This window comes from Rhipicephalus microplus, chromosome X, assembly GCF_043290135.1.
Source record: "Rhipicephalus microplus isolate Deutch F79 chromosome X, USDA_Rmic, whole genome shotgun sequence".
Lineage (NCBI taxonomy): Eukaryota > Metazoa > Arthropoda > Arachnida > Ixodida > Ixodidae > Rhipicephalus > Rhipicephalus microplus.
In genome coordinates, this window is record NC_134710.1 from 388,003,695 (window position 1) to 388,075,783 (window position 72,089).

The 72,089-nt window shown below is 45.6% G+C and overlaps 1 protein-coding gene across 1 annotated transcript; it reads left to right on the forward strand.

The window, feature by feature from the left end:
* Positions 1–28,058: 28,058 nt before the first annotated feature.
* mats (MOB kinase activator-like 1) lies at positions 28,059–56,980 on the forward strand. The gene is made up of 3 exons (XM_037413344.2): positions 28,059–28,237; positions 45,643–46,037; positions 55,949–56,980. Exons 1-3 carry the CDS (start codon positions 28,224–28,226, stop codon positions 56,206–56,208), a joined length of 669 nt encoding a protein of 222 aa, XP_037269241.1. The 5' UTR covers positions 28,059–28,223; the 3' UTR covers positions 56,209–56,980.
* The last annotated feature ends 15,109 nt before the right edge of the window (positions 56,981–72,089 follow it).

Sequence of the window (72,089 nt, forward strand, 5' to 3'; positions counted from 1 at the left end):
TCGTCGGTAACTCGGAGCGCTCTTTTCCGGAATTGTGCACTGTCAAAAAGGATCCTCGAACGACACAAGTAATTCATGGAGGTCGATGACGGCACCGTATTCCGGGCTATTTCCTAGTTTGTCCGCAAAGCCGGAAAAACTATGGCATACAGTCAATTGATAACCAAATTGTTTTACTGTGCAACGAGATTCCTGAAGTAATAGAATACGCTAGGGAGGCGAAAACATTACAAAATTTAAGAAGCAAATTACGAATGTAATAATCCAAACCCACTTATAGGGTGCGTGTGCTGAATATTGGTAATGTATGAAATATATCTGTTGTAATATTTGTTTGTTATCATTGTTTTCTACATGCACACAAATTGTATGTATTTCAATATACATTAATCGTGCTTATAACGTCTTTGTATTTATCACTTAGGAACAGCTTTGTTTAAATTTTTAAGCAATATTTTCTGCGCTTGTTGTAATGATCATCTTTTTTTATAATTTGTATGTATAATCTTGAATTTTTTATGTGCTGTTTTACTGTAGTTGCCCGCCGGTGCCTCACGGAGTGTGGGCAAGTCCGGAGACGCTCTCTCCTTTCGCCCCCTTCGTGGGTATTTTTGTAAAGAATGCCCAAATAAAATTAATAAAAAATGTCGACGTACGTATTCGATTGCGTGCCGTGCACATACCAGTAGGCATCACCAGATGGCAACCTGCCGTGCGCAACTGGGGTCCTTGCCACGGTGTGGTAACCTTCCTCAGTTCAGATGCCAGTGTGGCGCTCATTACGGAATAGTCGGCACTGGTGTCGACGAGGGCGTTGACAGCATGATTGTCGACGAAGACGGCGATTTCGGCAGAAACGATCTTTCTGCTGTCGGAGAACACTGCAAAACCGGAATGGTCCTCGTCCGGACGTTGCGTCGAAGGAGGGTCTTTTACAGTTCGCCGGGCCGCGACTTCACCCCCACAAGTCGCCGTTCCTAGTTTCCTTTGCGGGGGTTTGGTGACCGGCTCCTGAAAGGAGTGGACGACGATGAGGGCAAACTGGGTGACGTAGACCGGCAAGGCGATGGTGATCTCGACTGGTGGTGCTGAAGAGTCGAAAGAGTTCGCTGGCCCGTGAGATAGGCTTTAATTTCGCGGGGGCGCTCACCATAACGTGGGCATCGAGCATCGGGGTGGAAGCCACGGAGACCTAGTTACCGGTATTGACAGTTCCGGTATACGTGACCCGCTTCGCCGCAGTGATAGCACAGCAGACGGTTATCCGAGGTGCGCCACGTGCTTGCCTTGTTACCTCTTTGTATTGAGACAGACAGCAGATAGGAGGGTGTGTTCGGAAACCTTGAGCTGAGAGGCGGGCTCGAAACAGTGTCCTGGAATGGTTGCATAGCCTGGTACCTTGGCCGCATAGCAGGATCTGTAGCCGGTGGCGCAGGGAATCACAATGCCGCTGCGAAGGTCAGGACTGGGGCCTCGGGAATCGGAGGTGTGATTGGGGTCAGGAGTGTGATGGCATGCCGGACTTCTTGTCTGATTACATCCGCGAGGGCTGACACAGGTGGATGGGATCCCACTGCCTTAAGCTGTCGCAATTCGTAACGAACGATACTTCGAATGAAACATGCGAGGCCCTGGCCCTCGCTGTCAGAGCCGATAGAGCATGTGGTGGCCGGGATTTGGCGTTCGAATTGTGACGACCGCTGCTGCAGAGTATGTTGCTGCCTCACTGGAGAACTCGGCGACTGTCGTCGGTGAATTGCGCACGAGCCCAGTGAAAAGCTGTTCTTTTACTCCGCGCATCAAATGCCGCACCTTCTTTTTCTCGGGCATGGCAGGGTCCGCACGCTTGAAGAGCCGAAGCATGTCCTCGACAAGCATGGATACACGTTTGTTCGGCCGTTGGTTTCTGCAAGATATGGCTTGTTCAGCCCTCTCCTTCTTCTCGGTGTTGCGATAGGCGTGACAGACCTGTCGGCTAAACTCTTGCCAGGCTGCGAAGAAGCTCTCGTGGTTCTCGTACCACGTCTTCGCAGAATCTTCCAAGTAGAAGTAAATTCGGCACAGCTTCCGAACATCGTCCGATTCGTTGATACTGGCAACTCGATCAAAGTAGTCGTGCTAGTCATCAACATCGTCGAAGATGTTTTATGGAACGACTTTGGTGTCTGTGGCGCATGAGAAACATGCGCAAGAAGAGAACCATGGGCATCGTTGTGTGGACCACCAGGCTAGTCATCTTTCTGGGTGTCCATGACAAGGGACCAAATTCAGAAGGTAACCCACGCAGGCGGTGGCTCCTTCTTGCTCTGGGAGATGTAGCTGTCTCCAAGATGGCCGGCACAGCCGAAGTACACGTACCCAGCACCTCCACCAGTAATATCACGAGCAAAACAACAACCACAACCAGGAGCTCACTTGAACCAAAAGAACGAAAATGCTCTCTTCTTCTTCTCAGCCCAAAACGAGTATGAGCCACAGCGGCTCGTTCATTAATGGTGGCATGCGTCAATATGGTTGTTTTGGGACGATAAACCCCACATATTAATCACTCAAGATTTTGTGTGGTTCGAGGCTGCTCCTGTTCGCGCTGGCATAAGTGCTGCAAACATAAATGCACGTACTAGTCGAAACAGCGTCTACATGGCATATCTATGCTGTGCGGTGAAATATTTTGTACAGTTCTGAATCTGTTGACGTAAAGGTAAATGTCAGCAGCACACTTGGAAACAACGGAATACACATTGCCGCCATGCAATCATTTCAGAAAGCCGAGTGACAAAAGCTACGAGAAAAAAAACGAGAATATTCCGCATTTGTGGCGCATATTTAAGTTATTTAGCGCATATACGCAGCGAACAAGCTATTTATATAAGTAGGCATACTCTTGTTCCAGGTGCACTTTTGATTGAGGCTAAGTAATTATTTCTCATCAATGATAACCTTGCTATCGTAGATTGCAGTATAAGACCTCTACGATTGGAGTACTTCATTGCTATCAAAAGTCAAAGTGCCCCTGAAAGTCTTTGCGCAAAATAGCATATGCAAAATTGTGTTGCCAATGTGCAGCATAAATTACACAAATAATTACATATTGCGTATCGCAAGCTTGCTTGGATGCGCGCAGTAAAGTAAAAAAATGTTGACTAAAAGCTTCCACCACGTCAGGGCTGCTTAACATATAAAGCTTAACAAAAAGTCATTCCCATAGCAATGCAGTCACAAACACCGACCGAAAGAAATTCACTCAGCAAAGCAAACAACACCGAAATGTAATTATGTATGTACAAAAACATGCTGCGTGTACCTCTCATTCGTCGTATATAGTAAGCGGAGCCGTCCTTGACTTGTGAAACGCCCTCTACCCCGACGAAAACTACGCCATGTACGCTTAACAGAGATTAACAATTAAGGATGTTTTCTCCGATCGGGCGGGTCATTGCATGCAATCATGCGTTTTCGAAGACTAGTCCATTCAATTGTGCGACGAGAAACAGCTGCTCCAAACAGTCACTGTACCTGTCGTTTACTGTATTTTACTGCGATAACCTCCCCAGCACTTTTAGTTACTCTCTGAAGGCGAAACTTTGGGGTCCTAAAGGGACTCCTAAAACCGAAGCTTTAGGGTCCCCTAATTTTTCATTCACAAAAGAGGAGAACGAAGTGTGGGCACGAGAAGAGAGCTCGTACCTGGTGTGTGCTGAACAATTGTTCACCAGTCATGCACGCGTTTGTTATCTCTACGAGTCGTTAAACCTTTGTTTTTATCCACTCTACTGGCGAAGAGTACAGTAGAGTGGATAAGCACCACTGTCAGCACCACTGTCGTAAAGTACAGTGTACTTTACGACAGTGGTGCTGAGCCATGGATGTTTTGGGGACACTTTGTGGACTGGTGGGTGGGACGAGGAACCCCTTGTAATGAGAGAAGAAAACGAGGGGTGAGTGATACCTTTACAAAACTTGCAGCGTGAAACAGGTGCTATTTTATTTCTCCTTGACAAAGAATGATCAAATGAAAGCGCCACCCCAGTCCGATCTCAACAGTCTGTCAATAATAATTGGTGCAATCTGCTGCCACATACAGCTATGTTTGCTTTTCATGTGTGAAAACATTAACAAGTAATTTTTTCATATATGAAAGAAAGCATACTTGTTAGTGCTTTCACACTTGAAATATATGTCGCAGACAACTACAACACATAACACTCATCTCATGGAGAAGGGGGCTACATAATACAGCTCCGCTGCAATGAAAATGTTTTCTGTGGTGAAGCATATAAAAAGTAAAATGCGATTTTTGTCGTAGGACACTGTGTGCCTCCTAAAGCTCTTCTTTTTTTCTATGGCGAGTTTCGCCGATCACTAAAAATGGCTTCGCGGACCCCTGAGGTCCATGGGCCTCCATTAGAAAAGAACTGCTTTATGATCGAGGTCTGTGTATTCCATGGCTTCTGGATCCGCCACCGTGGCTCGACTGCTGACCCGAAGGTCGTGGGGTTTAATACCAACCGCGGCCACCGCATTTTCAATGAAGGCGCAAATATTTTGGTTCGCTCTAAAGAACCCCAGGTGGTGGGAATATCTGGAGCCCTCCACCAAGGCGTTCCTCATAATCATACCGTGGTTTTGGGCCTTTAGACCCCAACAATTATTATTGATGCTGTCTGGCCCGCCCCAGTGCCGTGAGAGGGCCGTATATCAAGATGTCGTCTCGCGCTCCGGAAGACTCCACTCCACCCTAACTCCACACATACGTCTCTCGCTCACTGCACGACAAGTCGTTTGTTAAATGCGCAATTGGCGTCGCCTACGAGATACTGTTGACGTGTTTATCGGCAAAACTGGCCTATGTATCAACGACCACTCGCAGTACACACCCTTTCGATAAAGGGCTGAACAGAGTCATGTCGTGCCTTAAAATCAGAGCTTTTCGGATAAATCCTAATTGTTAAAAATTTTACCGGTGAGTGTTTATCGAAAATATATATATATATATATATATATATGATGAGCGTTTCTCGCTGTGCACACAGAGACCTCTTGCGTTTTGCAGGACGCGGACCGCCTCGGGAGGGTACGCCGATGAGAGTCTCTTGTAGGCCGGATCCTTGCATTGCCAGTCATAACAAGCCAAACTGCTCGTCCAACATGTTGAAGGGTACAATATATTACTCATTGTGCAGCTGAAGCAACTCAGGAAGCTTATGGATAGTACTCGGAGCTCGTTCAAGCTAGAAAGCGGTGCGATTACAGCGGATGATACGGAGAACTAGCCACCAACACAAAAATAACACGACTCACGCATTTGACGGCTCGCTTTCCATGCCCTCATTATGGCGCTAGCAGTCCCACGCTCATTTGCGAAGCGAAACTGACGAAAAGCTCACCGTCAGGTGGCGTATTTATAAAAAGGGTCTATTGCAGTGACGTAGACCACGTGAATGGGGTAAGCGGCTGTTTTAAAGTTCGGGGTGCCCGGTTAGTTGTTAAACAGCCAGAGCCGAACACGAAGGGGACCTAGTGAGAGTCTACTAGAGAAATTGAACACGTGTGTGTGCGGTGTAGGCGGCAGCTTCTAACAGTTGTTGAGGTAGGAGAGTTAGCGGAGGCGGCTGCATAGTGGGATTGGGGTTGAACTTAGGGCTGTCGGGCGCTTGGTACGATGGTCAGGCGGGCGATGGCTAAGGAAACTAAGAAAACCACGGGCGAGAGTGAGCTGGTGCAGTGCGAAGAATGCAAGCGCATGGTGCTACTTGTGCGAGACAGAATTCTCGGATTTGGCCAACGCGCAGAAGGCGAGCTTCGTATGCAGGCTGTGCGAGGCACTGAAGGTGTCCGTGCAGCGCATGGAGGCTAGCATCGAGGGGCTTCAGGGGGAGCTTAGGGCGGAACGGGAGCAGAGGATAGAACTCCGAAAACAGCTCGGAGCGTCGCGTGAGCTGGAGGAGGCTACCGCCAGCCTATTAGAGCAAATGAAGGGCGACCTTCGAAAAAAACAGGAAGAGCGGACCGAGCTTGAGCAGCGGTAAAGGAGCTAATGGCGCTTTGCTCCGGCCCCGAGCGGTGTGAGACGGAAGGCGAGGGTAGCGGAGAAGGTGACAGGTGGGAAGTAACAGGTGAGAAGGGAGGTTAGGGGGCCGCAGTGTCTGGCCACAGCACGGAGGCTCCGAGAACATACAGCTCGGTGACGCAGCAGTCTTCCAGCAGGGCAGAAACACAGGCCAGACGGCAGAGAGAGAAACAGGTGAAGCAAACAGGGGCGCCATCACAAACAGGAAGCCAGCGATTTTAACGTAGAATGGTCCTAGTGGTGGGGGACTCTAACGTGGCCAGGGTTAGGGATGGCATCTTCACGACAGTGAACGAATATGGGAGAGTGAGGGTGAAGGCCCAGTCAGGGAAGAGCATGGTGGATGCACTGGCCAAAACTCAGGAGGTTGTAGAGGACAGCATGGAGGGCGAAAATCTCGTTATTATTCATGCTGGGCTCAATGATGTGGAGGGGTCTTCACTCGACCGTGGAACGGAACGGACGTGTTTTTCCATCGCTCCTCCCAGTCTTTTGACGCTTCCATGGGTTTTTGTCCACGGCGCTCTCGTTGAACAGACCTATTTTGGACTTTCCGGTGAGGACTTTTACAGCCAAGACTATTTAAAGTGTTTCGAAACGTGAAAGTGCTTTCTCAACAACTTTCTGGTCACCATAGGGCATGATCGATGCATCGGCGTCTCCGTGACACTTCACTGACGCCGCTGCAACTTTCGGCGCTTGGCCGCGTTCGTGCGAACGCCGAGCGCGTTGCAGTGACATTCGGTTGCAGTGACATTCGGTGTGCATCTTCACTGCTTAGGCATGGCTTCTCTGGTTTTTACCATCGAATAAGCAGCAATGGATACTGCAGGCACCAACGAATATCCAGTGGATCCGGACGATGGTTCTTGGTTCACTGCTACCCGCCGACGCAAGCCAAAGACCGCAACAAATTCCGCACCCGAGCCCTTGCCTGCCAAAAATCAAGTGACCCCGCGGCCACCACCCCTACCTGTGAATAATTTCAAGGTGATCTTCCGACCACGAGGAAGCCTTCGCCTCAGTGAATGGGCACATCACGTGTTGGCACGCGCCATCTGCATGACTGCTGGGCTGGCAGAAGAAACAGTCAACAAGCTCTTTTTTCGCATCCAAGCGGAACGCAATATAGCCATCGCAAGCACACCAGACGAAACTATTGCTACAAAGTTGCAAGCCGTCACCGCACTAAATCTAGGATCGCAGAGATATAAAATGCAAGCTTATGTAGCCGCTCTTGACAATTCTTGTAAGGGAGTCATCATCGGCCCCGAGAAGAATACTTCACCCACCGAACTCCTCGACAACATCTACGCACCGACGCCGAAGTCTTGCACGCCCGTATGATGGGATCCACAAACACGGCGTTGATAAATTTTGCAGGCCTTCAATTTCCACGTTATGTTTACTACTACCACGCGGAATAGCGATGCTACAATCACCAACCTCGCAAACAAGTTTGCACAATCTGCCTTGCACTTGGACATCGGGCAGACGTATGTCCAACCCCGACAAAACGCCGATGCCAAGCATGTGGAGTTGAGACACCTGCGCTGGAGCACAGCTGTACAACTCAATGCTTCCACTGCAAGGGTGACCACCCATCTACACGCCCCAAATGTCTTGCGAGAAAACAGAAACCTCCAAACAAGCATTACGTCAGAAAAGCACTGGAGGCGAACGCGTTAGCACCACCACCTACATCACAACCCAAGGGACACTGGCCCAGGTCCAGAACGAGGCGCAGCCAATCCAAGAGCAGAGGGAAGTCTCAGGACAGGGCTTTGGAATCCTTAAACAACACGCCAGAAAGCGCATCTAAAACTAGCACCACCACCCTGGGATTGATCCCCCAAAATAACAGAGCCGCGAGTGCGGAGAGACCAGAATCGCCACCAGCCAAGAAGCCAGCGCCCGCTGGACAGACGCCTCCGGCTAAACTGAGTTGGGCAGCGGGGCCTCCCAGTCTGAAATCTTCTTTACCTGATTCCTCCCATCCACCCTCATCATACAACCACCCCAACGTACCTCTCACATTTAACGCACATAACTGCACTAAGCCATAGCTGCAAGATGCCCTCAGAAAACTGAGAGACTCGCTTAAGGCTGAAGTAACCAGCATGATCACTCAGGCAATTAATGATTTCCGTGCAGAACTTAGGGATATGTTAAAGGCCCATACCGAAGCACTTGTAACAGAGCTAAAACAGCACATGCAAGAAAGCTTCGCGTCATTTAGTACAGAGCCCCAAGACTCATTGCCACTAGCTATGAACCCCAAAAGTATCACCAAACGACCCCACCTTTACATCCGCCCATCACTCTTAACTCAGGGCACAGTCCAAACAGAGCAAGATGGGCTCCCCTAGTCCTGCCTTCACCGTGTGGCAGGGAAACTGCAGGGGGTTTCGACGAAAGAGGAGCTCCATGCAACAGTACACTTCCCTTTCGCGTACCCTCCGGATATCGCTGCTCTGCAGGAGACGCACTGCACACCTACCCTCTCGGGCTTTCATACATACACAGATCAACAAACGCCATCACTTGTCGCAATACTCGTATCCAAACACTTGACAACTATAGAACACACACTAACGTCATCCATTCCGCATGTGCTTGTTGAAATTATTCCTCAGAAACGCAGTCAGCAGAGCTTGTTTATACTAAACATCTACAGCTCCCCTAAATCTAGGAGGGACGACTTCGGGTACCTTATAGCGGAAACGTGCAAGCTAGGGGAACAAGTTGTAGTGGTTGGTGATTTTAACGCCGCACACACGTCATGGGGATACCTATCGGCCACGCATAAAGGTACCAAATTAGAAAGCCTCATCTGCAATCACAGCTTTACACTGCTCACAGATCCGCAAGAGCCAACCAGAATTAAAACCAGCGCAACCAGAGATACGTGCCCTGACCTAACCTTTGTAAGGAGACTAAGCAATTATAACTGGTCAAATCTACATGAAATGTTAGGTAGTGATCATTGCATCATTTCAACTACACTGCACATCTCCAACCCCCGTGCTCCAGAGCGGAAGGTCCGTCTCACTAATTGGGATACATTTAGAAAACAACGCGCTCAGACTGACAGCAATGGGGGACTTTTAAATGAATGGCTACAGTGCCTGGAAGCTGACCTTGATAAAGCAAGCAAGAGAATAAGCACTACAACCGTAACTTCAGATGTCGACAGGCACCTTCTACACCTGTGGGAAGCACGCAGAAGCCTCATAAAACGCTGGCATAGGCAGAGACACAATCGCAAGCTTAAACTTCGCATTGCTCAACCACATTTCAAGCCGAACAATACGCCACAGAGCTCACGAGGAACAATTGGTACAACTTTTGTAAGTCACCTAATGGAACACTCACCACTACGTGCACGTGGGCCATACTAACAGCCATTGTTGACCCGAGAAGTACCAAGTCATACACCAGCAGTACCATCCAAACACTTCTTCACAAGCAGGATGGGGACGACAACAGCATCTTACAGACGCTTCAACAAAAGTACATCTACATCGCTGCAGGCCCTCAGCCAAAATATAAAAACTACCCATATACAGAGTCAACACCGCTGGATGCTGATATCACTGTGCACGAAGTTCGAGCTGCTCTTCTAGATATCAAGCGCAACACAGCGCCACGAAAAGACAACATCTAATACTCTCTCATACGAAACCTCAACGAAGATCTAGAACAGCTCACAGGTTTTTACAACGCTCATTGGAAATCCGGAACGTTGCCCTAAGAATGGAGACATGCCAAAATAACACTAATTTCTAAGTTCGGCAAACCCCTAGAGCTTGTAAACCTGTGACCAATCTCGTTGACGTCTTTCCTCGGTAAACTAATGGAGCATGTCATCCTCCAAAAACTGCAACCATATCTTGAGGCCCAGGGATTTTTACCGCACACACTGTTTGGGTACCGGGCCCATCTTTCCACGCAAGACGTACTTCTCCAACTAAAGGAGGAAGTAATGAACAGGCTCAGTTCTACGCAAACTAGAGCTCTGCTTGCCTTGGACATCCACGGTGCGTTTGACAACGTCTCGCATGACCTAATACTGGAGAAGCCCACGTCAACACGCTGCGAACGACGAGTTTACTACTATGCGAAATCATTCCTAACAAACAGGATGGCAACCATAGGATTAGGCTCTCTTCGTAGTGACATCATTGAGCTCACAAGTAAAGGCACGCCACAAGGATCGGTGTTATCCCCGCCACTCTTCAACATCGCCATGGCTAAGTTACCGCCTCTACTCGCCACCAATCTAAGTCTGTGACATGCTTTATACGCGGACGACGTCACTATATGGGTGACCAAAGGCTCAGACGGGCAAATACAAGATTCCTCTAAGAAGCAGTAAATACAGTTCAAGCATACGCACGAGCAGGTGGTCTAACGGGCTCTGCAAATAAGTCGGAACCTCTACTCATTCGTCGTCCCCAGCAAAAGCCTGACAACAGCCCGCAAATCACAGTAACTTTAGAGGATTATGTATTTCCCTGCTTACAGAAACTCCGTGTCCTTGACCTTCATATAGAAGCTGATCTCAAGGCAACGCACACTATGAAAATATTAGAACAGCAAGTTTCTCAAATCACGCATATGATCCGCCGAATCACCAACCGAAGGCATGGACTTCAGGAACAAGACATTCTACGTATAGTTGATGCCTGCATAGTAAGTTGCATCACCTACCACGTGCCTTATAAACCCTAACGCTTGCACAAGAGAGAAGACTGGACAATCTCTTCCGTAGAGCCGTCAAGGTGGCGCTTGGACTACCTACGTGCGCATCCGCCAACTGTCTCCTAGCCATGGGTGTATAAAACAACCTGAGAGAACTAACCGAGGCACAGCGTAATAGTCAGCTACGAAAACTCCGCAGCACCCAAGTGGGAGTGTGACTACTAGTAAGGCTAGGATACCCTCCGAATCGATGTGGATACAGCACACCAGGGAAACAGCTACCCACTTGACTTCCGAGCAAGAATTATAGTCGCGCCACTTCCACGCAGTATGCACCCTGAGCGCAACGCTCAGCGCCGGCGGGCAAGGGTGAAAAACCTCACTCGCCTCATCAATCAGTCTCCTCCAAACGCTCTTTTTTACTGCGACGCCGTTAGACACCACTCCCGCAGTTTTACAGTTGGAGCAGTGGTGAACAATGATCACGACGTAGTAGCCTCAATCAGCATACCTACAAAGAACATATCTGAAGGCTAAGAGTGTGCCGTCGCTCTGGGGATTTCCCACGCTGCCATAAGCCTTCCTCACGCAGATGTTATTCTAATCTTTACAGACTCAATAGATACCTGCCGTGCCTTCACACGGGGTACTGTCTCACAGCACACACACCGAATTTTGAACATCACATTCCACACGCCACAGAAGTTCCGACATGTCTGGACCCCTGGGCCCGCCTCTCTACCCGGTCATGACTGCACTCATGCAGCTACCCGAGAACTCACTAACCAGGATCCGGAGGAAGAACGGTCCAACCCAGATGAGGAGGACACAAACACTGAGCTTCTATGATATCGAGACACTCTCGATCACTATAGGCGAGAACGCATTCGGTGCCCTCCACCACACCACACGCTCACACGAGAAGATGCAACTGCGGTGCGTCAACTGCAGGCGAACACGTTTCCGAACCTCTATTTCCTCCATATCCTCTATCCCACTTCTTACCCTGACAAATTCCCTGGCTTTGGAGCGGTACTGACGTTATTTTACGTAACGCTGGAATGTCAGCGTCCACCAGCCAGGCGCTCTGCCAACTCATCTCCTATTCCTACCCTACAAGACTGGGAGGCCATGCTGCGTGATGAAAGCCTGAGTGGCCAGCGGGGGCTGGTTCAGCGGGCGCGGGATGCAGCAGCGGCTGTTGGAGCTCTGGACTGACAGCCCCACCAGACATTTTTCTATGCTTGAAATAAAAAGTTTCTCGCTCTCTCAATGATGTGTTGAAGGGCAAAGATCAGAACCTTCAGAGACAATTAGAGGAGGGGATGCGTAAGCTTCGAGAAGCCTCTTGGAGTGTGCATGTGGCCATATGCACAGTCCCAGAGGTCTGGGGGCAGTCTCATGGGATTGAAAGGAGGGTAGTGGAGGCCAACTGTGTGATCAAGGGTATGAGCCGGCAACTGGGATACAGCGTAATGGAGGTGAACCCAGACGTGTACGAGCCCGGCCCTCACCCTTTTGAACAAGACGGCATTCACTACAGTGGTGCGACGGGCAGGAGGGTCGGTAATAGAATGGGTCGTCAAGCCACAGCTTTTTTAGGGGCACCCAGAGCCCTGAGGTCAACAGTGTAGCCAAAGACGGTTCAAAAGGGGCACAAATGTTCAAGCCACACGGAGTCCATGGGAGAAGAAATCGACGTAAGCACAATGGCCGAGCTAAGTCAGAGGTAGGCTATATTAACATGCAGGGTGGCAGAATCAGGTTAAAGTGGGAGGAGATAGAAGAGAAGTTGAGGCAGGAGGAACTGATGGTATATGGGGTTGTGGAGACATATCTTCAGGAGATGGAGCAACCACCTTGCAATCCGGACTATGTATGGGTATATTGCAATAAAACAGAAGGCAGCAAAAAGGGGGGTGGAATTGGTGCATTCATACAAAAAAGTATGGGTTGGCAAAGAGTCAAGCAGAGATGCCTGGAATATTTATGTTTAAGAGGGAAAGTAGCTGGGCAGATGACACTCCTTGGTTTAGTGTACTTGTGGACGGGAGCAAAGGCCAGAGAGGAAACCCAGGCAATGGTGAGGTGTATAACATAGGACATTGAGGAATTAGGAGGAGAGTGCGAGATAATTATACTAGGAGATATGAATGCCCACATACAAGATATAGATGGGTATACTGACCCAACAGGCAAATTGATCATGGCTATGTGTAAAAGGCATGATTTGATCATTTGCGACAGTACTGAGAAGTGTGAAGGGCAAATAGCATGAGAGTAAGGAAGGCTTCAGTCGACGATAGATTATGCACTGATGTCACATAGGATGTATGATAGGCTCAGGGGAATGTACATAGATGAATGTGGCTCCAGAAGTCTGGGTAGTGATCACAAACGTATCAAGCTAAGTTTTGGAAGAGCAGTGAAAGTGGGGAGACAAGATGAGCAACTATAGGAAAAATTTTATTCAGAAAAGCAATTAAAAATAGCTACTAAACAAATTGAAAAAGTAATCACTGTGGATAATAAAACAGTGTGGACATACGCGAATCTAATTAGACTGTTTGAGCTCATTAACATCAACAGGCCCAGATGGCATTCCAATTATGCTGATAAAGACATTGGGTCCAAAGTCTGATAAAGACATTGGGTCCAAAGTCTAAATAGACTTTGAGAGAGGCAGTGAGCAAAACACTAATCGATGGTGAAGTCCCCGATGGTTGGAAATTTAGCAGGATGAGCATGATCTATAAAGGAAAGGGGGCAAAGCTGACATAAACAACTACCGTGCTATAACAGTGACATCAGTGGTCTACAGGCTGGCGTTGCAGATTATAAAGGAAAGACTGCTGGCATGAATAGAGGATGAGGGTGTGCTGGGGGAACTGCAGAATGGATTTAGAAAACACAGGAGGTTGGAAGACAATCTGTTCTCACTGACGCAGTGCATCGAAATAGCAGAAAAGGAACACAGGCGCCTGTGGCTTGCATTTTTGGATATCAAAACAGTGTACGATAACGTGGTTCAAGAGGAATTGTGGGGAATACTGGACGCACTAGGTGTGGAAGATGGAGTCACTAATCTTTTAAAGGATAACTATAAAAGTAACAAGGTAGCTATAAAGTGGGATAAACAGGTATCCAAGCCCACACAGGTAAAACGGGGGCTTACGCAGGGGTGTCCTCTGTAACTTTTGTTATTCATGATGTACCTACAAGGATTAGAGGCCAAATTAGAGGGAAGTGAACTTGCCTTTAACCTCTCTTTCGTCAAACGAGGAAAAGTCATTGAACAGGCACTACCAGCATTGATGTACGCAGATGATATAGTGCTAATGACCGGCAACAAGGAAGATTTGCAAAGATTGATGGACATCTATGGTAATGAGGGAGATAGGTTAGATTTTAGATTCAGTAAAAAAAATCAGCAGTCATGATTTTTAATGATAATGAAGGTAGTGAGCTTAGGATACAGGAGGTCACGCTAGAGATAACAGATAAATACAAATATCTGGGCGTATGGATAAGCAATGGAACCGAGGACCTAAGCAAACAAGAAATATACGTAACGACTAAAGGTAACAGGAATGCAGCAGTGATGAAAAATAGGCCACTGTGGAATTACAATAGGTATGATGTTGTGAGAATAATATGGAAAGGGTTCATGGTTTCTGGTCTGACGTTCGGCAATGCGGTCTTGTGCATGAGATGAGAAGATCAAGCAAGATTAGAAATTAAGCAACGTGGAATAGGTAGGCTTGCTTTAGGAGCTCACGGGAATACACCAAATCAGGGAGTACAAGGGGATATGGGATGGACATCATTTGAGGGCAGGGAAGCTAGCAGCAAGATAAAATTTGAGAAGCAATTGAGAGAAATGGGGGAGGAGCGTTGGGCTAGGAAGGTATTCAGCTACTTGTACATGAAGAATGTCGATACAAAATGGAAGAAGCGAACCAGAAAATTGACGGGTAAATACAAACGAGGCTGTAAAGGGCGATATGGGGTGGGCAGGTTTTGAGGCGAGGGAAGCGCAGAGCAAAATAAGGTTCGAAGAAAGGCTAAGAAATATGAAGGAGAGTAGATGGGCAGAGAAGGTGTTCCGTTATTTGTATAGGAAGAGCGTGGACACACAGTGGAGAAAAAGAACTAGAAGACTCACTAGTAAATATACGGCTGGTATTGTGAGCCATATGTCAACAAAGAGCGTTAAGGGAAAAGTCAGGGAGGCGGAGAGGATTTACTGGATGGCAGCTATGGAGAAAAAACCGGCTTTGAGTAACTACCGAAACGGCAAAAATGAAATAAGGAGGGAGGCATTTTACGATAATTCAAGGGGAAGCGCTTTACTGTTTGAAGCGAGATCGGGTTGCCTTAGAACGCGTAGTTATAAAGCAAGATTCAGTAAAGAAGAAGAACAATGCACATGCTGCGGGAAAGATAAGGAAACGGCGGAGCATGTTCTGATTGAATGTGGAGATATCCACCCAGGTGTACGTTTGGGCACGAGCCTACAGGAAGCCTTGGGTTTTAGGGACAACAATGGAAAGCTGAACACACCCGCGATTGAAATAAGTAAGAGACGGTTAGAGTATTGGTGGCAGAAAATTAGAGAGAAAGGACAAAAATAAATATTGGAAAAATAAAATATGGACAGTGTGCCGTAAATGGCAGAGAACTTAAGCTGAAAATTTACCTTTTTTTCCATTAAGATAGAATTTATCGAAGTAGAGGCATTAGGCCAACATAAAAAAAAAAAGTTTTTTTTTTTTGTCGAGCCTGGTGGCATACTTGTCACCACCCCGTTATAAAGGGGACGCTCATAGCATCCATCCATCCATGTAAAGTTACTGTATATGCTACCTTTAGGTAGCCTATACAGTAACTAAAGGTAGGTACCTAGAGGTACCTACCTACCTGCCTACCTAAAGGTAGCATATACAGTAACTCTATGTGGGTGCTGACCGTGTGTGTCGTCTGCTTCGCCCAGCCAATTTGCAGGAGTGGTGTGGATTTCTGCGTTCGTGTTTTTAGTGTTATTACCGAGTTGTGTGTTTGTTGTTCGTGTCGTCTAAAGTTTAGTGAGTGGCTGTCATGTTTCTGTGCCTGTCACAAAGGGAACTATGAGGTGAATGATAGAATGTCGAAGTCAAGGCGATGCCCCGCCACGGTGGTCTAGTGGCTAAGGTACTCGGCTGCTGACCCGCAGGTCGCGGGTTCAAATCCCGGCTGTGGCGGCTGCATTTCCGATGGAGGCGGAAATGTTGTAGGCCCGTGTACTCAGATTTGGGTGCACGTTAAAGAACCCCAGGTGGTCAAAATTTCCGGAGCCCTCCACTACGGCGTCTCTCATAATCATATGGTGGTTTTGGGACGTTAAACCCAACAAATCAATCAATCAAGTCAAAGCGATCGAAGGGCAGGACCTGCTTCGTACCGTTCTGTACAACTGGTTACCGTTCGAACAGTGATTATCATTATTTACGGCTCCATCAGATGAAACACGTCTCGCGAAATGGGACAGAAGGATAAAGAGGGTGGACAGGAAGCTGACACCAACTGCTGTGGTTTGTGAGAGACACTTTGCTGAGAGTTTTATCGAGCGTGCGTTTGTTGTCAACAAGATCTTCCGCAAAAAACCACGCCTCAAACCTGATGCGGTGCCCACCATATTCCCTGAATATCCTCAGCACCTTGTCACGAAATTGCCAACTAAACGAAAAACGAGAACTTTTTGCCTTTGGCATGTAGGCATTCCAGCAAAGCGCCGCTGCAGCGCCAAGTCGATTGCCTCAGAAGCGATCTCTGCCAAAGTATCTTGTGCTGAGGATAATTATTCTGTACCTGAAGAATGCACCATACCTCGTGGATCAGAAACAGAAAGCATGCAAAACACTGAAGCTCACACCCACAATCCGCCAACCGACCCCCCTTTTGTGACCTAAATATTCCTGACACTTGGCTGAAAGTGCCGTCTCTGGCAGCAGAAACAGTAGCGTATGCGTACTGTGAAAGTGAAGCGAATGATTTTTCTGCCCTGTTCATAGAGAAAATGGTATACTTTTAAAATTCTTTGCCCGAACGGCAATCAGTAGTCGCAACGGTATACCTCAAAGGACGAAAGAAGTCAAAGCAAATCCTCACACGTAGTAATGGGGCTGAATCCCTCATCAACAAAGTTTCAGGGATAGCTCTTTGCGGTGGTTGTGGCTTAAAGCCAGTTTCATTGAAACATAACTCATTCAGAGGCACGTTTTTTTTTTTTTTTTTTTGTCTGAGAAATGTTTATTGACAGTGCAGTCAGACGTAAAGCCTTGCGTTTTTCACAAGTACCAGAGGGTTCTGGTTCAAAACCAGACCTGCAAGAGAAAGAAAAAGACCAAGAAAAGCGCAAGAGATGATGCTGAAAGGAAGCACCGTGAGAACATTTCTCGCAAATTGTTGAGAATCAAGAAGAAACTTGCGAACGCAAAAGAACAGGTGTCTCGTATGAAAACGCAAAATGAGACAGTTAGCGAAGAGGCATTCGACAGTAATAGTACGTCTCTTCCCCCAAAACAACAACTCGTTATCAAGACCTGATTCGTCGCCGCACGACGGAAGTCTCACAAAGGTATGCAATACAACGATTAGTGGATTGTGAAATGCATCATGATGAAGATGCGAAGCCCGAAGTTGTACGAACATCCCCGCAAAGAAGCCATCGTAGTGCTGCATGGGAGGCCTTGTCTGCGAAGGTACCTGCAGCGTTTCGAAGGTGACTTTGGCCTCAGAGGCAGTATTTTTAAACCTTTGACTGAGAAGACGAAGACAATGGATGTTTACAGTCGTCATGGTGGGCTTGTGATCAACAAGATCAAGCCCTCCGAGCACCTAAATGTAAAATCAGCTGGTGAATAAATATCTCTACATCCCGTATATTGTGAAGTGCTGGGCACATAAAGAAATAACCACTATGATTTTGCCCTAGGGAAGTGTATTACAAAAGTTGCATGCGCGCGTTAAATGGGCTCTGCTAATTTAAGGACAACAATTTTTTATAGAAGTTAATGTATCAAAAAATGTATGAATATTTCAAGAAAATTTTCACCATTGCCGAAGTAAGTTGTGTCAACGTGCTCTGAAATTCTATATCACTCAAGCGCTGTATCCTATGCACGGGAAGGAGAACGAACATTGATAAATGCAGATTTTCGCGCGCCGTCTTCCTGGGCGCTTAGAGTAGGAGGTCGCTTAATATCGGATGTGCTCTATGCAGGACTTCTGAAGGAACATTGTCAAACATTTTCAAATCAATAAAACTGCGATGTTTGCTTGCCGTCTTTGCAATTGTTTTTGTTGTGTGCTGAAATTTAAGATGCCTATCATATTGCTATATGCATATTGACAATGTCCGGAAACGAAGGGCTATCACCATTCGAGCTCTCATCTCAAGTGCTCAGCACTGCAACCGTTGCTTTAATTATATCTTGATTACAATCAACCTTGTTCAACAGGTGTCTAGTCGTTCACGTAACAATATCATCATGACAGAGATGACATTATTGAAACAAAACAGGTCCATTGCATTAAATGGGACAATTAAGTCATTCTTGCGAAGAGCCCACAAATGCTGTGAGATATCCGAAAATCGGCCGCATCGCAATATTGTGGAATGATATAAAAAAACTGTATCTCCAATGAAACCGATTAAAACACTAAAGAATGCAGTGCTTGTACGAGATGACCAGAATAAGAAAGCGTTTTTTTTTTTTGCTTCCTGGGTGTGCGAGCAAAGCTTATCCTGGCAGCACGCACTCAGCCCTTGTTATTGAAGAAAATAATGCCAACACCATTGCAATTACTGCGGAAGGCAGTGGTGGCATTCTGGCATTGGCGTTTCACAGTACATTGGTTTCAGTTCCTACACCATGGTTTCGGTTTAATTTCAACACTCCGCAAGAAATTGCCAATGGAAGCATTTTTTTTTTAATTTCGAAGAGCCAATGAACTAGCTTTTCTCAGTAAGGACTTTGATTCTACCTCTTATTCAACTCGACCGCTTGTCTCTGCTCTTTAAATAGGTATTTTGAATTCCTTATTTGCTGCTTTAAATTATGGCATTGCTGATCTTAAAAAAGCCTGCCGCTAAAAAAAGGTAAATTTGAAAGCAGCGTGCAAATATCGCATTTTCTTTACTTCTGGGGATCTTCGGTCGACTTTCTTGAAAAGCCCTGGTATTCTAACTATTTTAAAAATGTGCCAGAAAATAAAACTGAAAGCATGTTCTCTGCTATAGTGTTTTGAAATTCAGGTCACATTGAGGGCTTTGTGGACCTCGGAGATCGTACACCGGCTTACCAGAATAATGTGGTTGCGCATCACGGCGTGGTGGTGCTGGTTCAGCCATTCACTGGTGAGCAGACTTACGTTTCTTCCTTTTTTTTCTTTAGCTTCTGTGCAACAGCAATGTGAGGTGTGCACTTTCAGAGGGTACTTATGCAGGGAACTGGACACGGATCCTGGATGTCTTTGCCTCCAAGTCCAATGTGAAGTCCACGACACTGGTGAAAATCATTGTGGAAACAGCAATCCTAGCGGAAAAAGCTGGTCTATTTGTAGACTACATAACGTGCGATGGTGCCAGCTGGAATAGAAGCATGTGGCAGCTCTTTGGCATACAGGGTGATTTTATTTCCCAGATATCCTCATTATTATTTTTTACGATTGTGTTCTACTTTAGTGGATGCACTAAATTTGTTTGTTTTTTTACAAGTTCTGATAAGGTAAGCGTCGATTTTTTCTTTTACGGGATGTGCACTTTTTTTTACCAGGTTCTTCAAGCCATGTACGGAACAGCACCAAGCACCCTGTCGATCCGAAGGGGCCGCTGTTCTTTGTGTTGTATTTTCCACACTTACTAAAAAACATGAGAAATGAATTTATTGGGAAAGGATATCTGACACCGCCGGACACGCCCACAGTGGCATCATTCAAGTAGCTTTCGAAGCAGACTGGGAAATTGTCACGCTGAAAGTGATGCCGAGCATTGCAAATGCACATATTATGCCAAACTGTTTTGAAAAAAAGAAGGTGGACATCGCATTTCAGCTCCTCGGTGACCAGGTCGTAAAGAGAATTTTCGTGTACAAGGAGTACATTCAGTCGACGTATCAGTCTGCGCAGCCGACTGTAGACTTTGTGGAAAGAATGAATCACCTGATTCGTGTCATGACGTCACGGACAAGCGAAAAAGCAATGAAGCCTGACACTCCTAACCTGCCCTTTCTGACAGGATTTCTTGAGTACTTGAAAGAGTGGGAGCAGCACGCAAAACCTGCCGGTGGTGGTTTTCTTAAAGAAAGCACAGCTTCTGGACTAAAAGTTACAATTGTAGGGAACTATGCGAACGACGACGAAGCAGCATGAAACGGCAAGCCACAGCGTTGGTGCACGCGCGACCCGAGCTTGCGTTTGTTTTGTATTTTCGGCCTGTTGGCGTTCCTCGCTCTTCTGGCGTTCCTCGGCCTTCCAGTAGGTCTGTACGTGAATAAACTGCGTGACATCTGGTGGAGGTGCCGGGGACTCCCGTACAAACCTGGAACTTCGCTCCCATAAGCTTCCCCCTCTACGTGACACGAACATGACCACCGAGACGCCTCTCCAGGTGGGACCTTCAACCGTCCATGTCACTTGCGGTGCCGTGTATCCTCAACGAGACCCTCCTATCTTCACCGGCTCCACTGAGTCGGACGTCGAAGATTGGTTGGCGAGGTACGACAAAGTCGGCGCAAGTAACAAATGGGATGACCCAAGTAAGCTTGGCTAAGTCACATTCTACCTTGCGGACACCGCGCAACTGTGGTTTAATAACCACGCAGCTGACATTACTACGTGGTCTGCATTCAAGACGGCTATTACGGACGTATTTGGACGACCTGCGGCACGCAAGCTTCAAGCCGAGCACCGTTTACGTCACCGTGCGCAGCAACCAGGCGAGACCTACACGGGCTACATTGAAGATGTGTTGCATCTATGCAACCGCATCAACTCTACCATGCCTGAGGAAGAAAAAATCAGGCACATATTGAAAGGCATTGACGACGGCGCCTTTCAGATGTTGCTCGCGAGAAATTCCCCCACCATTGCTGTCCTCGTTTCCCTCTGTCAAAGCTTCGATGAATTGCGTAGGCAGCGCGCAATTGCTCGTCAAGCCCTCACGACGCCAGACACGCTTGCAAGCTTGCACCTAGCTGCCCATCCTACCGGCCAGCAGCCGCTGCTTTCGACAATCAAGGACTTCGTCCGCGAAGAGGTAGCGCGCCAGCTGTCACTGCTGCCACTGACACATGAGCCCACGCAAGCTTTGGCACCGGACCTCCAACACGTCATTCGGACCCAAGTCGCTGAAGCCCTTCCGCCGGTGCATCAGCAACCACCAGTCACAACGCCTCTCACGTACGCCGCCGTCGCTGCTCGGCCTACGCAACAGCGTATGCCGTATGCTCAACCTGCCATGCCACCCTATGCCGTGCCTACAACCCCAATTGCGGCGCCGTATCCCTACGCGAGATCTTCAGCTCCATTTTACCGTCGCTCAGACGCTTGGAGGACGCCAGATAATAGGCCCATCTGTTTCGCCTGTGGTATCGCTGGACACGTCGCCCGCCACTGTCGCCGAGATCCCCCTCCAGTCGACGCCGTGGGCCGGCCAATGGCGTCGTCGTCTAGGACGCCATCAAGGTACACCACTGACGGTCCTCGACCCTACGCAAACCATCGGTCACCATCGCCACGACGACGCTCCCTGTCACCTATGCGTCGCCGACCTGCTACGGAAGAGGGAAACTGATCGCTGCAGCTCCGGAGGCAACAGCTGCATACAATTCGAACTGCTTAAGGCCTCCATCTTTCTCGCCGCAAAACGTTATTGACGTCAATGTTGAGGGGACCGCCGCACAAGCGCTTATCGACACAGGGGCCGCCGTTTCCATAATCTGGGAGCCCTTATGCCGCAAGTTGAAAAAGGTGACGACGCCTCTTTCGGGCCTGATGCTCCACACGGCCAACTCGCAGTGCATAAAACCTACAGCTGTGTGCACTGCACGTGTCATTATCCAAGGTGAACTTTATGCCATTGAATTTTTTGTACTGGCATCCTGCTCCCACGAACTCATTCTTGGATGGGACTTTCTTTCGCGTCATCGGGCCATCATAGATTGCTCACGTGCAGAAGTTGCCCTAACACCGCTGCCAACCTCTTGTTTTGTGGATTCTCTTCCTGAACCTTACAAACTTGTCGTTGTTGCAGACACGGAAATAGCACCGAGAACATCCGCCCTTGTAGCCCTGACCTGTACGGCCGCTCCTGCCGGAACTGTTTTGTTCACTCCGTCTGACGTATTTACCCGCCGCCGTAGCCTACACCTGCCCTTTGCTGTACTCACCGTGGAATCCGGTGCTACCGCCATGCTCGTCGCGAACTCGCTATCGTCGCCAGTTACCTTACTTCGCGGAGAATGTTTGGGTAACATACAAGACGTTGACCTCTTGCGCCCTCTAGAGTTCGCCGAACACGCACCTCACCTCCAGCTCAATGCTATGACGCCACCTGTGGCCACAGTGCCCGCGCCAGACTCATTCCAGCCCTCTGTTGCCGCTGAGCTATCGCCGACACAAAGAAGCGAACTCTTGTCCCTTCTTCGAGAGTTCCGTTCTGTCTTCGATTGCGCTCAACCATCTTTGGGTCGCACAGCGAACATCACGCACCACATTGACACCGGTACTCATGCTCCCTTACGCCAACGACCATATCGAGTTTCAGCGGAAGAGCGCCGTATTATCAACGAACAAGTCGACGATATGCTCAAGCGTGGTGTCATCCAGCCATCGCAGAGCCCTTGGTCGTCCCCTGTTGTACTTGTGCGCAAAAAGGATGGGTCTATCCGATTCTGTGTCGACTACCGCCGGCTCAATAAGATAACTCGGAAGGATGTGTACCCGTTGCCACGCATCGACGACGCTCTCGATTGCTTGCAAGGGGCAGAATATTTCTCCTCCTTAGATTTACGCTCAGGATATTGGCAAGTTCCAATGGCTGATCCTGACCGATCGAAGACTGCATTTGTAACACCTGATGGGCTGTATGAGTTTAACGTCATGCCATTTGAACTCTGCAACGCCCCAGCTACCTTCGAACGGATGATGGACACCATCCTTCGCGGCTACAAGTGGAACACGTGCCTTTGCTACCTAGACGATATCGTCGTTTTTTCTCGCGACTTTTCCACTCACCTTGTTCGTCTTCGTGCTATTCTCACGTGTCTCACCTCTGCTGGCCTTCAACTTGACATCAAGAAGTGCCATTTTGCCGCACGTCAGCTCACCATACTGGGTCACGTCGTCTGCAAAGAGGGTGTTCTCCCGGATCCGGCGAAACTCCGCGCCGTGGCCGACTATCCGAAGCCCAATTCCATCAAGGCGCTTCGAAGTTTTATCGGCCTGTGCTCATACTTTCGTCGATTTGTGCGCAACTTCTCTTCCATCATCGCGCCTCTTACCAACCTGTTGACAACTTCCAAAGGCATTTCTGCTTGGTCAAAAGGGTGCGACGAATCCTTCACCGCGCTTCGGCGGTTATTATTATCACCTCCAATTCTACTACATTTTGACCCTGATGCGCCTACGGAGGTCCACACCAACGCCAGTGGTGTCGGTCTTGGTGCTGTATTGGCTCAACGAAAACCAGGGTACCAAGAATACGTGGTCGCTTACGCGAGTCGAACCCTCAAGAAAGCCGAGTGTAATTATTTCGTCACGGAGAAAGAGTGCCTCGCAATTGTCTGGGCTTTGACGAAGTTCCGCCCATACCTTTATGGCCGCCCTTTCGAAGTCGTCACGGACCACCACGCTCTATGCTGGCTATCATCGCTCAAAGACCCGTCGGGGCGCCTTGGTCGTTGGGCGCTTCGCCTACAGGAATACGACATTCGTGTTGTATACCGATCCGGCCGCAAGCACTCCGACGCTGATGCGCTATCCCGCTCGCCCCTACCCGCTGACCCAGCCTCCTCGTCACCTTCTTCAGCTGTCATAACACCAATCGACTTCACAGACATGGCATCGGAACAACGCAAAGATGTGTGGATTTCCCAACTCCTCGCCTTTTAGGGGCGAAGCTCCTTAGGGCGTGGGCTGTGCGTCCCCTGTAGCCTGTATGTAGCCACCTCTCGTTTAGTTCTTGCAGTGTCCACTAGATGGCGGTACCGTCTCCTGTATGTCGCCTCTTCTCGTTTAGTTCTTGCAGGGTTCACTAGATGGCGGCTCCGTCTCCTGCATGTAGCCACCTCTTTAGTTCTTTCAGTGCTCACTAGATGGCGGGACTTGTAGTTGATGATGAAAGATGCGAGATGTTATAAAATAGGAATGATGTCACATATGGCACGTGTCATTGGTGGAAGGCAATCGTTCGATTTAGTGCGGCGACGTACGCCAGGGGGAGCATTGTAATAAAATCGAGTAGGCAAAATGTACGGAAGATTCATGGTTTACCAGGTTTTCCTCCAGAGCTTCGCCCACTCATCATCATACACTTCGTGGATATGGCGGCACTTTTTGACTGATCCGTTAGCTAATTTAGTGTCAAGAACTATCCGCCGTCAAGCCACACATTTCGCTATTCGAGACGACCTACTCTATCGGCGGAATTACACGTCTGAAGGTAGGAAGTGGCTGTTAGTGATACCTAACCACATGCGCTCGAAATCTGTACTGCTTTCCACAACGACCCACAAAGCGCTCACGCTGGCGCTCTCAAAACGTACAACTGTCTACGTCAGCGGTACTACTGGCGCGGCATGTACACATTTGTCCGCAAGTACGTACGTGCTTGTACTGCATGCCAGCGATGTAAAGTCCCACCTCAACGCCCTGCCGGTAGTCTTCAGCCTCTGCCTTGTCCAGCGCGTCCGTTTGACCGCGTCGGTATTGACTTATACGGACCACTTCCCACGTCGTCTTCTGGAAATAGGTGGATAATTGTCGGCGTGGACCACCTCACGCGTTACGCAGAGACAGCAGCACTACCCGCAGCAACCGCGAGGAAAGTTGCGTATTTCATCTTGCGCAACTTTGTTCTTCGCCATGGTGCTCCCCGCGAACTTTTGAGCGACCGGGGGCGTGTTTTCTTGTCTGGCGCCATTCAAGCGTTGCTCGCTCAGTGCAACATGGTTCATCGCCTGACGACAGCATATCACCCGCAGACGAATGGCCTCACAGAACGATTTAATCGCACTCTCGGTGATATGTTGACGATGTACACAGCTTCAGACCAGACTAATTAGGGCACTATCCTTCCATTCGTCACGTATGCGTATAACACCGCTATGCACGCGACAACAGGATTCTCCACTTTCTTTCTGTTGTACGGACGCGAACCATCGTGCACGCTGGACACTATCCTCCCATACACGCCCGACTCCTCTGAGTACACTGCAATTTCTGATGTTGCCAGGTACGCAGAAGATTGCAGACGATTGGCCCGTTCTCTGACAACCGAGGACCAAGGCCACCAGAAGCTACGGCTTGACACCGGCCGACATCTCTCTAGTTTCACTACTGGTGCTCTCGTTTGGCTCTGGGTTCCACCGAGCACTCCTGGCCTTTCGTCGAAATTACTGGCACGATACCACGGGCCCTACCGCATTCTCGCCCGTACGTCACCCGTCAATCATGAGATTGAGCCATTGACACAGTCTCATGACTTACGCCGCCGTGGCCAAGAAATTGTGCATGTGAGTCGCCTGAAGCCGTATTACGACCCCGCTATAGTGACTACGCCTTAAGTCGCCAGGTTGGCTACGCTATTCACCGGGGGCCAATGTAGGGAACTATGTGAACGACGACGAAGCAGCATGAAACGGCAAGCCACAGCGTTGGTGCACGCGCGACCCGAGCTTGCGTTTGTTTTGTATTTTCGGCCTGTTGGCGTTCCTCGCTCTTCTGGCGTTCCTCGGCCTTCCAGTAGGTCTGTACGTGAATAAACTGCGTGACACAATGAAGAGTACCCTTAATTTGTGGACCTACTTGAATCCACACTTGGCTTCAAATATCTTTTGACTTCCCGCCTAAGCCAGGATAAGCTAAAGAACCTATATTTGGCATAGTCAGACAATCATCAGGATGCAATGATGACAAGTTTCAGTTTCTCGTGACTGTAAATTTGCTAGCGTTCTACAACCTTGCAAAGCCACCCAGAGGAGGCAACTGCCCCCAAATGTCCTCAAAGCGCTGCTTAGCATAAATTAGTTATCTGCAACAACGAACCTTGTAAACAGGATAGATAGCCTCCTTGACCGTGGAAGCATCAATGCATGATGAGAATGTCATTCAGTCACTTTTGTCTAGTGACCATCGATCGTACACCGAAAAAAAAAAAGAGTAACAGTGCTTTGATATACTATGCCGCAGGCTATGTTGCTCGAAGGATTATCAGCAAAATCTCTTGTACACAGTGTGCAGGCTGCCTGTGTAACTAAATCTGAAGCAAGTGCCAACGCTGCTTCATACTTCCCTACATATTTTGACAATGGAGGTCTTGCGTATCCTGGTGAGAACTTATCAATCGCTGTAAAGGCCCTGGAAGACGCTTTCACTTGTTTTTAGCAGAATCCTGCTACATGAAGCAAGTCTAGCTGAATTTTCAAGTCAGCTGCACACTATGGCCTTTCCTCAATTGGTATGCTCACAACATGAAAAGGCAGCTTTTGCAGCTGTTGTCAAGTTCTCTGTTGTCTCGAGGTTTCGTTTTCTTTTAAAGGCATCAAAAAAGAGAGAGTGGCTTGGAGGGAATGGAAAAAAACTACTTAAACTGCGCCGCTGCCAATAAATCTATTTTAATTATTGTTCTTCGTGTGCTCAATAAATGTCTAATTCTGTGTGTTTTTACGTTTCAATTAAAATTTCTTACGTTTAAAATTTAAAATGTCAATGTACTTACTAATGTTAACCATTGAAAAAAAAAAGGCTACACGTGTTTGGCATAGAACTACACCAGCCATATTTACAGGCGATAGAAAATAGGCAGAGGATGCAAAAAGGCCTTTTATAGACACCTCTCACTTCCCGAAGCTACAACACTTGTGCCCTACGGAAACCACAAAAGCGCTTCCGCCCACCCCTACCACCACCATAAAACATGTATTGCACCTTCCAAGACAGTTATTATAAAGGACACTTCCAAAGTATGTTCGTCGAAAGCTTATGTCCATTTAGACGTGGTTTGTCTAGCTCCTTCAGCTTGCTTGAGTGGGCGGATTGTGGCCGGGATACTGGGAAGATACGTGCGCGCGGGAGCTATCCAAACAACTTGGCGTGCTTCACGAGGCGTCTGATGAAGGAGCGCTGCCGCGCGCGCCACGGTGGCAGCTTATGATCGCTGAGAAAGGATAAGACCGCCTTACTCTTACCACTCCAGCATTTCGTTTCAATTATGGTACAGATGATTAACCATGCGAAGATGAAACATGCGGCCCCAGTGTCATCACGTTCTGTAACCTATCAAAGTACCTTCTGTTACAAGGTTTAATTTTTTGATCACTATCTTTTATAAGTGTGCACCTCATACATTCGCTACGTTAGCTTATACGATATTTAGCACACATAAATGCCTTTTTGGAGTGGTGCTTCATGCGGCGGATGGTATTATTTCGAGCTAAATGTGCTGACATAGGCTACAGAGAAGCCAGTGCAAGTACGAAAATTTTTCGAAGCAGGGCATGCCTGCGTCCAAGGCACACCGCGGCCGTACACCACGAGTAGGAGACATTAAAAGCTTTCGTCTTATAAACTCCGCCAACGTCATGTATAGCGGCACAATTGTGTTTCATTAAAATAAATTAGCCTACAGTTGCTTCACCGAACGAAATATTCCGCTTAAAGCATCAAAACGGGCAGCAGTTCCCTTGCCGATGCTTTTGAAACACGGCGGGTTATAAGAAGTGTGGCAGCTTGGGCTAGTTTGTATGACATGACGATAGTTATAGCGCGAGAACAGAACGACGACAAAGAGACAAGAAGTCTTTCATGTCCTTCTTGTCTCTTTGTCGTCACTCTGTTCTCGCGCTATAACTATCGTCATGGGTTATGAAAAGCGGGCGGCGCCACGGCACCCTCCCGCGCTGCAGCGCTCTATGCGGCAGCCATTGGCATTAATACAATCTGGTGCTATCTAGCAGGCCGTGTACGGCTACAGCACACTAGCCAGTATATTCTAGGCACTATACTCCCACCACCTTTGCGGCCAGAACAGCCGGAAGCACCTTTCGGAAACTGCACGCAGCAGCCAGATTCTGGTGGTGTTTGGTCACGGTTTCGTGCGTAACATGTTCACTTCCGGATAACGCAGACTGCTGTGTCTTGGTCTGTCTTGGTATCTGCAGCGAAACATCAATCGGCGCGCGGCGGCGAGATGAGCTTCCTTTTGTAAGTTACTCCTACCTTCAAACGCGGACCTCCGTCGGTACCTTTGCATGCCTTTGTTGTCTGGAGTGGCTCTTGTAGCCACTCACGAGCTGCTGTTCTCAGTACGGTGGTGATTAAACTTTGCTTGATAGGCTTAGATCAGCTGAAGTTGAGCAAACAAGTCGCGAGAAAAGCGCCTCGACATTCTGCTCCTACATTGTGTTGCGATTTGTAACGGAACTGCACAAGTACAACATGCTGTAACGTGGATGACGCGCGCGACGTGTAGCCAATGCCTCATCTGCGGGCTCGTTTTGGAGCGCATTCGTGTTGCTTGGAAACGAAGCGAGCGGACTTGCGTGGTCGTTTGGTTATGATTACCGAATTACCGTCTCAGATGAGAACTGGACCAGACCTTTTCGTGACTGTATGCCCATAATCACGGCAAGGTCTCGTACATCCTGTGTTTCCGTTTGCGCATTCCGAGGTGGTGTTCGCTTCGTACGCAATTCATACTTTCAGCGAACTTGTACCTTTACTGCAACATCTGACAATGTACTGTGTTTATTGTACGTGTAGTCACCGAATAAATGAAGGTTAAGTGCGCAAGCGAACAAACTGTTCGGGCTGTTTTTCGAGCACGTTGATGAAAACATTGTACCGAGTGCGAGCTACAACGATACGCGAAGGTCTGCTATTGAACTGTTGACACGGTGTTTCATTCAATCTTGCATTTGAGCACTCGCTAAACTTGTCCCAAATTCCCTTGCATTCATTTGCCTTTCCGAATTCTTGACGCGTGTGTCACGATGCCTTTGAGACATTCTCTGCAACCGTAGCAATAGACTTAATAATTGGCGATATTTGTAAGTTTGCTTTGACCAACGTTCTTTTAGAATCGTTACGTTCAAGGCTGACAGCCAAGTGTCCTCGGATAAGATCCGCCATCTCCTCTCACGGAGCGCTTTCCGCATAAGGTTAAAAAGGAAAGCAAGGTTTTCGGCGTCTGTTGCGCGCGACACATGTAATCGCTCGCGTCGCTTTTCGTGCGACACCGCAAGGAGTTTTTGGCGGGCCGTTTCGGTGAGGAGTCATACGAGCGAAGTCAGTGTACGGTGACGTAAGGCCGCCTTCCAAGCTTCACGCAGACGACGTACGAAGCGCAAATGGTTAAGCCCTTTTCCTTACCACGCGCGGCCTTTGGCGGTGAAGCTAACTGTCCACATCACTGCTTGCCCATGAGCCGTGTGTGCGAAGACGATGCGGTGAACTTGCGCTGACCTGTGCCCGGCTGGCAGCCCGTTTTGTTGCCAAAAATAAGCCGGCCGAGCGTTGACTCCTCCTCCCGTTCCATGCCGAAAGTAGGCGGCACCCGCTGTTAGCCGACGACACCGCAACATTTGTTGTCACGAGGACCTGTAGGCGGCAGGATGCGGTGCTGCATTTGGGAGTTCAGTGATCGCAAGTGCAGAGTGCACCCAACTGCTTTCCATTGTGCTGATGGCGTGAGCCGCGTGAACATTCGCCAAATACTTAACATTCCGAACAGCCTGCTGTACAGTGGTGGCACGTTTTCTGGACAATCATCCAGAGCATTCAGCCGTGGTTGAATGGCTTGGGGTTGGTGCAGTAGCATAACAAATCTTTATTCCATAAGTGGCATCTAGTGGCAATAATAAAACATTGTGGTTATGTAATCAGACTTCAAGGAAACCATGTACTTACATACATTGGTGGGGCTGCTGGGGAACCACTGCATGACCTGTTGTGCCATTAGTTGGGTTATGCTGTGGGTGTGCACCAGAAACATTCTTCACTTTTTGGTTTTGTGATGGTAAGCAACAAGTGTGACATGAGCAACATAGGGTGGGCATAGCTTTCAAATTAAAAAGGATGAAATACGTGGAGTTTTCATAAAGTTCATATTCCCAGCATGAAGAAACAGAGACAAATAAACATTTTAGCGAAAAATTTTTATTTCTGGGTATAATCTCCTCCAAATTTACATGCTTCTGCCTGGGATGCATGAGCTAGCGCAGACCATTAAAGTAGAAGCCATCTTCAACTCTTCAGACTTGAGAAATGAGTCAACTTCAGTGATGGCTTCTTCATTTGTCTCAAAGTGTTCTTATGAAGTGTACTCTTCATGCAAAGGAAGCGAAGCAAGTCGCTCAGTCCGAGAAGATGTGAATGGGGCGGGTGAGGCAAAATGTTCAAACCTTAAGGTGGCTGCACGCGTCGCTGTCACCTGTGTTGAGTGCACCTGACTTTCCCAATTGGTGTTGCTGTTTCTGTTCTGATGCCATGGTGGGGTTGTGTGGTTTTAAAAGGAACAGAAATTTGATATTATGCGTATACTAGATAGATGCACACTCATTTTGATGCCTGTTGTGTATGCCTTTTATGAATCTATCGCATTGATTATACGAAGTTTATGGGCGTCCCTCGTATAAACTGCCTGGTAGAATGGCCAATGATAAGTGCTTATAGCAAGGCATGTGAAAAGTGCAGTCATAATTGAGGGTGGGAATAAAAAAGGCTGCCACATAGGTGCCTTTTCAGAATGTCAGACACCCCTTAATTATTGAAATTTGTGGGAGCTGTGAACATGCTTTTAATAGAATGTAAGTTAGTTGCATTTGTATCTATGCCTCCTTGCTTTATGTGCCAGTCAAGTCCTTTCACGGTATCCAGTAAGAGTGAAAACTTTTTCTAGTTACATATGCATCTAAATGCTTAACTATCTGATGAAGGCATTGACCATTAAATTTATGCTAGTCTGAATCTTTTCTCTAACCACAGTATTTAGCCTCCAAAGAAGTATTCCTTGTCTCTATGTTTCTGTATGTGTTTACTCTGTTTGGCTTGGAATGAGTGGTGCTGCTTTCTCCAATGCTCCTTATGGCTCCTCCTTATCCATATAGCCGCAGGCTGCGTGATACACGCTGCCCTGTGAACATGAGCCATAAGACGCCTGATAAGCAGTGCTCCGAATCTGAAAGACGATATGTCTTGCTATCATTAAGCTTGCCTCGCAACAGCTGACAGTTTGATTGTATAGCGGTTGGGCGTCTCATTTATTAGCTCATAATTGTGACTGTCTACAGAGACATTTAATGGAGTTTTCGCTTGGTTTGAACTTATTTTTTTTTCTTTGCTCTGCAATTGGCCGTATGAGTTGTTCAGATGTCCTTGGAGTTATTGGTATTTTTTAGCTGTTGGGATTTTGCAGGCAGAAGATTATTCAGGTAGAAACACGTGTGGTTCATCCTGAAAAATTTATGTAAATTACTTAAAACCTTTAAAAAATTATTTTTATTATGTAGTCAAGGAACCACTAATAATTGATTTTGTAGCTTTATTTATGCACACACAAAATGAACATATTCTTTCTGCTGTTTGTTCGTTCCTTGTGGCGTTTACTTTAGGCAAGTCTTTTTTAACTTCATTGTCACTGAAATTCCATTGGTGTGGGCTAGTTCAGATTCATTTCATTTGGCGATTCAGTCATTTAAGGGTTTGGGTTCACGTTCCTAACATATTCGTTCAGAAGAAAGTTTCTAAATATAATATATTTAGGGCACAGAATTGTGTCCTATGGAGGAAGCAGCCATGGCAGGCGGCATACCAGTCTATTTGCCACACCAAAGGCGCTAAAAGTTCCAAGAAGTGAACATGCAGCAAAAAAATTAATGAACGTAGAGTAAGTCCATAAAGTATTCATGTTACTGATATGCAGCGATTCTGCATATATATATATATATATATATATATATATATATATATATATATATATATATATATATATATATATATATATATATATATATATATATATATATATATATATATATATATATATATATGGCCTACTAATAACTTCCCTTATACTTTCCTTGGCATTATTGTCTGTTACATCTCATTAATATTGTGTCCAAACACTAAAAGACAAGCCCTTAAGTATACACTGGTTTATATATATATATATATATATATATATATATATATATATATATATATATATATATATATATATATATATATATATATATATATAGGGTGATTCCACATCAGATTAAACAAAGCATGGTTGGTCGACCTCTTAAATTTTTTTCAAAATGTTATGTATTGTTCCTTCGTCAGTTGAAAGAACTGATCCGCAAATGGTTTTGCTGTAAAAATGTTTCTAACCGCAGTAAATTAAAAATGACAAAAATAGAGAGTGCCACGCTTATCTGCTTTGCTGTTTTTCCAGAGTTTCAGGATGGTTTACACAAAATATATTAAAGCTTTGTATCTCAACTTTTTTCGCGTGATAGTAGGTGTACTTGTGCTTGCGTTCAATTATATTTCAAATCTCTGAGTAGTACAGATTTTTTTTACAAAAACTCTGAAATTTGAAATTCGGCCTAAAAACTTTTTTTGCCAAGTTTACAGTCTTTTATTTAAAAAAAGGTCTATGAAAGAGCGGTGCAAATTCCGCATTACTTTCTCAGCATTTCTATTTATAAAACTGTCAAAGCTTATGTTAATAATGCTTTTCAATAAAATGAAATAATCACGCTAACTTCAAGAAAAGAGCATACAAGGGAAACTTCGGATGACGATATAAAAAAGAAACCATTCTTGATATTCTCTATACTTTCGCCACTTATTCTCCTGCACATAAGCTTTCACAATCATTAAAAACATGTTGCATTATATGGATTTACTTGCAGTTAGGGCCTGTGAAAAAGTGTCGTTGTGCTAGGATAGACAACGGTATATCGCACTTCTTGCCCGCTAAGTATGGAATGCAGGCCTATACTTCAGTTTCTTAAAAGGCAAGCAGCACTGAAATAGCTGTCGAGTGCGCCGAGAAGGCCAATTTCGAAATGGTGTGGTAATGGGAGCGACCATGACCACGGGATTAACGAGCAAGCAAGTGCCTGCAGTCTGGCGTGTTCCGGGGAAAAGGGGTTGTTCTCGTGTACTCGGACAGATAAGTTGCAATACAGCCGGGGATAAATTCCACACATGGGAATTGAAGGATAGCTATTTATCCGCCCTTTGCTCGCATAGCAGCCACGTGCTGTTAACATTGCAGATGTAGCAGACATTGTTTGTGCTTTTTGTGTGTCCAAAGTGAACAGGAATAAAAGCACATCTACAATACGCCCTTGTATATTTAAACAAGAGCGTCCCAAGGTGACTGATGTAACTTGGGCACGTTAGGATTCCAAGACACGTCCTTGGCGCGTAAACAGAAGCAATCGGCCAAGGTCGCAGATTCGCTGTCTGTAGCTCAAGTTCCTCGATCACATTCAGCACCCGAACAAGAAACACTTCGAGGCATCGACGTTGAAGTTGAAGTTTGAGTGCATTTTCTCTGTAGGAAGCACCTGAAAACTCTTGTCGGGAAGCTGCGAGCATTCGCTTCCTTGATGCGGGTGACAGCCACTTTAGCTGGAGAAACGGCGCTGCACGAATTGATGATCTCAGTGAAAACCATAAAGGTGATGCTCCAGAAGCCATACCAAAAGAGAACAGATGCCCCAACTATAGACAACCGGGTGTGCCAGCCCATCTTATATGGCGGCAGCAGACGACTTGTTCTGACCGTGTGTACAGTCCGCTGTGCGCACGTCATTTGACTCCAATAATGCTCACGCTTTGCTCCGCTGCTGTGCATTTCATGGCGGCAAAGTATAGCTCGACCTCCTAGCAAAATTATTGTGCAGACTACCACTCGTAGCACAAGAAGGTCATTTCAAAGACACGAATTTTTCGCAGAGCTACCGACCTATACATCGCTGTTTGATGCTGCAGTGCTTCTATGAACCCCACGCGCACAGCACTAAGACAGTGCCGCTGTCTGTCTCCTTCTTTCTCTTGTCCCTCGTTATTGGTGCTGTTTTTTATGTGAATCATGTCCTACCAACTCTCCCAAGCAACCACATTTACTAATTTCTAATCATTCACTGCCGTGTTCATCACTGATATTTCCCAGCGGCAAGACATGATTACTAAATACAATATCTTGCCAAATTGAAAATTTGTATGCGATCACAAATTTCATACAGTCGTCAGGCCCACATGTTGTGCTCAGTCTTGCACAAAGGCCTCATTCGACGAGCCCTCTTCACACCTGAACATGGACTGTGCGCGCTTGCTTAATCCCGCCCTCATGGCTGCTCCCGTGACCAAATCATTTCAAAATTAGTGTCCTCAGTGCAGTCGACAGCGATTTTAGTGCTGCTTGCCTTTTAGTAAACGGAAGAATAGGCCTGCATTCCACACATAGCGGACAAGAAGTCTGATCTACTGTTGCCTCTCTTGCATAAGGGTATTTTTCGACGGGTCGTAACTGCAAGTGAAACCATATAATGCAACATGCTTTTATTTATTGTGAAATCAGATGTGCAGGAGATTAAGTGGGAAAGTATTACAAAAAATGAAAAAATGTTTTGTTTATTTAAATCGTTGTCCAAAGTATTCCTTGCATGCTCTTTTCTTGAAAGTAGCGCGATCATATCTTTTTATCGAAAAGTGTTAATAACATAAGCTTGAGCAGTGTTATAAATAGGCATACTGAGAAAGTAATGTGGAATTTTCACCGCCCTGTCATAGGCTTTTTTTTTGGTAAATAAAGGCCTGTAAACTAAGCGAAAAAATGTTTTTAGGCCAAATTTCAGAATTTATTCTAAAATATTTTGTAATACGCTGAGATTACAGATATAATTGAACGCAAGCGAAAGTACACCTACTATTAACTAAAAAAAATTTGAGGTATGTAGCTTTAATATATTTTGTGTAATTCATCCTCAAACTCTGAAAAACAGCAGAGTAGGTAAGCGTGCCACTCCATCTCTACGTCATTATTGATTTACTGCGCTTCCAAAAAAATTTTTAGAGCAAAAGCAATTGTGGATTTCTTTTTTCCACTGATAAGGCAACACTATATAAAATAATTTTGAAAAAAAAATTTTTTAAATTTAAGAGGTTGACAAGTCATGCGTTGTTTGGTCTTGTGGAATCACCCTATATATATATATATATATATATATATATATATATATATATATATAGAGAGAGAGAGAGAGAGAGAGAGAGATATGTGCATACTCAAAGCGGCCTTGAAACACTTTTTCATATGGAAGAGCTTACTTTCTCACGAACAAAGGTTTATCGCTTGCTGCAATTGCATTTTCTCTTCTCTCGTCCTGACGAAAGCGCTGGAAGCTAAGCAGGGAGGGATGGGAGCGGCAAACAAACAACCTCACGTGCGCCTCCTGACCTTGAGCACTTATTTTTTTCCCCTTCGAATCCGCGGATTTTTCAGTGTGATCATGCGCGCACGCGGGGATAAGTAGCGGCCTCCCGCGGCGATCTCTGTAACGAGTGAGCGCGCCATGTTCGAACCAGCCAATGGCTTACAGATGGGCTTGCTACGTGTTATTTTTGGGCCTACTCTGTGATTTGTTGAGAGAAAAGAAAGCAATTTTCACCTGACTGATAATTTATTGTGAATTCCAGGCTGCGTGCTGCGCTACAATATTTGGCTCGTGTTGTTGGGAGCCTCTACTACCGATCGGCAGTGTTTTATGACCACGCTCAAAAAGTGTTGCAGGGCCTCTTTAAGGGCTCGTTTTTCAGTGTTTGGCACAATAATAATGAGATCTGACGGCCAATAGTGCCAAGAAAAGTATAGGGGAAGTTATTACACTGAATTGTAATGCAAGTTATCTTTTCACCCACTTGTGTTTCTTCACATAGATAATTCGGTCTAATAACTTCCCCTATACTTTCCTTATTATTACTGTGTGTTAGATCTCAATATATATATATATATATATATATATATATATATATATATATATATATATATATATATATATATATATATATATATATATTGCAGGGTTGCGTCTAGTTGCCGGCTATCTCTATGCGGGGTGGCGCAAAGAAGAGGACGACGACGGGTTTAGTGTTAAAAAAATACACGACTGCCATCTTGACTGCTGGTCTATTTTTCTACTCTAAAGTAGTAAATAGATTCGCAACATTTTGGTGGTGGCGCCGGGTACAATGCAAGACTGAACTTCGCAGCGGGCGTGTTGTGGACGACCCGACCATGTCAACAGGAACCAATTCTGCTGCTCCTGTTTCAGCCACGATTCCGGCACAGCCTGTACAGCCGGTTGTATAGACGCAACCGCGCGACTCTGGCAACTTCTGCGGCACCTACCACATTACCGTTGACGACTGGACTTCGAAGTTTGAACGTTTGCAGCGGTCTACCGGTGGGACCCTACGATGATGCTCGGCAACGTTGGGTTCGATCTCTGCTGAACAGCAGGTGCGTGGTTTGAAGCTCATGAAGCTGACATAACCAGCAGGGAAGCTTGCAAACAGAAGCCTCGTGATCCATTCGGTAAGGCCGTCGGACGGCAGCGGGCCGCTTCTAAAAAACTCTCTTGTCGGCCACAAATTATGAGTGAATCCTATGTGACCTACATCCTTGACGTTCTCGCCCTTTGCCGTCGTGTCGACCCCAACATGACCGAGGAAGATAAAGTAAGCCATTTGCTCAAAGGCATCGCGGATGAAGCTTTCAACTTACTCGTGTTTAAGGATTGTTCGACCGTTGACGGCATCATCGAATAGTGCCGCCGATTAGAAGAGCTGAAGAGTCGCCGAGTCGTCAAGAATTTCTTGCGACTTCCGAACATGGCCGCTACTTCATCTTGCGAGGACCTTCAGCCACCATGCAGTCAATCACCTACCAACGAGAGGGTAGTTCACATCGTGCGTCGAGAAACCGAGGCAGCGTCTACACCATCCTTTCTGGCCCACCCATCTGAGGATCGACCAACGATCTTGTTGATCCAGCAGGTTGTGAGGGAGGAGCTGGCAAACGTCGGACTGCAGCTTGTATGTTCGTTGACGAAACCTCGGGTCAGTATCACAACGCCTTCTCCTGCACCGGAAAGATTCCGTCGCTATCGTGATCCTGCTCAGTGGAGAATGCAGGACGACATGCTGATCTGTTTTCATTGCCATGGTGTAGGACACATCTCCCGCTACTGTTGCTCTCGCACCTATCCACCTCCATCGCTCGTGATGATGTACCATACAATTGCACTCCTGTGACATCAGTTCGCCGTCCCCGCATGACCGTCGCTCCAGGTCACCTCAGCACCGTCGCTATTCGTCGCCCCGCCCTACTGCACGCCCTTCCTCTGAAAACTGAGCTGTGCAGCTCCCGGAGGTGACTCTGCATTGGACTCCCGACGTGAAAACTCTCTGCTGACCCTGACTACGGACCAGAACCTGCTCGATGTAGAAGTGGATGGCCTTCCTGTTACCGGATGGCCTTCCTGTTACCGCCCTCATTGACACCGGTGCACATATTTCAATTCTAAGCTCTGAACGCCGTGCACGAATAAATAAGGTCTTTACGCTGCTCGAGTCCCTGTTTGTACGTGTCGCTAATGGAGCGACTCCGGCTGTGCTCGGAATGTGCACCGCACGTGTGAGGTTCGCCGACTGCCAGACGTCCGTTCTATTTCATGTTCTCGCTCATTGTCCTCATGATGTCATCCTCGGACTTGATTTTTTGTCTGACCATGCTCAGCCGGCGTTGTGCAACTTGACTTGCCTGCGGCCCTCAACGTGTCAAAGATGATCCAGAACAAGCTTCCATGTGCTGAGTTTGTTCGCCTCCCACCACAAGCCCTAACTTGTGTCACTGTTGAACCATATCCCAGTGTGCCAGATGGGGATTACGTGGTCTCGCCCTCTCCCGGTGTTTTACTGGACCGCAACGTTTCCTCTTCGTACAGTGTTTTAACTGTTACAGCGAACAAGACGTGCCTTCCTCTTCTGAACTTCGGACTCAGCCCTCAAGTCCTACCACAAGGCATTGTTCTCACCACTCTATCACCGTCACACGAGTGCCAGATCTCACCAGTGTCCAGTGAACTGGCCTCAGTTATACGACCGAATGCACATAGCACCGACGGAGCCCCATCTACGCTGCACAACGACGTAACCAAGATGATCGCCTCAGACCTGTTGACGTGTCAAGTCCGAAACCTTGGTGATCTCCTCACGATCTATTTGGACATATTTGACTTTGACGGTAGGCCCTTAGGTAAAATCTCGCAAGTTAAACACCGCGTAGATACCAGTGGTGCAGCTCCAATTCACATGCGTCCTTATTAAGTGCCCCCATCGGAGAGCCAAGTTATCTAACAGGAAGTCAATAAGATGCTCACAAAAGGCATCGTAGAGCCCTCTTCAAGTCCGTGGGTGTCCCCTGTAGTATTAGTTTAAAAGAAAGACAATACCTGGTGTTTCTGCATGGACTGCCGACATTTAAACTAGGTCACCAAAAAGGATGTCAACCCACTTCCTCGTATCGATGATTCCCTGGATCGCCTTCATGGTGCAACCTATTTTTCTTCGATAGACTTACGAGACACTCTGGTTACTGGCAAATTGCCGAGCACGACCTCGACCGCCTTTTTAATGCCTGATGGTCTCTACCAATGCAAGGTAATGCCGTTCGACTTGTGCAATGCGCCGTCCACATTCGAGTGGATGATGGACACGTTTTTGTGCAGCTTTAAATGGTCTATTTGCATGTGTTGTCTGGATGACGTGATTGTGTTTGCCCCAACCTTTGAGTCTCGCCTTTGAGTCTACTGGGCCCTTTCCCTCTTTCTACCAATGGTAACAGGCGGGTCGCCGTCGCTACAGATTATTCGACCCGTTCGGCCATTACGAGACCTCTTCCAAGCAGTTGTACTACAGAGGCCACAGAATTTTTGATCCAAGACGTCGTCTTACATCATGGCGCTCCTTGTCAACTGGTCACCGACTGCGGTCGGTACTTTTTATCAAAGGTAATCGACGACCTACTTTGTTCTTGTGCGAGTAAGCACAAGCTTACGACGGCCTATCATCCTCAAACGAACGGCCTCGCAGAACGTTTGAATCGTACACTCACTGACATGCTCGCCATGTACGTGTCGACCGATCATCGCGACTGGGACATAGCGCTACCCTTTGTCACTTTCGCTTACAATAGCTCACGCCACAACTCTGCTGCATATTCTCCCTTTTACCTTTTGTATGTAAGAGACCCAACATTGCCATTCGACACGATTGTACCCAACCCTGCTGACTTGTCCACAGCATATGCTCGCCGTGCTGTTAGCACAGCCGGGAAGGCCCGTCAGATTGTGCATTGACACCTTTCGGACTAATAGCTCCGCCAGAAACATAGCTATGACAGCCACCATGGCAACGTCCGCTTCAATCCGGGTGACATCGTTCTTCTGTGGACTCTGTCGTGGCATATTGGCCTGACTGAACAGCTTCTACCCAAAGTATTCCGGACCTTACCATATGCTATGGCAGGTAGCTGATGTTACCTATGATATAGCCCCTCGAAATCCTTCAATGCCCTCCACATCTTCTGACATCGTCCACGTCGCTTGCCTGAAGCCGTACCTCTCGTTGAACACTTGCGCTTTTGGCCCTGGGGGTCGATGTTGCGGGGTTGCATCTAGTTGCGACTCTCTCTGTGCGGGGTGGCATGAAGAAGAGGACCACGACGTGTTTGGTGTTCAAAAAAATACACAATACAAAGATACAATACAAAGATACAATACAATACAAAGATAACCTGCCTACGGCAGGTTATCTTTTCACTCACTTTTCTTTCTTCACATTTTACGTTGCAATTCGGTCTAATAACTTCCCCTATACTTTCCTTAGCATTATTGTCTGTTAGATCTCAATAATATTGTGTGAAAACACGGAAAAACAAGCCCTTATGTATACACTTCTTTCCCTTATTCATAAACGAGGGTCTCGTACTGGCAGACTTGGTGCCTTAGATTGTATACAAGGGACTATTGGTCATCTGCCAGCTCGTAATAAGTTCACGTGCTACGTGACGCCATACAGGCTTATAAAGAGTGTGCCAGACTGGCTGCTGTGGCTACTGATGGCGCTGTCTGACACTCCCACGTTTAAATTCGCATATATATCCATTAAAGTGGCTGGGAGGATAGCCACCGTGGTAGCTCAGTGGTAGAGCATCTAACGCGTTATTCAAAGGTCACAGGTTCGGTTCCTGCCCACGGCAAGTTATCTTTTCACCCACTTTTCTTGCTTCACATTTTACATTACAATTCGGACTAATAACTTCCCCTATACTTTTCTTGTCAATATTGTCTGTTAGATCTCATTAATATTGTGTCCAAACACGGAAAAACGAGCCCTTATGTATACGCTTGTGTGTGTGGGGGGGGGAAGGGGGCACTCGTCTTTTTTTTTTTTTTTTTTTTTTTAAGCCATGTCATTGGTACAGTCTTGCAGTTAATGTGTATCTGTGGTGTTGTCCCTTTTGTTTTTCTGGCCTTTGTTGGCCTGCCTTTTAACGTGTATTAGGCAGCTTGGCAGCTACATAGGGTGTACATGTTACACCTACAGGAAGTTTTGCCTGCTCTGTCTGACAACACAGGCACCGTGTGAGCGTCTCTTAAAAGAGTCCACTGACCTCTCTCCGGTGCTTGCTTTTGTCTTTATCTTGTTTGCATTCACGCTTGTTTTGACACTCCCCACAGCTGAAATTGAAGAACAGCATTCTCTTGTATTGTTGCTCTTGTACTGAGAAAGTACGCTGCCCTTGCAGGTTCTGTGTGCAACTGTGTTACGGCCTGTGAAGGTGATAAAGGCTGGTATTGATGTAAAATTTTATAGAAACCGTTTAGGGTGTCGGAGAAGTTGAGCTGTATTATCAGTGCCGGAAGCCGAAGTTCTGTGTTGCACTACTTTAATCTTGAAGTTTGGACAGTCATAGGAAGTGGCAGTCTTTGTTACATTTTATTGCCTTGTGTTTTAAAAAGGAATTTCATTTGTGCAGGCACTCTGGCATGAAAAACTTGCTGCAGTGAATAGCAGTAGTGGACTTGTCAGAGCTCTTTCCAGCAAGCTTTCTGTAGAACGTTTTTTTTTATGCTTACCCTTCGAACCCAGTGTATAAAAATCTTCCAAAAAGTCTCCTTGTTTAGTTGTTGTCACTGGCCAAGTTTATAGACACTGCAGTGAAATGTTTCAACATTTCTTTGAATTATTTTGATGTTCCATGGTTTCTAGCACATCAGCTCTGCTGACATGGATATGTTTTGTGCAGTTCTGTTGGAGTAAGCAGGCTGTCTTTCTGGAAACAGTGGCATTGGCACTGGAGCCCTTCAATGTTGGCACAGTAGGATCATGCTTGCTCCACCTGTTATCTGCTATTTTGGGAGATTGGGGGGTGGGGGAGTGTTGGGAGGAGGAGACAAGCAGAGAATTATATTGCCAATGCATTTGAGGCTTCTGCAGCAGCATACCTTGGTTAGTAAAAAATACAGGTAAATTGAGAATATGCTAAGAAACTTGTATAATTGTGCAATATTGTCTTGTGGAATTACCAACACATAGCTTCAACAGTGTAAGAACTTGTGCATGGGTCTCGCATGTTAGAGAAGGATCTGAATTTCGAAGGGTAGAGGCTGTGGGAAACTGTCACAAAACATTACATGGTAACTAAGTTTGGTGCCAAATGGGTTCATTGATGTCATGATGTTGAGACATGGAACACTTTCTTTCATGTAACAGCAAGGCTTGGTATTGGTATCACAATAAAGGTAATAAAGAGTACAGAGCTGCACAAATTTTTTTCTATCTACCTTTGTGCATGGTAGCCATGGTGAGTCAATATATCATAATGTTGTACATCAATGCCTCCTGAGAACTGAGACTTGGTTGTAGAAATACTTATTTTCGGGCTCTTTGTCACCATTTTTTCGTCACTTTAAGGTGTTTGAACTGTCATTTCACAAAAAAAAATAATAATAAGTGTTGAAAATATTGGTGCCCCTTGTAAAGGGAACACCTAACTAGCATTCCAGCCTTTACAACAGCTTATTTCTGTTGTAAAAGCTATAAGACTTTTTCCTTTATTTATTTTTTCTTCATATTTGTCTGACATAGTTGTTATGTGAAGCAATGAAATGTCAAGATCATGTTGGCCGGAATACACTTCTTGCTTGGGATGAACCTCTATATTTTTTAATGTGGCCTTCATAGGTGGCAAGCAGTCACGCTTGAGCTCTTAGCGATAATTAAAGAAGTTGGAAGATGACGAGGTTCTGAAATTCTTTCCCGAAAGGGATTTGACACTTGCCTAATTTAAGCACATATGAAACCAGTATGCACTGCTTTTGCATTGTTAAAACTAAGGAATTGTAGATGTGAAAATGTGGAAACCGGACAAATGTGTAAGCGGGGTGGCACCTGGGCAATAAGTGGATAACATCACTGATTGATTTGATTAGCGCATGATTATTTTAATCAAATGGCACTGAATTTATTTTGACACAGAACAGTGATGGCTGGTATCTTGCCCAATCCTGAAACGTAGCATGCAGCTACATGTGAACATTAAGAGACTTGACAGACTCGCGAGGTTACAAATTGGTATTGAAAACCTATGTGGCCATTTTGGGCAATCTGCTAAATATGAATGCTACCTCAAAGATGTTGATAATTCAATAGGATGTTCTTCAAGATAAAGTGAAATTACATGCTAATTTTAGCATATCATTGTGTGTAGTTAATCAAAAAGTGCTGCACTCATTGTGGCCGAGTTGGCGAAACAGTGTTCACGTCATTTCCTGACACACAGGGCTATCAGCCTGTGATGTGCATTTGCACACATCGTAGCATGATCCAACTACTAGCAATATTAAGCAAGCAATTTTACACCACTCTAGCAGCACTGCTATGGTTGTACAACACGTATAAAAAAAAGCCGCCTGCATCTTCCCACGGGGGGAACTCGAGTAAATGCGCCGCAGAGTGGTGAGGGTATCGCGTTGAAAGTTTTGTAATTAGGCATGGTTTGGGAATGCTTGTTATTTCGTCTTCATTTTTTTTATTTATTGAATGGAAGGAGAAGCGTTGCCTTGAACGAGTAGCGAGACGCTCATGTGCGATCCAGTTCCTACATATAAAGGGTGGCCAGTGAACGGTTGTGCAGCTAGAGCAGTTGGTTTTTACTAGCAGATGCTCCCTGCGTTGGCCTTGTGAGGCGAGAGGGTGCGGGGGAGCAAACAGTTGGCATGAGACGCAAGCCTGCGGCACGATACGCGAGGCGCGAGCATGCGAAGTGGGAGTGTGGACATCGCCACTGACACACGACGTGCGACATTGTGTGACTAAAAAATGCTCTGCATTTAAAATACCATGTACAGCCAAAACTTAGCGAATAGTTACCTACTCAACACGAAATTATCATCATGAATGGCTGCCCAGATTGGGCTCAAATGGCAGCTTATGAACTGAGCAAATTGGTTGATACGACTGCAATCCTAAAATCAATAAGAAATTTAAAGATGTAACTTTACAAGCAGTTACTTATTCAAAAGTTGCCTAATCAACGATTACCTACTCAAGTGAAATCCCCTAGCAGGTATGTGCCACAGAAATTGGACAAATGCCGGTACTTCATGCTGGTGCACTGAGAATAAATAGAACATCGAATGAACCTGTAGATATAAGAAAGTAAATAAGTTAATAAATGAGACCTATTTGCTGTGCTTATGGCCTACACAAATTGAGTTGGAAGGGTTTAAAGGAGCATATGCTAAAATCAAGCTATTGACAAATGTATAAATATCTAAACAAATAAATAAAATAAACAGATCCATGTGCTACATAGCTTCTCTGGCCATCCACTTTCACAGAGTGGAATGGCTCGTGAAGGTTTTCAGTTGTTTCTTCATATAGGTGCACAAAGCCTGAAATAGGTGTGCATTTTTATAGGACTGTTTAGGCTGCATGTGTAGCTTACAAAGCACATTTAGCACACTCCTGTCTTATCTATTTGAACACATATGCTCCAGGTTTTGTTTATGAATAATTAACTAAACTTTGAAAATTCAGTTCGGTCATGGATAAGCACAAATGTGTTCTCTCTTGTGCAATACTTTGCCAGCAGAGTCAGAAAACACTGCCAATTAGTAGTGAAGTCTCCTGAGAAACGTGGCTAAGCATTATAGTGCAGCATTAGGCCTGAAATTGACAATTAATTTTTTAAGGCAGCAGTTTTCTTAATATTTACTTTATTCTAATTGACCATTTAGAGTGAGTTTCCGCTTCTTTTGATCCATATACCGAAAGGACTACTATGTGCTCAGATTTCACATCCGTTGACCGGTTTCAGTGCCGTGGGTGGCAAAGTTACCAAGGATGCCATGGGATGCTGTCACGTGCACGAATGTGCACTTGCGATCCCACTGAAAGCATGCCATGCTTTCGAAAGGAAAGAAAAAGTGCCTAAGGTCATGATGTCCACGTGACATAACTTCTTTCCCCCATGCTTCTTTCCCCCTTCCTGCTTAGCTTCCAGTGTATGGCAAATGTCTAACTGGGCTCATACTTTTGAAATTAAAAATTTTTTCATGGTCAGTTCATTGGGCAACAAACTCCTTTAATGAGGCCATTTAACGGTTATTTAGAGAAGTGTTGCGGGGCCCCTTTAATGGCTTTGGGCTTGTTGAAATGTGTGGCGTTTTCTATTTTACGATGGTAAATGTGTCGTATATGATACCCAGTCCAAAGAGCTATGATTGAAAGGTGAGTATGCTGGATTTGATGCCAAAATGCAGATGGGCTACTACTTATTAGTGCCTAAGTGCTAAACAGCTGCTTATCTTAAAAAGGGGAGGATCCTGTATGTCGGAAGGTGTGCAAGAAAGTGTGTAGTGGCTGTCTTAGCTGGAATATTGACTTAAAAAGTGTATTGATACACATATGAAGATTCACTTTTTAGGGGCGAAGCTCCTTAAGGCGTGGGCTGTGCATCCTCTATATGTAGCCACCTCTCGTTTAGTTCTTGCAGTGTTCACTAGATGGCAGTACTTATAGCTGATGATGAAAAGATGCAAGATGTTATAAACTAGACAGCGGTACTTGTAGTTGATGATGAAAGATGCGAGATGTTATAAAATAGGAATGATGTCACATATGGCGCGTGTCTCATTGGTGGAACGCAATCGTTCAATTTAGTGCGGCAACGTATGCTAGGGGGAGCATTGTAATGAAATCGAGTGCGCAAAATGTACAGAGGATTCATGGTTTACCAGGTTTATCTCCGGAGCTTCGCCCACTCATCATCATTCACTTCGTGGATATGGTGGCACTTTTTTTGTGTCTGTTTTTTGTGGAATGTTTTTTAACATATATGTTTTGTTGATCAGCCTACATAGAGGACATGGCATTAAGAAAATAGTTTTATGTTGATATATTTGCAATACTAAATTGGTTAGCTTTGTTGTGGACTCACTGGGAATGCTAAGAACACATGGCATTCTCTGTGCATTCAGCGGGGGTCGCTCCTCCAAGACCTTCAAGCCAAAGAAGAACATCCCGGAGGGTACCCACCAGTATGACCTGATGAAGCAGGCAGCGGCCACGCTGGGCTCGGGCAACCTGCGGCTCGCCGTGATGCTGCCCGAAGGCGAGGACCTCAACGAGTGGGTGGCTGTCAACACAGTGGACTTCTTCAACCAGATCAACATGCTGTACGGCACAGTGACCGAGTTCTGCACTGAGGGCAGCTGTGCAGTCATGTCAGCGGGCCCCAAGTACGAGTACCACTGGGCTGATGGACAGACGGTCAAGAAGCCCATCAAGTGCTCAGCCCCCAAGTACATCGATTACCTCATGACATGGGTGCAGGACCAACTTGATGATGAAGCCTTGTTCCCTTCAAAGATAGGTGTGTCCACTCTTGATTTTCTTTTTCTTCATGTGCTCACCACTAACAAGCAGCACAAGCACTGTTTTCTGCCTCGTCAAGTGCGTTAACGCCAGGGTGCTTTGTCTGCTCCTTTCTTTGCATACTGGACGCTGGGCTACACATAGGGTGGGCAAGAGCAAGTTAGTCTTGGCAGTAGTAGCTCAGGCCAAGTTTGAACTTCAGACAGCAGAGCTCTGTTGAGGGAAACATTAGGAAGGCGGGATAAAATTGACAGTTCTGTGCTCGAACACTAGCATCCAGAAACCTTACTTGCATTCTAGTTCAGTATGAGCCACAGCATGCTACACAATGACATTTTTCAGCAATGTTATCTTGAAGGTTAGAAAAAGTAATCATTCTTGGTGGTTCTGTTGGATTTAAAGGGGCCCTGCATCACCATTCAGTAAAATCGCAAGATGCCTATGTATCAAGAAAGCACAGCAACAAGCATAGCTTCCTGCAAGTGGTCTGTGGTCCCAACACGTTTCAATACATTATACAATTCCTCTCTGACTGAAAGTCAAATATCTGAATAGAAAATGAACTCGGCTCCTACCAATTAGGCACGAGAGGTACTCCACAGGGCGTGGTCCTCTCACCCCTACTTTTAATCTGGCTATGATGAACCTACCAGCTCAGCTGGAGAATGTTGAAGGCATACAACACGCGCTGTATGCTGTATGAGGACATTACCATATGGGCTAAACACGGATCGCTAGGAGACATGGAAGCCAACCTGCAGCAAGTGGCGGAGATCGTGGACGCCTACGACCCCCGCTGCGACCTTCAGTTCTCCCCTACAAAATCGAAATTCGTGCACATCCACTCCTCGCCAAAGTGCACTACCAAAATATAACTGTCCTTGCAAAGCGGACTAGGCTTGCGTGAATATTCGAATGCTTCAAATTCGAAAGCTCAACTATTGGAAAGTTCAACTATTCGAACGAATAGTTGAGCTTCGATTCGAATTGAAATTATTGAACATTTTCAAAGTATTCGCAATCAACGAATAGGTGTATATTAATCCGCATGTCATCACTTGTAAAGTGGTTTCACTGCAATGTAGGGGTTCTAAGCAGTAAAAGCACGTGCTCGGGAAAAATTTGCTTTGTCATGAAGTTCCCCTTCAAATTTTAAAGGGCCCTGCAACATTTACTGAACATAGTCAGAAAACGCTGCTGATCGGTAACCGAGGCTACAGAAAATACGCGAGGCAGATATTGAGGGCAGCATGTGGCCTGTAATTCACAATAAATTTTCAAAGTTAAAAATTGCTTTCTTCCTTCGGCCAATGACACTACAAGCTCAAAAATCACTTGTCACACCCAAGAAGAAATATACGGCTCTGGTCACAGGCATTGGCTGATTTGAGCATAGTGTGCTCATCGTTACCGGAGCTGCCGCTTGTCCACGAGTACGTGCGCGATCGCACTGAAAGCCCGGTATTCGAAGAAAAAAAAAGAGGTGCTCAAGGTCATGAGGTGCGTGTGGAGTATTTTCTTTTGCTGTGCCATTCCTCCCTGCTTAGCTTCCAGCTATTTCGTCAAGAGGAGAAGAGAGAATGCAATTGCAGTGTGCGACAAATTTTTGGAACTCTGCTCGTTCTGGACTGATTCTAGAAACTTTGCGGCAGTAAATTTGTGAGGCTACAAGCATGTTTACTGGCTCCATGGCTACTTGAAAAAGTGTTGCAGGGCTGCTTTAAAGGAATATGTTACCCTCAAATCAATTCTTCATTTTAATAAGCTTGTTATGACGTCTTATATGATCCAAGCATATTAAATTTTAAAACGTTAAGTATCTTACATGTTATCACTCGCATTCTACCGAAACTACTACTCAAGGTTGTTTCGACTTCCTTTGAATGAAAAAATAAATGGCATTTGCATAGAGCCCCTATATCAATTCAAAAGAAATATTGTGCAGGTTAGTTGGGTCATGATAAATATTCTCTTTTTTTTATATGTCATACATATCATTCGAATTCGATTCGAAATCATTAGACCAAAATCGCTATTTGCTTCGAATTCGCTTCAAACCAAAAATTTATTCGCACAAGCCTAAAGCGGACCCATCCCAGAACATGATGAGATAAGAGTACTGGGTCTGTTTATTCATAAACCTCGCCGAATCGATACAACATTGACGAAACTGCTTAAGTAGGGCACCAAGTGGGTTGTATGTTCCGCCGGGTTTCCATCAAGCGCGGGGGGTCACATTGCAGAGACGCTTTGCGGCTAGCGCATGCATTCGTAACCAGTCGAGTCCTCTACTCGGCTGCTTACCGTTACTTGCGCAAGTTCGATAAGAACGCCCTTGAGGGGATTCTCAGCAAGATGTACAAGCGTGCCCTTGATTTCTCAATAGCCACGTCCAACCAGCGCCATCTGGGCCTTGGGATTGTAAACAGTTTCGCAGAGCTCCAGGAGGCTAATCAATACTTGACTTTCAGACTCCATCGTGTCGCCGCCTATTAGCTCGACAACACATCTACCATCCAACTGAGACGAAGGAGCACGTGCGCATCCCAGAAATCTGGAGATGCGCTCTACACGTGTGCCCTTTTTCTGGCCAACATGACACGTGATGACCACAGTGGCAGGCGCCTTGCGCGGGCGAAGGCACTGGCCTGCCTCTATGGGAACAAACGTGGCATCTTTTACATGAGTGCCTCTGGCCCTCAGCATGCGGGATGGTACACGGCTGCATTCGTCTAACAAAACATCGCTGTGGATCACCTCACATTCAGAGCACAGGACATAACACATGCGGAGGAAGTCGCCATCACGCTAGCTGCCGCACACCTGGGCTCGCGCATTATCAAGCTTCATCGTTTTACCAAGTCCCGGACCACTTGCCGGTGGCCCGCGGACACCTCGGGTTATTGGCAGCTACTTCACATGCATGTTATCCAAAAGTGCCGAGCGGCCTCGAGCCATCTGCGCGCTTGATGCTATCATGCTCGCTGTGGCGTCTGCTATGTCGTCTGCTCCCTCCATGGCTGTGACACAGGCCACAATGCCGACCCAATTCCAACCTAAAAAGCAGTTAGGTAGCGAGTTATACCCATCTCCATTGTGCTGCAACTTACTGTGAGTGAGCTACTCGAGCGTGCACGCATTGTAGACCCGCGTGGTTGTTCCACCGCTGTTTTTCCTAGCTAGTACAACTAGTGTTTGCCCGACCTTCGGGATCATGCACATGCTCGACGTGGCTCAGAACGCCGATGACAAGAACTGGGTGCGCAAACAATGCGAAATCCAGAAACATGCAAGAAGCGGGCAGAAAAGCAAAGAGAGAGCAAAAGCGCGTCGAAAATTCCCTCTGTCTAACTTAAGATGGCCGCACAGGCATGCGCACTGCTCTGTCGTCGGTCAGCTGCCTGAAAGAAATAGTTCGAAAAGTCCTGGGCCGCCCGCATGCTGCCAGGCATGTGAAAAACGAACATGCGTCCGAGCAATCCTGAACCAGTGGACGGAGCTTCTGGTTGGTCCCCGAGAAAAACTAATGCAACGCCCGCGTTCGGGGCCTACGGTAGCTGTCCGGGACGTGTAAATCGATGAAGTTCATCATTACAGACTCGAGAAGGGCCTGGAGAAATATTCAACGCGGGTATGCCCCACACCTGGCATACTGCATATTACAAAGCAGCAATTACGGTAGGGCCTCCTAGTCTCGTAGTATTCTATGGGCTCCATCTCACATGGGCCTCGAAGGCGTTGAAACGGCTGACGCCGTCGCCCGTGTGTTCGCTCTTTGGGTAACGCCTTCAGACCCTTTGAAATGGATCTCCAATCTAATCCGGCCTTAACATTTCGAGAAACTACTGAATTCTACCAATTCGGTCACTCAATTTATACTAAAGCCTGTAGGGGCCTTACAAAGGTGGAAGAGCGCTTACTCCTTGGCCTTTAAACCTAAACACTGCTGTCCCCAGCAGTTATCAAATATCTCATTAATGCCTGTACAGGATAATTCCCGCACTGTGCAGAGATGTTTCTAGACATTTTCCACATAGTGTAGGCATGCCAGTCAACTGCTCGGCTGCTCCGACTTGGCGAGCCAGAAGGTCCTGGTCAATCGAGCCCGAGTCGCACTGGGTGCCAATGGGCTTTTGCAATGAGGAGCCTACCTCGTGTTTGTGAGGGGTGGCTCGCACCGTGTCACTCCTCACCTACTCCCCATGTATAGATAGCATGTTTCTTTTTCTCTCTCTCTCTCGCTCTCTGTTCAGTTTTTTTTTTTAAATCTGTGAAATACGGTTTCTAAAGCTTGCTCTTTACATTGCTTTTTATTATCTTTTTGCATTTAAAATTGCATTATTGAGGCAATGATTTTATTTGCAATTTTCTTGTTCTCACTGCCATTTAATCATGTCATGTATCATTTTTAAAAGTAGAATTCGTTTCAGAATAATATTGGCTATTAAAATCCTCAAGAAAAGGGGCAGTTTAAGGAAATGACTAGTCAGGAAAGCTATTGCACTAATTTACTAGATCCAATCATTGTTTAATGATATTTAAATGCACTAATAGAAGTTTCACAATGAAACGAAGTTACAGATATGAGTGAAGATTGAAGTTTTACTGATTATTTTTTAGTTACACCAACATCTGATTGCGAACAGTGCTGCTAGTAACTTGTCAGAATATGCAGCTCAGAGCTATTTTGCCCTGCCGTGGTGGTCTAGTGGCTAAGGCACTCAGCTGCTGACCCGGAGGTTGCGGGATCGAATCCCGGCTGTGGCGGCTGCATTTTCGATGGAGGCAAAAGTGCTGTAGGCCGGTGTGCCCAGATTTGGGTGCATGTTAAAGAACTCCAGGTGGCCAAAATTTCCAGATCCCTCCACTGCCGTGTCTCATAATCATGGGTGGTTTTGGGACTTTAACCCCACATATACAATAAATACATTGTCAATCATCAGAGCTACTATCTTAACGCTGGCCACATAGCAACAGCCAAACCAGCCGTGTGGTCATGTTGATGGTTACGTATGCACTCTGCCACTGTCACTTGGCATGACACTGCCAATGTGGCTGGCATTGCACTATGATGCACACAGCATGCTATGCAATGGGCGAAAAAATCTTGGTTTGGTGCACAGTAGTTGATTCACTGCAAGTCAAACTATGTATAAGAGAACGTAACTGTTCATCAATCAATGTAAGTGTGCAGACCCTAACCATAAACCGCGGGGTCAGATACATTCTCATTATTTCAGAGCACTCGCGAGACGCGATCGGCGAGCTAAAATAACGAAGCCGCATGCCCGTCTGCTCGCTGACTGCATCGGATACCCTTCGGTAGACAACGCAACTTCTACACAAAAATGCATTACAGTAGCTACCAACGTCTCGCGCGAAATATGAACTTCCTGGTTGGCAAACGTACCTATGGAATGTTAGCAGCTCAAGCGGTGAGCGCATACCGCGTTTTTAGCACCTGAACAGAGTCAGCATGCTGTGGACACCGGCGTTTTGTGTGCCATAGCAAAGGCACATGAAATATTTTTCTGCTTATGTTGCTTTAGTTGTGTCCTCCCTGCAATAAATACCAAATACTGGATCAACGGGCGCATGTATTTGTTACTTTATCTAGTAGAACACGCCTTGCAAGTGATCTGGCAACTTTTGGCTTAAACCTAACCTCATCGTGGCGAAAAAAAGAGAATTGGGGGGGGGGGGGGGGGATAGTGGTGGTCGAAAATTTCTTGGCCTTGCTTAAACCCTTGCAGAATGCTGCTTAAGCCACCTTCACTGCAGTACACCAGTGTACTGCAGAAGAGTATTGCGATTTGGAAAGGGCTTTTAGCACTAGTCACGGGACACAGCTCATTTTATTCCATTACTCGTGCGTTTATACACTGTATAACTGTGAATACTAGCATGATTGCCGACTTCTCAAAATGTTACGGCTTCTCAAAATATGAGTAGAGATTAGGGTTACTCTGCTCATGTTGTGGTGCGTGCGTGGGGAGCAGGTGGAGGGAAAGATGATGTCAAGCAACACGACACTCATACTTGGAAGGCGCACTCACACATATATACACAAATGAACTGCTCAGTTATAGAGAATTATGTTATAGTGAATTCTTTCAGCTCTAAAACGAGTTCTCTTCACACTGCAGCAGCGACTAGATTGAACCACTAATCTTAACACTGAAGTATGGAGTCTGGAGAAATAACCCATGCGTGTTTGGGGGCACTCATGTTTAGCGGCGCCACTTATGACAAACCTCGGAACTGACGCGAGGCAACTTGATGGCTTTTCCACAGACAGCGCCACCAGCAAAAAATATTTGCAAGATTTGTTACTTCTTGAAAATCTGTTGTTTCAAGTTAGTGAGCACTAGTAATTACAAGACATGACATGGTCCTGCTAATGTGCGATAATTGTTGTGAGTTAACCTGTAAATGAAAAATAAAAGTAGATTTGTATGAACCTGGCAAGCAGAAAAATGAGGTAAATTCACTGCTGTCCTACAATTTTCTAATTAACTTAAGATAGTTTTCTCTTCATAGAAACCCAGGGAAAGGCTTGCTGCTTCAGTATTGAAAGTTTCAGCTTGGATAGTTTTGTCTCTTCGTTGGTAATGCCTGAACATGTGGAGCCGTATATTGCTGAATTCAAGTAGTAATAATTTATGAACTATTTTTCAGAACGCAAAAGAACTTCATGCAGACAATAAATACATTGTAGCCTGGAAACACATTCAATATTGTTGTTCTATACAAAACATAAAATTTATTCACTCATAAACTTACATTATTTTGCCCATTTTCATTGGAGCCTTTATCACTTAACTGCTTTACTGGCTGTATCTCTTTATAGAAACCTTCATTAAGAGGCTTTATTAAGAGGCTCAGTAAACTTCATTTGGTTATGTTGAACATTTTTGCCACACGTCTAGTACAACGAAGGCTTGTACAGTAAGAACAGTGGTTTTTGCTTGCACTGTTTTTATTACTATGCAATATTGCTTCAGGCTAGGTGACATTACTAGTTGTCATTAGAAAGTGGAGAACGTAAGCTTTCTAATGCAGTACAATTCACATCAATACGGTGAGTGCAGTAAGCGTAGTGCTTCAGCACACAATGACTAAAATGCAGAGCGGGTGCCGCAGGAATGGAACCACCACCTTAATGCTCTCTTAAATGCATGCTTTCAGTTAAAAAAGCCAAACCCTATAGAATTGTGCTCGGGGGTTAACAGTGTGGCCTTACTGTCCGTTGCATTTATATTACTACGTGGACGACTTCTATAGGGGTCAGGGGTTCATTCAGGGGTTCAACAGATGCCCCTATTGTCCCAATTTGATACAGATCCCCATTTCTGCACTCAGCTATGGCAAAACCATGAAACTTACTGAAATTTTACCACGCTGCACCAAAATGCTCAATCAGCCTCAAAATTTTTTTAGTTGCGCAAATTTCAGCGAAAAATACAGGCCACATTTGTCACCTGCAGTTTGCATGATCAATCAATCCAAGTGCGCAGTCGCTAACCCTTATCCGCGGTGTCAGATATTCACATAGGTCAGGGCACTCGCGACACGCTATCGACCAGCTAAAGTAACAAAGCCGCACCCCCATCTGTTCGTTGATGGCAGCGGATACCTATTGGCAGGACAACGCAACTTCTAGACAAAAATGCGTTGCCATAGCCACCAACGCTTGGAGGGAGATATGAACTTCCCAGTCAACAAATGTGGCTATGGCATATTTGCAGTTAGAGCTGAAAGCGCATACTGAATATTTCTCGTGTGAGCAAAATCGACGTGCTGCAAATGCCAGCATTGCCGGCGACCGCGTTGGTCGCCATATCTGAGGCACACAAAACTTTTTTCTATCTTTAAGTTGCATTAGTTGCATCGTCCCGGCGATGAATACCTATCCGGTGTTGTCACCGGATTGACGGGCGCGTGTCGTTGTTATTTTATCGGGTAGAACTGGTCTTGCAAGTGAGCTGAAAAGTTGTGACCTTAACCTAACTTCATCGTGGGGGAAAAAAAGAGGATGGGGGAGGGGGCGTAGCAGTGTTAGAAAATTTCATGCCCTTGCTCCAATCCGTGCTAAACTCTGCTTAAGTCGCCTTGTCCACAGTACGCCAGTGTCCTGCAGAAAAGCGTATATGATTTCAAAGGGGCTCTTGGCATTATACCCCTGTCACACGGGCACTTAAAAGTCTTTCAAGTAAGCGGTCTTTTTCCGAAAAGGAGTTCCTGACAGCAGACACACGGCACAGAGCGAACTCCTTTTCAGAAGCGGTCTTTTTCGTAAACTGAGTTCGTCGATCTCTTTTACGGCTCCGAATGAGTAGCCTCGAAACCAGTGGGCGCCAGCAATTTTCGAATGGTGGAAAAAAAAGAGCGAATGCTTATTTTTCTTTCACCAAAACTCTTTGTAAAAACAAATTTCATATCCTGCAGAAGATGTATTGAACTCTTTTAATGGTTATTTCGTTTTCTACTCTCGTGAGCAGCTACGACGCGTCGGCAATATTACGTGGGGACGCTCGGTCTCGCACCGTGCCATTTTGCACAAGCGAGGAAAGCGTGGCAGTCGTGTGTTTGCCCGTCATTCAAGTGGTCAAGCTTGTATAGGGCAATGCTGACTCGCTTCTCAGGAGTGATGGTTTCACGCATGCTGGTGCACTGTCTTTCGAGCTCGCTGCGCAAGCTCTCCACAGTGGTGCCCCGTGGTGCCAGACGGACTTGTGCACGTCGCTAGTTATGGGAATGCTTCCTTAACTAGTGCAACAAACTTTCACATTGGTGTTTCTTCATCTCTTATTCTTAAATTTATTTGAAGAAACGAGCAGTGCAACAAGTCTTTAATTTGTACATCGTGATACATCGTTTAATTTTCATTGCTTCTCTTTTAACTGCTAGCGCCAGGCTTTCGCTAGCGTCTTCGAACGAAAACACTAAAAGGAGATCGTTGCTGCCGTGTGTCTGCTCCGCAACACCTCTTTGTTAAAAGTCTTTCAACTTCGTAAAAGACCGCTTACTTAAAAGACTTTTTGCGCGCCCGTGTGACACAGGTATGAGTCACAAGACGCAGCTCATTTTGTTCATTTACTCACGCGTGTATACGCTGCATAGCTGTCAGTACTAGTATGATTGCTGACTTCTGAAAATGCTACCGGCAAGCATTTGGAGCAGTGTGTGACATTGCTCGCGCTTTTTAAAAAATGTGAATCTTTTTTTTTTCTTTTTTTCTCTTGCCTCTACTCCTCAGTTTCACTAATCCCCCAATTTTCGAGGTCACCAGCTTGACAGATCCTTAGTTCAATTAACTTAGTCTGTCAAACTATTTGAAAGATGCGGAGAAGGCTAATGCGGATTTATCATTTTTTGCTCAGTGGGGTGGTTAAAAGTACTACCTTTATTGAAATGGCAGTGCTTATGTTTACTTTGCACGATTCAGGTGATATTGAATGGTTTTTACATTATTTTTCTCTGAATGTAAGCCTTCTCTTTTTATACTGCTGAAAATTTGTTCTTTCATCATAAAAGTGGATGTTTTTTTTTCAGAAACTGCATTTTAGCGCTCCAAAAGTAAACTTTCACTGCTCCAAAAATTGCTCCAAATTCTATTTCGGCTGTTGCACCCCTGAACCAATGCAACACACATGAAGATGGACTTGCCTACTAAACCAGTCTATTGTGTATTCCCTCACTATTGAAGGTGTCCGAAAGCATCCCATACACAACTGTACGTGTTTATCTGAGCCACTTGTTTCCAGCCTAAGGTTACTGCCAATGGAATGTAGTGCATGCAGATTATTGTCATCATTATAAGTGGACCTTGGCTAGCCTTGCGTGGCATCGTTTCTGAGTCCTTTGAGTAGCTGTGTGCATTATAATTTGCATCCATGTTGTACGCAGGTGTGCCCTTCCCCAAGAATTTCTTCTCAATTGCAAAGACAATCCTGAAGCGGCTCTTTCGAGTCTACGCACACATCTATCATCAGCACTTCTCGGAGGTGGTGCAGTTGGGCGAGGAGGCACACCTCAACACCAGCTTCAAGCACTTCATCTTCTTTGTCCAGGAGTTTGGGCTCATTGATCGGCGGGAGCTGGTGCCTCTGCAGGAGCTCATTGAGAAGCTTACCAGCAAGGACAGGGACAGCAATCCGTCACGCTAGGACATGGCGGTCTGCCTTCCTGAAACAACACGCGCCACCGCCACTTTTGCCTCCTCCCACCTTTCGGTTCTGCATCTGTAAAGACTTCCCTTTAGACAGCCAATGTTCTGCCTTGTGTTGTCCTTGAACGCTGCTGGAACAACCGAAGGTTTGCCTTGAATGCTTGTCCTTGGGGGGGTGAAACAAGCACCCTTGATGGTGCGTAGATTCACTGCATCACCGTTGCCACATACGACGTTTTTCTACCATCTGCTTACTTTCAACCATTCTGTATTACTGTACATGTTTCTTTGAGGCTAGAAGCACACTGTGCAATTTTTAAGAATTGTATTTTCACACTTTGATTCTATCAAATATGCTGCCATTAGCTGCAGACGACCTTAGTTGGGGGATGTGCTCCTGTCCTTTCAGTGAATATCCCAATGCCACAGTCAGTTTCTGTTTTTACATGGATGTGTCTTGGTCTATATTTTTAGAGCTTCTGTGTCAACTAACTTTGTTATTATGCTCAGCTATTTTGCCACTTACCTTTGTGAACATGAATAGTCTTTTTTGTGCTTGCTGATTGGCTGAATTTGCAAGGCCACAGAAGCCCGTCATACACCAGCGAGCACCCAGAACTGTGCGAATAGCACAGTTCTGGGTGTGAAGTGAATTCGAATATTGAAGGGTGAGTGCTAATCAAATAGAATATTTTTTGAATATTTCTAGAATATTTTTTTAATACTACGAAGCAAAACTGCAGAAGAAAAAGTCTGAGCAGATTCTTAAGCATATTCTTATGAGATAGCAACATGACCGTGTTTTTAATCGCTTGGTTGATGAAACACTGGGTGGGCTGTGTTTTATATTTGTCTTATTTGTCTTATCAAGAATGAGGTAATGCAGAGGCCGGATCATATTTATGCACAAGATTGATGTAATCAAGTGCTGCCAACAACACTTGCCACATGAAAGGCAAAGATGCTATTTCCTCTATCTCTTTCAGCCTTTGTGGAAGCCCAATTGATGTGATAGTGGTGTGCTCCCTTCAAGTGGGAGTTTCAAATCTGCCTCGTCGGCGTCAATATAAGGGACCATCTGAAATTTCGGATGCTAAAAATCTTCTGTGTCTGATTTTTGAGACTTCTTGCCCAAATTTTAGGTCCAAAACAGCATTAATTGAGCCTCTACGTCTGCCACTACTATCATCTCTATGTTGATTAAGTGTTTACAATTGTAGAGTCGGTGTATTTGCACCCATAGCAGTCTGAAAGGCAGCTTTGCCGCAATGCGAAAGTGTAATGGGAGGGAAGCATATCAAAGATGTGAAAGGGTCACTTTCAATTTGACGTTAATCGTATTTGTCTTTGGGGAGTTCGAATAGTGAAATTTAAGTGTAGATTTAATCGGATAGCAAACTCTATTGGAAAAAATTATTGGAAGTTTTGAATATACATCCACCCGAAGTAGAAATTTAATCAGACTTTGAATGGGTGCACTGCACTACAGTGTCACTTTAGTGACATGCTACCAGTGGAGAAAGGGAATTGTCATATGGAATTAACAGCAGCATTTATCAGTTAATGAGCCAGCAGGTTTTATATATTTATAATGTGCAATTTTTGCAAAATTAACATTGGCATGACCAGATGCAATAAAAGAAGACAAGATGACAGTGCAACAAGCATCTGAATAACATAACATCCTGCGCATTTAGAAGCGTGAATGTCAAAGCATTTATTTATTGATTTCTTTACCTTCAAAGCCGATATGACATTAAAGGTGGCCTATATTTATTCCCATAACTTCGAGCATCAATATGATGTTACTAGAGGGAGCATACGTAAAAACTCGCATGCTCTCTTATACATTCAGTGTAGTGATCCTCCCCGGCCTCCCTCTGAAAGCTTTCTGTACGTCACCTGGTTTCGCACTGGATCACTGTTCGGCCCACCTGTGACTAAGCGACGATGTTATGTGATGATGTCATCATAGTGCCATCTTGATGACTTCACAAATTTTGGCAACCTTTGTTGTCATCTCATGATGAAGAATATCTGCATCACATTATTCAATTTTCACATTAGATGAGGCGTATAAGTTCACACATGTTAACTAATGCATTGTTGATGCCTTATAAACAGAAGTCCTTTCATCGACTGAGGAAGAACAGTTGTCTCATAAGCTGGAATGCATAATTCAAGAAGCAGTTTCCAAAGCAGAGTTGTTCTTTTTTTCAGGGGTGCAGCAGCTGTGCTGATTGTGCCATGCTGTGTCCAATTGCCCAACCAGCCTCAAAATTTTCTGAGGGCTGCACTGGTAACCCGCAGTTTAGACATCGACAGCCAATGTAATCCAAAGGTGCAGAGAAGCCATGGGCTTGCTGTTTTATGTTGGGAGCTTAAAAATTTTTCTTGCTTTTTACAGTGCATGGACATTTTAAAATAAAGCATAAGCTTGGATGTATTCAATGAAAGTATCGACCATTTGCCTGCCATTCACCTCTGCCAACTTTCTCGGGATACTCCCTAATATCAAGCAGTGTGCTCAATTAGACAAGTGTGGCCATAAGTTCTCTGATAAGCAGACGTAATTTCACCATGAAACAAAATGGCAAAGAACAGCAGTTTCTAAATTTTGTAGCTTTGTTCTCTCTTGCAGATCACTGTTTAGGTAACTTTAACTGCACTATAGCAGTGTCGTGCAGAAAAGTGTTCTGAAAAATTGTGAAGAGGCTAGTACGAGTACACGCTGTCACAGGACGCAGCACATTTTGTTCCTTAATACACATGTGTTCGCCATATAATTACGAGTACTAGTATGATAGCTGACAAAAAGAATTTGGTGCCTTAAAGAGGAAAAGTTTTTTTTGTCACCCATAACCTGCTACAAATTAAGAATTTTCTGCTCCTAAAGCAAGATTTTCCTTCTCCAACAATTGCTCCAAATCATATTTGTGCTCTTTCACCCCTGTTAAGTAACATCTTTTTTTCATTTCGAAAAACTGCTATCAAAGATTTCATTGTATGTCAACTAGGCAAATGAACTTTTGTTGAGTGCATTCGGGCAAATTCATTCATCAGCATGTGTTATTAAGCTTTTCCATGCCTGTGTACAACACAGAGAAAAGAACACTCCTTCAACGTGACACTAACTTTTCTATTAACTGGTATAAAATTTAGATGGACACACTTGCTTCTTGGTCAAAGTTTATCTGAACATAGCAATGACCCTTTTAGAAAGTATCTTAAATGCACATCTTTTATGATTTGTTGTAGATGATTGTTCAGATCATAAAATACAAAGCTCATGGTTATAAGGGAATGTAGCCCATGATTGTCACCTATGATTAGTTGATTTGGCATTGGTCTTGCATAACTTTGCACAAATTATTTGATTCACCACAGCATATCATGGAAATGGATGTAGGTGCATTTTGTATCTGGCTTGTTTCGAACCCATTACTATTTTGTGCTTTTCTATTGGCTTTCACCCGTAGTAGTTGTGAGCATTGTATTTTATACACCCCCTGCTCTATGCTCATGGACCCTCCTGTGAACTGTTGTCATTACATTTCACCCCGCAGGAAGGTCTGCTCAACGGAGAAATTGGAAGAACCTTGTGTTCAGTGAGTTGCATTTTACACGGACCCATGTTGGGAAAAGCACTATTTAAAAAAATTTGTCATTCTTATGACTCCACACAGCAAACAAAAAAGACGTGCATTTGTCCTGCCTGAGGAATGTGTGGGTCATCCACTCTGGCACAGAAACGCTCATCTGCTTGAGGGAGACCTCTTTGTTGTCTAGAAATTGGGCAAGACTTCTACATGATGTGTGCTCCTATTGCCTTGCTTCCAGTTCCTGAACTTATTGTGCTTTAGGGGTCCCTAAGCTTTGTCGCTCCAGTGTCGATTTTGGTTTGTGCACAATAACATAGCTGTTGCTGTGCTGAAATAGAGTAAAACCTTATTATTATGTACCCACTTTATATGCACGAGCAGTTAACACGTAGTTGCGGCAAACCACCAACTGAGCCTCCATAGAGCCTAATTTATACACTGACCACATAAGCTGTGGCAGTTCTTCTCATGCTTACCACTTAGTGCATACCATGATTACTTTTTGTCGCGTATACACTAGCTAGTCCCTTTATCTCGTGGTATGGCCAGTGACAGAATATCCTGGGAAAAAAGTCTTTCACACTCGCAGTAAGAGCAAAGGCCAATCAACCAAAGATTCAGACTTCCGCACAAGTGCAGCAATGCCTGTGCAAATAAAAAATGGAAGGACTTGAAGGCATGATGACGGCCACCAACAAATGCGACAGTATGACTTATCGCTAACAGCCCTATCATGATAAGAATCTTCAGCTACCTTCTCGACTGTACGTGTGGCATAGAGCTGTTGCAAGTGCACTGTGCCTTTCCAGTAGGCTGTTTCTGCCATTTATGCCACTTTCTCGCACAGAATTGCTTGTGCGTTATGGAGGTGTGCAATGCACTTTGCTCACAGAAGTGAAAACAATGTGCCGTTGCTGTGTTAACGCAATAAAATACTCACCAAACAACCCATGCATAGTCGGGAGAAAAGTGGGTACAAATGTACCCTTGGCATTTGAAATGTGTACATATGATAGAGCAAACTCCCTAGCAGCGATAGTCGGAGCTTTTAAGGTGACTTGCTGCACACAAGTGCCTGGGATAATTGGCTCCACACAACAGGACGTACCTTGTGCAAAAACTATCGCCAGTGTTTGCTCAGTAGCAGATTTCAGTAGACTTGTTCTGATGGTGACTGCCTGACAAGTTGTCCAGTTGCTCTGGTGCCATGTCAGCCACTATGCAGGTTCCCTGTTACGATTCCAAAATGCTTTTTGACTTGGTAATTACGCACTGTAGCTCAGTCTTGCAAAAGAGCTAGAATATTTTCTGTGCTTGGTAAACAGTAACGTGAGTCTTGTCGTAGGTACATTAAACAAAATTTAATGTGGCATTCGATCTACTACTTCGGTACTAATGGTGCACGTGAAGGAATGCTAAGGTGTGCATGGCTGTTGCTGTGTAGTACTGTTTAGTGCATGCTTAAACCACGTTCCAAGAGGATATATATTAATGAGGTTTTGCTCGTCTGTGCTGGCAGCAGCAGATTCTTTGCCAGCAATGCAACGGAGGCAAGACAAAAACACCGCCAGTGTCTGTGCCTGTATGCTGCAAGTCATTGATTTTTCGCCCCTCAGGGTTGCGTTGCTCACCGAGTTTATGAGAGCAGTGCCTGGTCAAACTGCACAGTTCTCTCTTGTCCAATCGCCCAGGCAGGCCTACCATTGTCTCCGACATTGCTGCTCACCTGTGTGGGTCATTACACTGTCTTACGTGCACCTATATCTCCACACATAGTGCTGTCATCATAAAAACCTCCAGTTAAGACTGAATGCTGACATTTATGGTCCTGTAAGCTCAGTCATTAGCATTTATTAGGTATAATCAGTTTACTTTGCTGGCACTATCATGTTGTCATTCCTGGGTGAAAATATCACTTGTTCCATAAGATGCCTACATGGAAGTAACTGAAACAAAACATAACTCAGAAAGAATGTGTATTAGAGTGTGCTAGAGGAATTTGAGGTGCACAAACACACACTAGTGCACAGCTTTCATGTTATTGATGTCTGTTTTGTGCTCTTCATCGCTGCTTCTTTCACACAAAACAAGCTTGAACTCCAACCAGCTAATTGTTTTAAGTTTAGCCAAGCTTCAACGTATGCTCAACACTGCCTTTGTGTTACTCCATGTTGTTCTTAGTTCTGGCCCAGTCCCTAACCTTTAACCTGCCGGACTGCTTCCTCTAGCGGTTCGAACAAGTGTTATGTGCCTTGGAATAACAGAACACTTAGGTTTTAAGTGAAGTGAGAGAAATCAGTCGTCTGCCATTGGTAACTTTTCTCTCATCTGTTGTTCCCTGAACAGTCCATTTTTGTGTATCCAATTATTTAGCTCTTTGCATGCTGGATGTGCACCTTGGCCCTCCCCACCTCGCAGCTTTATGGAGAGATGAACCACATGCATGCTGGAGCAATTTAAGCGAAACGGTGGCTTTCATGTTCACTTTACCATTTGGTAAATTATTGCTTTAAGCCTGTACAACTATCCCCATTATGCGATTCATGTGTTACAGCATAATCCAGTGCATGGCAGTTCAGGTGCCGCTTCACTGATGTCGCTTCATTGTGCAGTTCTTGAACATATGCGCACGAGTGCGTGTGTAGAGGCCAAAATAATATGTTCAAGAAATTTGTGTCATAACTCGCTCCCCTTGAATCCCTTATGTTAAGAGTTGTTAAAACGGTCTAATTGCTCGACGTAGCTTGGCCCATTGCTTTACAGAATAGTCAAAAGGTGTGATGCTTAAAGTACTTTATAGATTTAAGAAAGATGACTTATTTTGCTTTAAAAAGTACGTTGTATTTACAGAAACATGTGCTTTTTCTCTCTTTTCATGGGCTTAGACATAAGGTTCCCTTCCCCCTCTATCACAGGGTAAACTTCATTCACTGGCTATTTAACATATGGCAAGCCCTATCACCAGAGGACTAATTTCTAGGCTTGTGGGAATATTCAAATGCTTTGAATATTCAAACAAGTATTATTGTATTTGAATTCGTTTTGATTATTGAAAATTTTAAAGTATTAAAAAAAAAACGAATAAGTGAATATTGCTCTGCATGTGACAACTGGGCAGGTGGTTTCACTGCTGTGGACGAGTGCTGATCCGTGAAAGCATTTGTCCAAATGCATATTTGCATTTAATCTTCTCCTTGCAAAGGGGGTTTCACTGCATGTAAGCAGTGCTATGCAGTGAGTACATCTAATAAAGAAAAATTCACATTGTCTCGGAAGTGCCACTCTAAAGTTAAATTAACATATTGTCCTCACATCGATTCACTATTTTTGAAGTTCAAAAGCTTTTAAACCTTCAAACAACATATTTACTTGCATTCTACCGCAAGTCAAATACTGCTACTATGAAGAGTTCTTCACACTTCTTTTGAACAAAGAACAATGGCACTAGCATGGGCCTTTTTTCAATTTTAAAAAAATATTGTGCAGGTTATTTTGGTTATGACAAATATTTCAATTTTTATAAGATGTGATACATAGTATTTAGAATTTGATTCGAAATAATTCGACAAAATTCACTATTCACTTCGAAGCTGAAATTCACAATTCACACACACACCTACAAATTTCTTTTGGAGGGTCCAACTGCCGCAACAGCTTTAGACTCGTTGGACTGACCCACTGCAGTAATCTTTGTGTCACATGATAGCACATTTGCAACTTGTACACATCTCTTCTTGGCACAGTGCTTTTTATTTGAACCTTTTTATTTGGCACCGTTTTATTTGAACGTAGTAGATAAACAGTACTGCAATGCATGTGCACCTAGGCCTTGGCCTCTGAAAATGGCCTCGGCTGCTGCAAATGGTTTCACGTGGTCTCCCGTCATGGTTATAAATCTATGCTGCTGTGACCCTGTTCTGGACCTAGAGGCTTGGTGTCATTATTAAAAATGTACTTCCACAACTTCTTCCCTGTGCTTATTAGTTTCAACTTGCAAGTACGAATGTAGGAATCCAAGTCAGTTCTCTTTGTTTTGTTTTGCTGAGAGGCATTTTCGTGTAAAAATTCGCTTGTAGTAGCACCGCCATTGGTACGGAACCATATGTTGTTTTATTCAAAAACTTGCGTCTGGGCAGCCGTAGTATAATGGCTTTGTGTGACCGGCACTAATTCATAGGGCCTGATAAAGCTCGGCCAGGTACTTGAAATCATAAAATAGCAAATGCCAAGACTGTGAAAACTCGTCCTGTCTCTCTAGGCATATGGATGGGAATGTATTGAAAGCACTGCATGGCCTTGAGTGTTATCAATTTCTTATTGCAAAAGTTCAAGTTGGTGGTTCATGGAGAGTGAACAAGGTGCAGATAGTTAGAGACTTAATTGGCAGAGGTACGAGATAATGCAGGGAATAGAGATGGATGTGGTACAGTGTAGAATGGACGTAGTGCAGGTGTAGAATGGAAAAGTAAATCACTTGATGCCGTGCTTTATCTGTGAATGCCTTGAGCCACTGGCCTCCCATATTTTAAGTGCCCCTAATGTAGCATTTGTGACTGCACCATGTTTGTGCGTATGCAGAAAAATGATCAAATGATTTTTATATTTAGTAGTAACATGCACGGTATTTTTTTAGGAGCACATGATTGTTGAGTGCATGGATCGTTAAATTCGTTCTGCATTTGCAAGATTTCTTGGCAGTCTGTTTTCTTAGACATATAGAACTGTTAAGCAGCACTAAGGTTTGCACACATTGTGCTCTTTTCATGAAAAGTACTGTCAACTGCTACTATACAAAAAAAAAATTATATAATGAAGCAGACCTGTCATGCGATTATCACGGTGCTAAAAAATTAGGCTGTGCAGTGATGTCGAAACTCGGGTGTGTACTTTGCGATGTTATGTAGTAATAGTGCATCGTCCCCCACCCCATTACACAAACCCTCTTTTATACATCTGACTACATTGGCAATAGGATCAGCCGTCTGAGTGATTGGTGATACGACTTAACACACAATGGAGCTGAAGGCAACAGCATAAAATGATGGCACTGTGTTTATTTTTTTTTTGGTGGGGGGGTACAAGCACGAAAGAAAAATTTGTTGCGCACTGCATTTTATCAATATCACTGCATCCGAAAGTGATTACGAACTAAAATTTAGCCAGTGCCAACTGTGTTAAAAGCAGTGTTATAAAGATCCACATGTAACGCTATGCATGGTGCATGTCTGTGCCTGAAGCTTCTTGCAGCATTTGGCTACCACAGCCTCTGCATTTTCTTGTATATTGTTTCGTGCCCCAGAGCCTGTGTTGGTAACAGTAGTATGAAGTACGTATGTTAAAATATTGCTGTTCACATGGGCCATGAGGAAATATAAGTTCTTGACAGCTTCTGTGTTTCGAAATTTCAACTATTCTAGCTGATGTACAAGCAAGTGTATAAAGGTGTACATTCATTTATTTGCTGCTTTTCGTTTTCCAGGCTCTATATATATGGGGTTGTGCTTTGTGCCCTGAGCTACAGGCCAGATACTCTATTTTTTCTACAGCACACTTCATTTTTCGCAAAGTTTTTGTTCTTATTTATAGGGAGGAAGTTGTAGTAGTAAAGGTAGGCGGCTCTCCAGTATAAGGAAATTGTGCTGTTTGTGACTGTTAACTCTCCAAGTAACTCTTGCACGTACGTTTCTTTATGGGAAGGCTGTAGAGGTAACTGGTAGTTGTGTGTAAAGAATCTTTGTTATGGCTGTCAGTGAGTGGTCCGGGAACTTGTGTAGAATTTCTTTCCATTCCTTTGCTCTCGCTATCTGTCATTCTGGCTGTGATTTAATTGGCTGAATCCCAATTTCTATTATCTGATCACCATGGCCCCATTTCAGGCAGTATGAAATGCTTTTTGTTTTGTAGGCCTTATGAAAGCTTTAAGCATGGGTTTCTCTGTTCCTCAGTGAATAGCTGGTGGCTGCATGTACCATACATTAAACAAATAGGAGGCTGCTTGTCTTGCCATGTTTCAAAGCTGACGTACTGCGCAACATTTTCATTTATGAACTGTTGCACTTGTAGACTCCTATGAGCATTTTTTTTCCCCCAGTGGACTTAGTCGATACACATCACAATATTGTCTTTTTCATTGTCCTTTCTTGTGGGTACTTGCAGGCCATCAGTGTTGTGCGGTCATTTTGTTTTGACTTGTGTGTTATCGTTTCAAAGTTTGTATGCTGTGTTGTTTTAGTTTTATGTGAATGTTGTTTCAGAAAGTTGTTCCTTGTATTTTTATCTTTATCACCCCTGCAATTCAGGTTGGGCGTGACTTCTCCACCCAAGACTGTGACACTGAGGAGCCTCTGCCCTTTATGTGCATAGACCGCTTGCTGTCAGAGTTATGCACAAAATGTTTGTTGTTCTTCCTGGCATTGTACTCTGGGCTGCTCGTATGTATGAGAATGTACTGACATACTCACGCTGCCGTTGCAGTCGGTCGAGCATGTGTAACTGCAGTTTTGGAGCTGTTTCAATTGTGACATGGCTGTTTCGTGGTCCTGTTCTTTACTGTAGTCTGCTTTTGCAATTAATGCATGCCTTGGAGAAATCGCAGCAATTGTATATCTGTACCAAATATACTTATTGCTTGCATTCATGTTCTCAGAACCCCCACCACCACATCCTCTGCATGTGCACACACATTAAGGCTTTACCTGAAATATGGAAGAACAGTGATTGCAATTTGACCTTTATTGTTGTAGAGGTAGAATATAAGTTAAAAGAAGCATCACTTCTCAGACGCAGCACTCGTGAAGGTGGTGGCTACTTGCAATGTTATAAAGCTCACATGTGTCCAACTGAAAGTTGTATGTGGACTACACCAGCTTTATGAACATTCTCTTCATAATTTGCTTCTTGATTCTTGTTGGTACTTGAAGCTTCAAAATCTTCGTTTCCTTGTGTGAAGAAAAAATGTATATATAAAAGGAAAAGCTGTTTCTATTTCTGACATTTCTTTGTTCTTAATTCTCAATTTTATGTCACATGAGAGCAACCAACCAACGGATTGGCAAACGTAGTAATAAGCGTGTTGTGCAGCTCGGTAACCACAGGACCACTCCTTGAATCTTGGCTAAGGAGCAGTGAACTATGGTAAAGTGCAGATGCGGTGTACAGTAGAGTGCTGACATGTGACGACGATTCTTTGTAGACATATGGCTGTGTCGGCTCCCACACCTCAATTTTTTTTTTTTTCACATACCGCACAAAGTGACCTTACATGAAATGTCTGCCGTCAGAAATGTTCAGCCCCGTGAACTGATATTTCTTCCATGATCTGCCAGTAAACTTCAAACTCTGTACGAACAGTGTATTTTCCTCTTTTTTTTAATGTCTTCAGCACAATGGCGAAGATATTTTACAGAACTCAATTTTGTATGAGGCAACGATGCAGATGCCTTTGAGGGCAGTGTTCAGCTGTACACATTGACAGTGCATGCTTTCCTTTTGTACGCTGCACAGTATGAGATGACATTCACATGTGTTCGAGGAGCACCTAGGATGTAAATAAATTATTTGATATATGACTGCATTGTCCTGCCTGTTTGACTCCTTCAGATCTGGGATACCGAAAGTCCTAATGAGAACGTGGCTGCGAGAGATCACTGATGATAGGAGCATGAATTGAAGGCAGAACGAGAGACAAAAATACTTTATGCACAAGGCAGATAATGACATGCTGTCTTGTATGTTAAGCCTTCTGAAGATTCATTTTCATAAGCTCTGGTTGCTCAATATGGGGAACCTTTTGAATCGGAATTGAGAAGGCTGCTGCCATGTAGTTTACTCCCAAATGCACTTTGAAGTATGCAAAGCATCTGGGCACAATTTAATTGATTCATATAAAAATTGCACAGGTTAAAAAATAATGTTCAGGTTGCCATGACGATATGCCTTGTAGGGATGCCCAGTTGTTAACTCCTGTATAATCAATATGATGCAAAGTGAGAGGGCAGGGTACAAGACCTGTTGATGCTTCAAAACTGCAGTTATAATACCCTTTAAGGTTCCGATAATGAAGCTTATCGAAGTTAAATTATAATTCGTGCAATTAATTGAAATATTTATTGTGCCCATGAAACTAATGTATTCAAATTGTTGGTGAACCCTACTAAGGGCAGGACTTTCAATTGGGCACTTCGTTTGCTTTTTTGTTGGGCATTAGTCTCCCAGAAAACTCTATACCTGCATCCACTGTATTTGTCTCGGCAAGGTCGCGAAGACTGAAAGGTTTTGGGCTGTTGCCTCAAAGTATTGCATTGGGCAAGTTCCTACATATAGCTTAATGAAAGATTTTTGGCACAAAGCAAAATAAGAAGACAGAATAGGATATAGCATCTTCTATGCGGTCTTTTTTTTTTCTTGATGACGGGTCAAGATCAATATATTGTGGGCATTTAGTATACCAATCCTCCTCATCTGTACATTATCATCATTATCATGTATTGCTTATGCATCCTCATCGTTGTCACGTATCATCATCATCTTGGTTCGTGCATCTCCTCTGTCGGCTGCCGGTTCCTCGGGCCTAATAAAGGTCTTCCAAACCAAGACTTCATACGTGGTGGAGCGTGCTGTTAGATCCCTCGTCATCCTCTCGACCACTCTACGCCCTGGAGCTACGTTCAGGTCGCCGCTTGGGCCAGGTGTCCGGAAATATGTCGCACCAAGAAGAGGTCGGTGCTGCAACCGTTCCCACTCCACCACCGCGTGCCGCGCCTTTTCACGTCATTAACAGCCCCCAGCGTGAGCCCCATCCCTTCGCCGGTATGTGCGGGGAAGATGTGGAGGAATGGCTGGACGATTTCGAACGTGTTGGCGCTGCTAACCGGTGGGATAACACCTACAAACTCGCTTACGTGTCATTCTACCTCACGGGTGTCGCGAAGACGTGGTTCCTCAACCACTCCATCGACATCCCCGACTGGTCCGCCTTCAAAGATCAGCTTTGGCATGTCTTTGGCACACCGACTGTTCGTTCGGCTCTCGCAAAGAAAGCTCTCGCGGCTCGGAAACAGCACATCGGCGAGTCGTATACATCCTACATCGAGGATGTTCTTTCACTTTGCCGCCGGGTTGAAACCCCAATGACAGAGTCAGACAAGGTACGCCAGCTTCTTAAGGGGATTGCACCCGTCGCATTCAATGCCCTTGCAATCCAGAATCCAGCTACTGTTGCTGACGTTGCGACAACCTGTCAGCGCCTCGAAGAACTCGAGTCTATGCGCCTACAACCGGACAGTGACGCGGCCCGTATTACGGCAGATCCAAACCTACGAGACACAATAAGGGTGATTATACGCAAAGAATTAGAATCAATGGGATTCACACTACCTTCAGTGTGTCCCATGCAGTCTTCTTCAACGTCATTACGGGATGTCATCAGGGAGGAGCTCACGTCCATGACCCACATGGCCCACCTGCAGCCCACTGTCGCTCGTACTCTCCCATCGTTCTCGCATGCCGTCGCCGCACCATCAGGCACCGTCAGCTCGACGCCGCCGCCACCAACGTACGCGTCGGTTGCTGCCGCACCTCCCAGAAGCTTTCCCACGAGCTTGAGCTTTCCATCACCACCGCCTGAGCCATCATCTGTCCCTCTCACTGCTCTCTCTCCCGGTGCATCTAACACAAGCTACTACCCTTCTTATCGATCGACTCGCCCTACGTGCTATTATTGTGGCTATCGTGGTCACATTTCACGCTTTTGCCGCAAGCGCCAGCAAGATGAGCGCCGAGGGTATGACATACGCGAACGAGACTATACCGCAGGAGCCTTGTACCAGGGCCGTCGTTATTCGTCACCGCCGCGTCGGTCTCCATCTCCGCCAGCATCCGGTGAACTGCGCAGTAGTCATCGATCAACCAGACGCCGTTCACCATCGCCCTACCGTCGCTCCTCTTCTCCTCTTCAGCCTGCTTCCCTCGCTTCTGATCGGCGTCCGGAAAACTAAGCGATGCAGTTTTTGGAGGACAAACTGCATTCCAACACAGTACTCCAATTCCTCCAGCGTGCCCTTACAATATGATTGCAGTCTCAGTTGAGGGAGTGGACGTTGATGCTTTGGTGGACACTGGGGCTGGGTTTTCTATTATTCGTGCTGATTTGTGTACCCGTCTTCGAAAAGTCACGACGCCTTATGATGGACCAACACTGGTTACAGCCCAGGGAACAATGATTCGCCCTTCCGCTCTCTGTACTGCCCGTGTGCTAATCGACGACATTCTTCATTATATACAATTCGCTGTGCTATCCCCGTGCTCCCACGAACTCATTTTAGGCTGGGACTTTCTTTCATCTGCTTCCGCGGCTATTTGTTGTGCACAACGTGTCGTCCATCTTACTGACACAGACCACTTGCTTAGTGACGAAACCTACAGGTCACTTCGACTCGTCCCTGCTGTAGACATCGAGTTACCCCCAAAGGAACATCAATTAGTCACTGTTTTGTCCAACGACGTTGACTCTGGTGACATTTTGGTCACTCCATCGCCCCGTTGCCTCAATAAAGGCATAGCTCTCGCATCAGGTGTGGGTCGCTTCAACAATTGATCAGCTGTCCTCGCTGCTACGAACACCACACCAGATAAAATTTTACTGCCGCGGGGCACTACTGTCGCCTGCGTTGCCGATCTGGAGCCTGTGTGCGTCGTGCCTCTTACCCCTGCCTCCCCTAAAGGCCATCTTGGAGATCATACGGCTTCCTCGGCCTTTACAGCAGCCATCAACAAGGACTTGACAGACTCACAGAAGCAGCAGCTGCTTGATTTGTTGCAAAAGCGTGCAAACTCTTTTGACATTCATTCATCCAGCCTGGGTCAGACAACTGCTACAGCACATCGTATTCAGACCGACGGAACATCCATTGTGCATCGTCGTCCTTACCGCGTCTCCCTAGCCGAACGGAAAATCATTGAGGAAAACGTAGACGATATGCTGCAACGGGAGATAATCCGACCCTCAACCAGTCCTTGGTCGTCTCCAGTGGTTCTGGTGCGTAAAAAAGACGGATCCGTACGATTTTGCGTCGATTACCGAGCACTCAATAAGATCACTAGGAAGGACGTATACCCCATGCCACGTATCGACGACGCCCTCGATTCCTTACAAGGTGCTGAATTCTTTTCAAGCCTCGACTTGCGTTCCGGCTATTGGCAAATCCCCATGCACGAAGATGACAAAGAAAAAACGGCGTTTGCAACCCCGGACGGCCTATGCGAATTCAATGCTATGCCGTTTGGTCTATGCAATGCACCCGCAACTTTTGAGCGCTTGATTGACACCGTGCTGCGTGGCCTGAAATGGAAGACTTGCCTATGTTACCTCGATGACATTGTTGTCTTTTCGTCGACGTTTCCTCAACATCTGCAACGCTTGGACGAGATCCTGACTTGCCTTGCGGGCGCTGGTCTTCAAATTAACACCAAGAAGTGCCATTTCGGCAGCAGATCTATCAAGGTCCTTGGTCATGTTGTGAGCAAGGACGGAATTCGTCCAGACCCTGAGAAAACTGCTGCGGTGCTTCGCTTCCCTCGCCCTGAGAAGCCGAAAGATTTGCGAAGTTTCCTTGGTCTCGCCTCTTTCTTTCGGCGATTCATACAAAACTTTGCCTCCATAGCCGCACCACTCCATAAGCTACTTGCTTCTGGTACGCCCTTTCAGTGGTCTCAGGAATGTGAATCGGCTTTCGACAGGTTGAAGAGTGCCCTCACGACCGATCCTGTACTTTCTCATTTTCACGATGGTGCACCGACCTTCCTCCATACGGACGCTAGCGGCCACGGTTTAGGAGCCGTCCTCCTCCAGCGCGACAACTCTTCGCGAGAGCGAGTCGTTGCGTACGCCAGCCGCGTCCTCTCCGCAGCCGAGAGGAACTACACGATCACCGAGAAGGAGTGCCTCGCCGACGTTTGGTCAGTGCAGAAATTTCGTCCCTATCTTCACGGCCGCCATTTCACAATTGTGACCGACCACCACGCTCTATGTTGGCTTTCGACACTCAAGAACTTGTCGGGACGCCTCGGCCGCTGGATTCTACGCCTACAAGAGTATGATTTTGCCATCGTATACAAGTGTGGCAGGAAACATAGTGACGCCGACGCTCTTTCTCGCTGCCCACTACCAGCGACTCCACTCGGGGTTTCCGCAATCAATTCGCACAACACGCCCTCGGAGTCCACGTCTACGGCGCTTTCCTCTCTCGCCTCTATAGACCAGCTGCCTTCGGACGACCCG

Coding starts and splice junctions, on each gene's coding strand:
- mats (XM_037413344.2), top strand. Junction 46,038..55,948: donor CTTGTTCCCTTCAAAGATAG/GTGTGTCCACTC, acceptor TGTTGTACGCAG/GTGTGCCCTTCCCCAAGAAT.